The sequence below is a fragment of the Thunnus maccoyii genome, chromosome 21 (genome assembly GCF_910596095.1).
Source record: "Thunnus maccoyii chromosome 21, fThuMac1.1, whole genome shotgun sequence".
In the NCBI taxonomy this organism is placed as follows: Eukaryota; Metazoa; Chordata; class Actinopteri; order Scombriformes; family Scombridae; genus Thunnus; species Thunnus maccoyii.
Genome location: NC_056553.1, coordinates 6185814 through 6246761, shown reverse-complemented (window position 1 = coordinate 6246761; position 60948 = coordinate 6185814). Strand labels below are relative to the sequence as shown.

The following is a 60948-nucleotide window of genomic DNA, read 5'->3' as shown; positions in this document are numbered from 1 at the left end:
ATCTTGCCCTCGAGAGCGAAGCGGTGGGGGGAAATTGTACTATGATAAATATTGAGAGGTGGAATGAGCAATAGTTTTGTCACAATGCGGAGGCATCCACATCCCCCTCACCATGAAATGTGGCTTTGTGATTGGGCCCGGGCAGGGGCTGAGCAGAGAGTTGTAATTTAGGCGGCTACAGCTGAGGATGCTTTTTGAAGCCACATGCATCCGTGACCCAAAAGCGAGTGATAAATTGTTATCCACGCTGCGGATCTGCTCCTTTTCCTCACTGCTCTGCCAGACTTGGGAGACACGTAATTGAGAGAGAACATGCAAACAAAGCTAATGATTTTCCTCCCACTTTACATTTCTTTCCCCGAGGCTCTTGTCTGCTGAGCAATGCTCATACATCTTTCACTAAGTATAGCTCAGTGTCTTCTGACCCCCCTCTTGCTCACTGCAAGGCAGGGAGAGTTAAAATGTCTACTTCTCTCTAACAAAAATAGAAGACAGCGTCTCTCAGCTGATGATCTCATACTGTCTGGGACCCTTTTTTTTTTCTTCTGCGGATGAGTTTGGTGTTGTGAACGCTTGGGGGTATTATTCCTCAGATACAAGAATATTTATTGTCAGTGAGAGGACAAAACATTCATGTAAAAATAACTAGTGAGTAAACTGTGGGGCACAAGGTTTGATGTATATCAAATGTATGCTTTTGAAGAATACCACACAAACCATCTCCCATATTATGGGTCTGGATATACCTTTTCATATTAATAGCTAATTTTGTTGTGGATATGTGACCATGAGTCCAGACCACACAGAGATAAACTAGTTGTGACTCACAATCAGAAAAAAAAAAACAGAGTCACAAACAGATCCGAGCAGAGAAATAGGCCATGATGATGCAGAGTCATGCTTCTTTTTATATCACCCTTCCATTTTATATCTTCTTTTTGTTTCAATTGTTCATGAATTTCAAGAGACGGTGAGTCATTCCCTAATATTAAGTGACACATATTGTATATGCCGGGCTCATGCTCAGCGGATTGTTCCCGTATTTGAATCTTGTACAGGAAAAGCAGAGCTCTTGAGATGAAGTTTGATTCTGCGAGGCCACACGAAAGTTCAAAATGTGTGAGAACACTGTTTTTCTTATAGTAGATAATCCTCAAATTTCCTCCCAGCTCACCGCAGATGGTTTGAAACTCAACTCAACACAACAGTTAACAGCTGTGGTCTGTGGGGGAGGGCGGGGGGTTGCGGTGCTATAGCTACGTCAGGAAGTGTATTATTCAAAATTAATGATACAATCAAGTGGCAAATACCATGGCTTGAGTGTCTGGATGCTGGCTCCAATTGACCCCCCGCCCCCTCCCCGGTCATTCACGTATGAAGCCGTTTCATGACACTCGGCCAGTTAGTTGTAGGAGGACAACCTTTCTTTAATTCCTAAGAAGGAGGTGAATGTTTTTCCAGACTTTCGGACCGGCCTGTTTCACCTCTCCCAGTGGGGGTGACAGAATTGAAGCCAGCCAGACTAAACACTGGTTTTTTTCAATCTCCTGGGAGACCACGGCTGACAAGCCTCCCAGCCAAGGCTCCTTCATGGTGTAGCCCTCCCGGCAGACCAGCCTGCACCTCGACAGTGACTCAGCACTGCAACGACTCCTTATTCAGCTGAAGTGGTCTCATCTCTGCCACGATACTCAGACAAGTAGGCAGATTCACAGCTTTTCTGTGATTAAGAGTTGATATCGAATCAAATTTATTATATCTTAAGAGAAGCTGATGGCCCCTAGCGTCCCTCTGTGCTTTTATAACTTTAAATCACGTACTTCCCGTCACTATCATCAACTCAGTAACCCATTTATCTCACCGTTTAAATCTCTTTTATTCATTTGCTTGATAGTTTTCTTCATCATGAGTTCTCCAGATGCTTAGCTATAAATAAATGTCTGCAAGTTGTCTGTGTTCTTTGGAAGCAGAAGACAGAGGTCAATGTATGGAAGGGAACTTATGGTTATGAGACTGATTCGTTTAACAATATTTCTTTCCTCCTAAGGGAAGCGGTGCCCTTATCAATGAGTGAGAGATTTAATTTCTAAAAGCAGTCTTACTCCTACACAGTATTATCATTATGTTCCTGATACATCCATTAGGCACAGCTATAGGCCGTAATTTGACACAGACGCTTTTTGTCAGCAGGTTTCAATCATACAGCTGCAGCAGGTGTGCTGTCTGCTCGGAACTGTGCACTTCACAGGGTTTCAGCTGGCAGAACTTGAACTGTGTGGCGCATTATGTAAAAGGCTTTATCTGAGCTGAGCTCTCGGGTGAGATGATAAAAAAAATTCCCCTTTTTTTCTCCCAGAGCATGTCAGGTAACCACAAATGATTTTATGATTCGATCTTGATTCTTGGAGTCACGGTTATATTCCAAACACATTCAGGATTGATTATTGACTCAATATTTCAAAGTTTTTATACATATATTGTTTTTTTTTGTATGACAAAAGACTAATAATGTAGGAGAGGCCGTTCCAGTAAATTTCTATAATCCCATTTCAAATTTCAGTGTTACTTAACATCAAATCATGAGACTCTGGATAATGTTATGACTCTATGGAGGTTTTTGTTATGTCAGACAGCTCTAAAAACTACAATACTCATGAGTATTTTGTACTAACCAATCAGCAGCTGCATAGGTTGCATTTAGACCCATACCAACCCCGTGTTAAAACAATACAAAGGGGCTACATTAGAGTTGGGGTGTGTTGTTTAAGGTACCGGTGAGACAATCAAATATCTTCCAGGAAGTCGAGTTCGTTTAAAGGTTCATCAGATGCCAAAACACTGGACAGCAGTTCATAATACTGACAGACAAGATTTTACAACTTTGGAAAGTTATCACGGCTGTAGCTGTTTTATTTTTCATCTTAATGGTACGTTACCAGATGACCCTACAGTGTTTTGCTGGAGCACTCTGCATTGGCACCTGCACTGCACAACACATTGACCTCATTCAATGTAATAAGAAGGCTGCATTTTTTCAAGCAGAACTGATGTCGTTCTGCACGCCGCCATAATTTTCAGCTAGCAGCAGTTAGCGTAACCCTTTTAGCTGCATCAATCTCATCCTTATTTCTTTACATTTTCATTGGCAACTTTTCTGCCGCCATTTTTCTGGCTCAGGCATTGGACGATGAAGAAGTTCCCACTCTTCAATCTGCCCACAAAGCTCTGATTGGCTCAGTTGTACAGGATCCGTTTGCTTTACCAACAGTCATGTTTAAAATTGCAGTAGAATGAAATAAGAGTAAATCCCTCTTGTATAAGTGTTCAGAGATTTCTGTACTTTCTGTTCCATCAGCATATATTATATATTAACAAGGGCAAATCCTGACATTATTAATGCACAAGAATATATTTTTGGATTTCGATTTCTGAATAGATTCAGATTCATAGGGGATAGGACTCTTCTCCTCTACATCTAACCACCGTAGCCAGCCCCAAGGTCCATAAGGAAATTCAGTAGCTGTTAAAGTATTTTATTCATTTTATGTTACAAAATTAAACATTTCACATTCACTTTAAGGGTCAAATTCTTTCAATATTGCACAAAGACTTAGAACTATCCTTGTTAATGAGATTAATGTAAAGTTATTGTGTTGCATCGTGAACAAAATGTTGCTGGTAGTTATTTTCTTCTCTCAGTATTGATTTAATTTGCTTATAAAACGTTTAAAGGTAAATTAATGACATTGAAGTAAAATGTTAATAGCATGAATATTAAAAGGCTGCACCCTCTATTTTTTCTTGAGATTAAAAAGGGCATGTTTATGAAGTGATGTGGCTACATCCTTTAACTCAAGCGTTTTGTTTCAACAGATGTGCTCCATTCACCTCCACGGAGCAGCTTGTTATATCTGGTCTAACTCATTCTTGCACAAAGCTCATAAATGTCTGCATGTGCATTCGCTCGCGCAGACATATCCCCGATCTCCTTGCATCAGTACACAGGCTCAAACAACACCTGGAGAGCGCTGGGTCGACATGTGAAGTTCCACGCACATGCACAAGCAAACACGCATGTCTCCTCCATCAGTAATTAAATGCATGTCAGTGTATGATCTTTGGTATTTACGTGTGTGTTCTGTTGTTGTTGCAAAGCTACTCGACTGTATGCAAAACACAATCTCACTGTAAATATTAACAGTATTAAACAGGATGGAAAGCAATTACACAGAGTCTGAATTAAACTATAATGACCGGTGAGACAAATGAGGACATCACAAGGATACTGCTAATAAAGACTTAACGACCTGTTTTGGCTGTACCAAGCATATTTTCTCAACAGGGATGGCTTTGTCGGGGCGTGCTCAGGAGAAAAGATAGCTGGACAATTCCTCCCAGCGACTGCACCGCATCTCCTGAGCACAGCACTTACTCCGGTCTTTTACTTAGCACCATAGCAATCATACAGCTAGACGTGCTGGATTTGACCTGACAAAGGAGTCTTATTACCCTTCCATAATTGGAAACACCTCGCAAGGAGGGGGCGCAACATCATGATTCCATTTACAATATTTACAACTCAATAAACATTTCGTTTCATCCTCTGTCCTTCATGCCTGTGAATTTCAGATAACACAGAGGTTAAAGAGAACACTAAATATAAATTGGCTCAAAGCAGAGCATATGGAAGTGAGGACTGAAGGATCCCTTTGAGATTGCCACTGCTTTACCTCCGCATTACTGCCAAATGATATTGGGTGTGAGGCTTGAATTAGCACTGAAATCAGGCGTGGGATACAATCAGGCTTTGGAGGGTCTTGGAGCTCCTGTAAACTTGTTTGGAATAGCTGCCGATTGCTGACTGACTCGGAAATGAGTTGAAAATGGGCCGTGTTCTCAGTGCGTGTTATCCTACGAGGACTGATACCACTCGCTCCTCTCAGATACAAGTGAGGCACGTTGTACTGTGGGGCTGTGGGAGTTTACCAATGGGAAAAAAAGGCAAAACGACACTTCACTATAGTAAAGTGCAAATACCTTCAAATTTTATACACAGTACTACATGTACCCAGTTACTTTGCACCTACTGGTAGCTGCAATAATATAATTTATTTCCAGCAATCTAAAAATAAACAGTAAGGTTTTGGTGTCACTCCCTATGAATCAATAAAAGAGTGGCTCTATAAAGACATATTTTGCATCAGCATTGTTGCAAATATAATATAGAGAGGAATGCATCGAGGAAAAGTAAAAAAAAAAAAAAATACAAATATCCACACTTCTGTAACATCAATATACAAGCAATTTACCATTTCATACAAGGTTTTATATGAGATTTATGCTGCTTCAGAGTGTGTCAATTTCACATTATGCCAGAATGCTGCATGTATGCCAACTTGTTTACTGAGTTTTCAACCAACTGTGCATTCCTACACGGTAGTCTCATGTTATATGGTTGCACAAATAATTGATCAGTACAACACAACATAATTTTACATGGAAAAACATCAACAACGAATAAATACAGCAACATCGGCTCTTAGGGGTGAGTTTCAATACTTCTGCTGCTGAGAGGCAATGTGTATTTCTCAATGACATACTACACAGATGAAGTGAGACCATTATGGAAGGTTAAAAGATCATATTTAATCTAATACTTGATCTATTTCTTGTTAAGGCGTCCTTGTAGGCACGTCAACCTTACATCTATATGTTTCAGGGGAACGCTCTTCTTCTGCTTTTACAGACACTGGTGAAAACATTCTGTAGATTAATTCTGAAAAACACTGAGCACGATAAGGTGATTGAAGTGCTCTAATACTTATAAAAAATGAACCATCTGTTGTTGAAGCCCTGCCAGATAAAACACCACACACACATGCACACACACACACACACACACACACACAGAGAGTCTTTCTTGGTTATAATCCTGTTCTTACAGTGAACTCCCAAAGAGGGCCTGGAGGGGTGCTAACAGACCTGCTGCTTAGATCTACAGTGTATTAGCCTTGATGAGGATGCAGCGGTGTGTAGAAATGAGGGGCTTCTGCTGCGGTGGTTGTACACTACATTAGCATCTGCTGGGCCATACGATAGGAGATAAATCTGCAACAGGCGTGATGCATCTTCATTAAAATCACCACTTACCACCTCACGGAAAAACTGCCAAACTGTCTCTGTGTCCAGATGCTACATTTAAGCTTTGTTTTTTGTTTTGTTTTTTTAGGTGGGGGAAAAAGGGAGGTCGGACATGGATGAGCGAGAACGACTCCATTTGGGAGAGAGTTTGGTGCCACTGCCAGGTAAATTTAGACATCAATCTTGGTTAAACAATTACATGCTAAGATGGTAATTTACACAGAGCTTAATGGCAGCAGTGAACAACTCGAGAAGAGGGTACCTATCCTGCAGCTGTGATGCATTAGTAACCAGTTTGGACAATTCTTTCTCAATATTACTCTGTCAAACTAAATTAGAACACTGTGGTGGAAAAAGGGAGTCTTTCTTTTGTGGTGGAAGATCGTTCTTTAAATAGCTGGGAGCAGAACAAAATTGGACTTTCCTGACAACAGTTTTAAATGAAGGCTTGCTTTTACAAAAATAAACTTCACAACCACTTTTAAGAGCTTGTGAGGCTTTGATTCTAGGTTCTTCTTTTACCAACTAGGATGCTTCAGAAAATACAAGGCCCAAAATGGCGCCCAGTAGTTTGGATCATTGGTTGTTTTATAGTCATATTGTTTCAATATTTTAATCTTTCTCTGCACTGTTTTGATGTGTTGTGTATTCCCAACTCTACCAAACATTTGATCCTCTGTTGCACCTTTTCATTTCTTAAAGCTTATCCCAAAATGCTTATCAAGGCTTGGATGTCATTATTGGCCAACAAAGATGTTCCAGTGGTTCTATTGTTGCAGAAGTTTAGCATAATTGATTACTGACAACATCCATTATTGTCCAATCACAATCAATAGCACTGCTATTACCTTCTGAAAGTACCTGGAGCTTGCATTTAGTATTATCTATTGAGCAGGTCCGAAGTCTAGCTTGGGGAAGTTCTCTCCAAAAGTGCGAAGGAAATGGAAACTAAAAGTAAAATTTGTGACAGTGGATACAGGTATAGTTAAGTTATGGGTTTGTAGTGGAAATGGTGCAAAAAAAAAAGTCTTACTGCTGCTTTTTAGGAATGTAATTGATCATGTAGACTGACTTATTGTGGATATGGAGCCCCATATATGGGGATATGGAGGAAAATATAAAAAGGAGACAACCAAAAGACCTTCTGGCATGGCTCTATGGCAGTGTTGGTCTGGTATGTTGGATGGTCCACACAGATATTTCTCTGCAACTGTTGCGGAGACGTCATAAAATTTTGTACAGACATTTATGGTCCTCAGAGGATAATACTTACTACCTTTGGTGATCACCTGGCCACTTTGAGGTTGGCACTTTTAGTTTAGAGTTATTCCTTGACAACTAAAAGTTATTGTTGTTGCTGCTGACAGAACACAAGCGGAGGTTTACGACAGAATGTGAATGTTATCTTGTGACATCTCCAATAGAACTGAGCAAACGTCTTCCATTATTGAAAAGACCGTAAGATGCAAGTGAAAGAGCTAGGAAGTAGACCTTGAGGCAAGGTTATTTTCTGAAAAAGGCAGTCCTGTTCCTCCCATCTAGTATATTTTTTCCATGTTTCTTCCAGGGCTTCATACAGTGAGGATAGTGTGAAGCTTTATGATTTATGAAGAAGGGAAAACAAGGGTTAAGTTTCAAGGATCCTCAGATCAATACAGTTTTTTATGAAGATACAACCTATGACCTTTCAATGACCTGACAATCCCTGTAACTCTCCAGCCACCCATTAACCTACCTACTGGCTATGTACGTAGGAGGGTTTTTGGGGGAACAAGAGTATGTGTGAGGATAAAACCACAGTATATCTGATGAAAAGCAAGCCTCACGGACTCCATTAGATAGATTAAAGAAGCTGAGATCACCTGGTGAGGCTGGTAGGGAGTCACTGATCAAGGAATATTGCCATCGTCAGATGATTTTCTTCAGAGGGAGCTATCTTCCCGAAGAACACCGTGGTCTCCCTCTGATCACTCTGCATCTTGCAATTGACATTTTGTCTATGTGTTGGGATGATTAATGCACCTTGGCATTCATTTCATGTGAGCAGGGAAGGTCACTGGTATTTGTTGATGGACTCAAAAATTAGCTCTAACCTTAGGAAAACATGAAGGGGGTGACATCCGCAGGATAAGAAAGACATTGATCGTGGACTCAAAACCTGTGTTATCTCTTCAACCGCGGAGTTAAAATGACTTTAGAGACAGTAAAGGGTTGCCCACCGTAAGAAAACCAATTATTATTTGTTAATTTCAAAATTTAAATTGAAGAGTAAACTACTTGAGATGTGTCATCTTGTTTTTTGGGTTTTTTTTTTGGGAGGGGGAGTGTTTCAGCATCTTTAATTGCAGTGTTTACTCTTACTGTTTTACCTCAGTCTCACAGTTTTCATCAAACAGGCTTCCCACTGCAGCAGACAGCTGTTCTCAGCAAAGAAAAAGCAGATGAGCCCACTGTGAGCTACCTGCCAGCACCAAATGGCAGACGGACAAAGTTAGCAGCTACTTGGCAGCAAAGAGCCACGTATGTTGTGTTACATAAAATTTCTCAGAATATTAGTTAACCTATAGGACAAATTCAACCAAAAACCACAAAAACAAAACAAAACAAAACCAAAAAAAACACCCACTCACACCTAACAGTGTGTGGATTGAATAACCAGGACATTGCTTCTGCACATGTTGATGATTTTAGTATTTATGAGTACTGAAAAGAATAGTTAATTCACCTCATTTGTATCCGGATGGCAAACTCTCAGAGACAGACACCTTAAAACCTCAGCAGATAATAGCAAAAACAATTTGCACGGCTCTGTAACTCTGGGGTGAAGTGAGGGCAGAAATGTAAAATACAGGTGTAACTGATAACTTTAATAAAAGCTGCATCCCATACCTGATTCAGGGCCCTGGTAATGTTCTCGCTGGCTCCTTTGCATAACTTACAGAGGCACGTAAGTGTAATGCAGCCATCATTAAAGTTATTAGCAACACCTGTGCTTTGACTGCTACGACACGACAAAAGCTCTGCTGTGAGAACGGTTTGTTCCGCACCGTTTGTTTGAGAAGGAAAATGTGAAAAAAAAAAACATGGACAGACTGGAAAACAGATTAGGAACAGTCAAGTAAGTTGTTCAAGGTGTTCTTCTTAGCTCAACTCCGCCTACAACAACAACAACAACACAGGCAGACTGCAATCATCTCCACATACCTCAGCAGTGAGGGAGAGTAGTGTCAGGTCCATGTACTTCACATGCAGTTCAACACCATATCAATAATGCATGCGGGGAATGATTTCACAAATCGATAATCTTTACCACACACATAACGCCCAGTGTGGGAGATTGAGCTGATGTACGGCCGATGTGAACAAGGTCACGCACACCCTCAGACTTGCTTAAACACTCTTCAAATCCATCACATTAAATTCAATAAAAGGCTTTGCAATTTAGCGGTATTCTCAAACGAGGATCTGAGAGACCAGGAAAAAGGGCAAGTACAGTTCAAGTTCAAAGCCAAAAGCTCATCTTTCATCCCATGGCACCGAGGGACACGTTTGTACGCTGCCGCAACAATGATCTGTCAGTGTTAATGAGTGAAGAGTGGTGATTTATTTTTGCTGCAGTGCTGTGTTAAACAAATCACTTCATAATCCAGTCCTATAATATTCTCCATTATGACAAGGATACTTATATCAGTATTTATGAGTGGGAGATACGCACCGAATTTCTATTTGTTGGCTGGAGGGTGGATGATTTCTAAGAATGTACAGAGTAGTTTTTTAGAAAGAACATTTATTCTAATTATATTGTATTATAAATGGTTGGAACTCACTGTGGGTTTGTACTGAGGTTATTACCAAAGCAAAGCAATTTCTCTAAAATATAAACTGCAGAGGTTCGTAGAGTTTATTTATTTTTAATGTTGACTATACTGAACATCACTAAACACTTCTTGGCTCTATTATGGATTTTTTTTTCTCTCAGTCAGTGCAGCTGATGACCTGCACAGCAACTCCAGCAACTTCTTAATTGATAATTAATTAATCTTTACTCGGGTGGTTAAAAGTGTGTAACACAAAGGCAGTTGGACAATGAGTGTGCATCTGGGAAGAAAGGTGTGTCCAATTTCAGGATTTTGCCACTTTTAAAGGATACCGATGGTGAAATTGTGTTACTTAAAAGGTTGAAAACTTGTAGGATGAACTGTCCTCCCAAAATTTGATAATTGACACCTCAGTGTAGTTTTCAATGAGCCATGGCGGAAACATGGGACCGATGTGATACCGAAGACAATACAGGGCACACCGGTTGTGGCCTTCAAATTAGGCTAGAAGAAGGCTGCATTTACCAAATACAGAAGAACTGTGCCACAGCAGTCCAACTGTTTCATAAGGGAGACAACCGTGGTGAACTGCGCTGCCCCAAAGCTTTTCCCAGCGGCTCCTCAGATCACAGAAGGTGATAAAACATTGTGCTCATGATGGTGTAAAAGTCTTCACCCTGACATGAGCATGATAGGACCTGACATGCTTGACAAGACTGGGCTGATATTATTGTCAAGCATTAAATGTTCTAAGTATTAACTTCATTTAAATTACAATGATACACTTAGCATAATGTGTACCAAAGATTTGAAAGTTCTGACATAAAAATATTGGCTTGTGGTCAAGTTTTGGAGAAAAAAATAATTTTGAAATAAATCCCACCAGGTTGGACTTGGGCTAGATTATCAGGCTTGTCTTCCAAAAGAAAAACTTTATCAATTTATGCAGAACAGGGAATATATATGAAAAGTCTGCATATAAACAGCAGCTCTAGAATTGTAACATAAAGCAATGACAGTATATATATATATAAGAAAATAATGTAATTAAAAAATATAAATGAAAACAAGAACTTCTATTCCTTCACAATATGTTCAAGAAGAGCAGCAGTGTTTTGTACTTTTTTGTTGCCAAGATTGTTTAGTCAAATCATCTGAAAAAAAGTCCATGTTCTGAATATTGTTTGTTGTTCTTGATTTATGAATATTTCCCAAACAAAGAAGTTTTTATACAGTCATCAACTGTTCTGTTCTTTGTATGAGCAGATAAAAACAAGAACAAGTATTCAGAAAAAAAAAATAAATTAGTTTGCTAAAGCAAATGCAAAACAACAAAGAAACATCTGTCCAAATTATTCCAGAGTAGCAGCAGTTAGTACTGCCCCATGTTGCTTTGGTTACAATTCACCCATTTGTCTTTGAAAATATTTGCTCCTAAAAAAGAACTGGTGACAGACTACAGGGACAGTTTTGCTCTGGGAGATGGAATATCCAAACCTACCAGTACCTGACATTTATAGCAGATGTAATAGGCCCCAAAGTCCATACTCTATGCATCATGGGGGCATGGTGACATCTCTATTTTGGTCATTTCCACCACAGCTTCATGCATAGACTTACTGCAAAATTTTAAAGAAGTTCTGCTGCAAATGTATATGTATGTATGCAGGAGAGTGGGAGAGAGAAAGGGAATCTATCTGTTTTCATTTAAAGCAAATGTCTCGTAAATGCCATTCAAGAAAGCAGGCAATAAAAATGTTCTATCCGCATAATTACAATAGCTCCAAAAAAAGTAAACAAGACTTTATTTAAACAGCCAACAATACATGAAACTGACTCTGCATTTATTATAAAGGCACTTGTGTTAGGTTATGTAAATTTATACCATCTGTGAGAATTCATAACAGTAAACAGAAGTGGCCTCGGAGCAGATCCCGTATCAAATTGAGCCTAATCCATTTCAGATAAAGTTGAAAGTGCAGTTAGTAACTCAGGACATTAAAATGTAGGAGATGCATCAGAGCAATCTAGAATAGTGTTGCTATCAAGAAAAAACACATCTCAAGTGGCAATCATAGCCATCTTTTTTTTTTTTTTCCCCCCCTCCTTTGTCAACATGTTTGGTGAAAAGCCAGGACACTGCAGCACTTCCCGGTGATTACTTGTAAATCAAACTGTTTCCAGTGCTGTGCTGTAGCCTTTTTTGCTTGTATTTTCTTCTCTAAAGCCATTTTCATACTGGGTTCATTCATTCCATCCAAACCAAGAGTGCACGGACGGATGAAGAGAACTGGATATCATGTTCCAAGAGTGTGCCCAATTTATTTCACAATTTTGGACCCATAAAAGTCCTTCCCAGACATGTGAATAATATTGATACTGACACTTTTTATGTTTATTGGACCTAATGGCTCAAATATTGATAACACAGAGAGTAATATCCATGTGGTGTTTAAAAAAATTGTTGCCAAGAGTTGAAATTTCCAACCTCTACCACCTGTATGGGTACATGCTGCAAACAAGTACAAACATCCATGACCTTTATAGTTTAAAAAAGTGACATCAAGCTTGAATGACTGCTCATACATAATTAAGATGGCAAGATGTCTAGGTGGAGTCGGTTACATGTGTCTTGGTCCATACTCTGGTTCAGAGAGTTCATTTCATAAACATTTTCAGATGAACCTCTCCCAGATTCGGACTAAACTACCAAAGTTCTCATTTCTGTCAGTGATTGTCCTGATCGTCTTCAGCCATGTGGTTCATACTAAAAACTCAGTTATTCTGTTTATTATGAACTTAGCAGTGTTGCTGTTGTGTGCAGCTCAATTTCGTGTGCTGTTTATGTCTAATTTGGGATGCTGTGCAGGGATCAAGGGGATGACACATGTGTTTTGTCCAAAAGTAGACACACAGATGGGATACAACTGGCAAATACTGGGATTTTTGAGTAGGTGCAGGTGGTGGTAAGTGAAGGGGGGGGAAAGGGTCATAGAGCAGATGTAGCTGGAGGACTTCCTGCAGAAAGTGATGCTTCTCAGTAAATCATCATCATTTATCCCCTTATCATTCTGCACCCAACCAAATGCTCTCTCTCACTCGCTCTCCTTTGCAACAGAGGGGAAACCGAAATCAAATGTGGAGGAATATTGTCCTCATTAACCTTCGATCGAAACTCAACTGAAAAGACAGACTGCTTGCCAGACTTGCTAAATTAAAAACTTGTTCACTTGGACTGAAGGAGGCTTCGCTGCGTGATTTTGTTTTTTTTTTCCCCCCTTTGTTCTGAAACTGAAGGCAATCAAGGCTCAGTTGGTGTAACTTTAATGGTGCAACCATTTAGAATCAATTTTTTAAAGTGTTCAGATACTCAAAAGCATGCAGAAAGGTTTCAGGTTATCCAAAAATGATTTAATTGCAGCAAGAAAAGAGTAGAAACAACACAAAAGCACCTTCAGTCCTCTTTCTCATCATCTAGTTTTAGATTTCAAATAAATATTTGTTTGTATGTAGCTTTAAGAAACCAATCTCATCTCTAATGTTCATGTTAATCTGTAATTTTCTACAAAAGATACAGCAAAGATGACAGATTTCAGCATTTGTTTCACCTGTTGTTGCCGTGCAGTGGAACTGCAACAGGGTTATGTGAACATGAATATGTTCTTTGATGCAGCCAGACAGCACTGTCATTGTCAATCAGAAAGCTATGAGCCGTCAAACCAGATTTCCTGATAGCAAAGCTCGAAAAAACATCTCCAGCCACAGGAAATACACTGTTGTTTCACCACACTCCACATAGATATATGATCACTAAAAATATAATAATGTTAATTAGAAGATTAACATAATAATCTGCTAATAAAAACATTACAGATCTGAGCTATTAATCAGCAAATTGATACATAGCAGCATTTACTCTCATATAGTATATATCCTCTTTCGAAGTGTTCTCGGCTGAGTGGATACAATCTCATCCTTTTCTTGGTTCTGCCTTTTTGTGCTATGAATAAACAGCGTGACACTTCAACTTGAGTCGGCCCTTTTTCCCCTTATCTTGACTTCCATACTGTCCTCGCTCAGTGAAGTCCAGAGTTTACAACTTCATAAAGCCAGGAGACCTTATAAAGATAACTACCCGTGCAAATATTAGTTTTTTAGACCCCACTTGTCTCATAGCCACAGGGCATTAGCTGATATCACACACTGGGAGTAATACCTTGCATTTAAAGGCATGACACTCCCGTGCTGTTGTAGCTGAATATGTATGTGTATGCAGAAGCTTATATACTGATACAGAATGTGCTAATACGTGCTGCTTGTATGTGAATGTGTGGATATCTTCAAGGCATTTAGGCTTGTGTGCATGTGTCAGTGTTTGTGGATATTCACACACAGGAATGTTCTCCTGCTCGGAGGCACTCTACTTTATGTTGCTATTGCCTGTGGACAAGACAGGGACAGAATGAAGGGCTGCCAGATGTGTGGAAATGCTGCAGCTGATCATTTCTATCATATCATCCTCTGGGCGCAGGTCTGTGAATGTGTGACATGCCTCTGCTTCAGTGGATATGCGCCAGTCCTGGCTAAACGAATGATGAAATGAAGCCAGATGGGAAAAGAACAAAACAGCTTCCTGAGGAAAAAAAAAAAGAAAAGGAGAAGAAGAAAAAAAATCCGCTATGAATGTCAGGCAAAGTCACAGGAGAGTGCACCATTTCATACAATAGCGATCTCAATCCCACAAAGAAGAAAGAGCAGGGAGAAGAGGAAAGTTACACTCCAATGGCCATGAAACTATTGATTTCATAGAGAAAGTCTGCTGGAAAAGCAAGCACAACTTCTCTGGGTCCTGACAAGTCTGGGGCCTGATCATTGTTTTCGGGGCTCCAGCTGAATTCATCTTGTTGTCTTTATATTCGCAAGACAGTTTTCACACCAGCTTGCAAAAAAAAAATATCTCCACACCATGCTCTGCGGCTTCCCAAAATGTCACAACTGGTGTTACTGAATATTTATATGGCATGGCTGTTTCATAGTGTATTTGTTTCAGCGTGTTTGTTTTCCACATTCAACTGAATCACACTGGGTGTTGTGGTACTATTGAGTGTGATCAATGACATCAGCTATCAGGGGTCACTTCAGCCTTGTACTGTACAGGCCGTGATTGATATGTAGATTGGCTGGCGAGCTCTATGTGACATAATTTCTGTCTCATCAGACTGTGATTGATGAGGTAGGTTGGCCAAGGTCAGGATCATGATATTTGACCTCCACTATGAATGTGCCAGAGAGAAAGATTAATGTACCTTAATAAACCAGTCACAACCACGCTGTTATGGAGTCTGACATACAGTTTCATAAATGGCAGAGGTTAACATGCATCTTTGCAAAGCTTTGCCCCAACTGTTCATCAAATAGTAGGGTTAGTTGAGCACAGCGTGTCAAAAAAAACCTCTTCCGTGACAGAATTTCATGAACATACAAGGACGTGTCCATTCTAAATCATGCCTTCCAGTTCTTCACATGCCATAAAAATACACCAGCGATCCCCATGTGATTCACACTGTCACCAGCGTCTCCTTAGCATGGAGACTATTGCCCTTTTTCAGCGGAGTGTGACACACAGCACAGCTCTACAAACTCAGAAATCAGGAAGGGATACACAAAGGTCACTGGCTGACAGGACTAAGACATATTGTGCCCTGAGGAGATCCTCTGAGGAGTGAGCAACTTACTGATTTCACCCTCCCTGGTTTGCACATTCCGGAAAATCGCCATTAGTATTCAAGGACAACAGTCGTGCTTCAAAAGTCATTTGAATAGGGTAAGATTTCTATGGCTTTCCGGCGTTGTTAATGAAAATTGCTGCAGGCGGTAGCATATTATGATGTTATAGCTATATAGCAATAGAGTGCAAACTGTTGGACATTGTTGTCGGCAAATCGATTGTGCTACAGGACTTTCAAAAAAATCAATATGTGTGTATGGAAAAGGATCAGTCACCTTTTTCAAGCAAATGCTTTGATTTACAATGAACAACAATAGGGAAACATTTTTCAATGGTGGAAGAAGTATTCAGATCTTTCACTTAAGGTACAGTAGGAAATGTGGCACAATGTACCATAGTCAAAATAATAATTAAAAGGATCGATTTTTGTTACAAGGGATCAAATGACCCCCCAGTCCAGATCAACTCAACTTTTTTGCTTCTTTTAGCTAATTGTTTCTAGTTTTACAGTACATTTTCTGTGTGGTTCAGTCGCTGTACTCTTGTTGACCACATTTTCAGGAAAAGTGAGCGGTAGTTTTCAGAAATCAATCTGTGATAAACCTACTGTACACTCACTGCCCAGCACCAAACAGCTGCCAAGGTTAGCAACTAGCTGGCAAAGAAAGTCAATCATGAAGGAGCTAGAGGCAGATATTTCTCTCAGGACTTTGTGGATGCCAAAACAGAGCTAAAAGGTAAGCGGATAGAACAGACACTATTCAGATGGCCAAAACACTGCTATTGCTCTGGATTTGTAATTAAGGAGGTGATTGCTAACAAAATAGCCAAAACATATTTGTAAAAAGCTGGATTTATATCTCATGCAAGAGGTTTATATGGGAGATACCAGGTTTTGATTTATAGTTCGACATTGGATCTCACTTGTTCCCAGGACTATGGGATGGATCATATATGATCAGGCAGTATTGTGCCGCCTTGTTTCATTACTGTATGAGACTATCCCTTGTGGTCACTGTATTTACGGTACTGAAAAGGAAAAGATGATTGAGCCTTCCTTCATGTTCTATTCGTCATGGACGTCGCCTGGACTGGGCATTCAGGCCTGTAGCCATGAAATTTTTTCTTTAGCCCGGAATAATTCTCCACTTTGAGTGGTTTGTCACTAAAGAAGATGACAGTGTTGTAATTTTGTATTGTCAGTGAACGGAAAGGAGTCAAGACCAATCAGAGAGGGTTTAAAGGTAAATACGTGGAAATACTCTTATTGGCTGACAGGTCTCTGTTAATTCTTCATTTGATGGAGTTACTATGCCAGATGCTAGCTCACACAGTCAGTCAGTGTGAGGAAAAGACGGATGAAGATTTTTTTACCGGTAAAGAGGTTGAAGCTGAGGCAGTGGAACAAACATCCTCTCATGCTGGGCCAGGAAAACAAGATGTGCAAATGTATGAGTTCCACGTCAAGTAAACCAAGTTAGGTTCATCAGCAATGATTTTGCAACCAAATGATGACAGTTTACTCAGTCACTTTGAGTAGTTAGCCGTCATTCGTGAAATAGCCATTGTATGATGGGTTTTGAGGATTTTCCGTCATGTAGTCCTACTAATAGTGGTACGCTCATTTTGGTTCGAGACATGCGAGTAGCTGGAATATTCATGTGCAGATTATATGGTAAATCAAATCCAAACCCTTCCTTCCCTCTCCAATTTTCACATTTTTTGTGTAGTCCTCACATACAAAAAAATGCATGGAAACAGTCTATTTATAAGGATGTTTTTAAAGTTTTTGGATGGAGAAGAATCTGGGCTCAGCCCAACAGTCTAGCCAACGCCCCTGCTATTCACTCTCAATCATTTCTACAGGCATCAGAAGCTTGTTGGAGCTGGCAAGAGTTTATGTAGTCTCCATGTGGCAGCTGTAGCCCTGATGTGTAGTTACATTTTTGAGAAGGTGCACAACAGCGTCACTATAACAACATCACAATACTTCTGCATTTATTTCTGAAAGAACAGTCACAGGTCACAAGCGGTTAGATGATTTCCTTGTGACGTAAATGTCATCATTTCAGGCATTTGAACAAACCAGTGCATGTATTTTTTCTTGTGAGGAGAGTCAGGATGACGTATATATGAGTATTTCCATTTTATGATACTTAATTTATAAGTATCTCAAGTTTTTCCCTCCATTGCCAACCTTGTTAAAGCAATTGCCAATTATGGTATTCAATGAGTGCAAGGTTTGTTGCTCAAATCATTCAGCTGTGAATTGCTTCATAATGCCGAGATGAAACCTATGACCCCTGCTGCAAGAATAGACAAGATCAAGTTCTCAAAACACCTCACATTATACAACATGTCCAAATGATTAATAAGAAAGTGAGATAGAAACAGATAAAAACATGCTTCAGTGCTCATAGATACAGTATATACTCAAAGGGATTCACATATACTCCCACATACTGTAATAATTCAGTGATTCATGAGCACAGATGTTAGCTGACTGCCAAGAAAGGAGAGGTGTGTTCACACAGAGCTGTAAGTTTCATCACCTCCCTGCTCGCCTCCCTTCAGCCTCTCTGTGGATGCTGTGTGTCAGAAAGCCTGAGGGGGGAGCAAATGAGATGAGACTCAGACGCTGTGTGCAGGGGGAGGAGGAGGAGAAAGGTGAGGCGGCGAAAAAACAGGGGGCGAGGCAAACGTAAGAGAAGGCAGGAGGGGTAAGAGAGAGAGAGAGAGAGAGGGAGGGGGAGAAGACGAGATGGTGAAAGAGAGATGAGGGAAACACACCTGGGTATGGTGAAAGAAAAAAGAGAAGAGGAGACAGGGTGAGACAGCGCATTCACAGACAGATTGCTTTTAAGTGAGAGATTGCAATGCATGTACTATCCTGCACCAGACATGACATTTGGAGTTTTAAATGAGGAGCACTGTGCTTCAGCCTCACAGCTTTTACAGAAAGTTTTATTCCATGTTTGGGGAAGCTGGGTTTCACTGCTGCATAATACTCACCTGTGGACAGTGGGAGAAGATGCTCATTGCATGTTAAAGGTTCTGCTCGGATCAATCAGTGGTGTGTTATTCAGATCATTACTTACTAGTGCAAAGTAAAAGTAGTAATGTCATAATGTAAAAGTACTCAATTACACATAAAAGTTATCTGTGCAAAATTATAGCTGTTTTTGATTATATGTATGATAGTCATTATTCAGCTGTATTTGAGTCTCTATATAGTAGCTTTCATTGTTAATGGTGGGGTCCACCATTCCTGCGGAGGATTTAAATCAAAAGGAATCACCAGAAATGAGACATGCACAAACTGGATATAATATGTAATACTAAAGTCAGTGGATACATGCATGTTATGTAATACAGAAAGCACTGAATTGGACAATATTTTTGACTGTCTGTAACTGTGCTGAATCCTGTTGGTCCAAGGTTTGTTTGGGAACACAGATACAAAAGCTGTTTGCTCCAGTGGTTGATGCATGTATCATTTCACACAAAACTCCAGGACATGCAGCTATTATTAAAACACATGCTGTTACCACCAGTAAACACAGGTGGCCTGATATCAACCAGGTCTGACAGTTTTAGGGTTATAAAATTATATAAAAATACACTTTTCAGTGGAATGCTAATATCAGCATCACAATGATGATGCTAATATTTAGCAGGTGAAACTGACCTTGTTCACCATTTTAGTGTAGCCTGTTAGCATGCAACATTTGCTAATTAGCACTAAACCAAAGTATTGAACAAATTAAGATTTGATGGTGTTAGAGAAAAAGTTAAGAAATCAGCAAAGCAATTTCAATTCATCCTGAGGGGGACATGAATGGCTGCACCAAATTCCAAGGCTATCCATCCAATAGTTGTTGAGATACATCAGTTTGGACTAAAGTGGTGTGTTGACCCGCAGGCCAACATTGCCAAACCTATTTTCACATTTTGTAAGTGGATTAAATGTTTAGTCAGTAAAGTTTTAACCTGCAAAGTGACAGCAGCTGTCAGAAAAATGAAGTGAGGAAAAAATTCAGTATCTTTTTGAAATGTGAAGTGAAAAAATTCAAGTAAAGTACAAATATCTCAAAATGATTTAAACTTGCAGTGCGGAACTTTTACTTATAAATGAACATCCATTACGTTCAAGCCCTTGCCAAACGAGTTCACACAATGCTGATTAAGCCTTCACCAATAGATAAATCTCTCTGTATTTCACAGTATACCAGTGTTTTTAATCTGGTGTTGGCTTTGACATTGTTGCACTGGCCAGATGGCTAACTTCCTGTTAGCTCTCTGCTAATTTGAAGGGGGACAAAATAATTGAATCATGTGTCTTTTCTAGACTTGTCTCACTGATAGTGAAACAAGTAATTTTGTGGGTGTTGTGTCGACAGTGTTTGTGTAATTACTCTCACTGCCAGAAGGGGGAGACAAAAGTGCTGCACTCCAGCTTTCAGTAAGTACCTATGTATGTATGTATGTATGTTATTTACTTAAATACTAGCAGGTATTATTATCTTATTTCCACCAGGGTTATTTCCACTCTATGACGAATGCAACATGTAATAATGTGACAGTAAAAACTGGCAGGTTGTGGATTGCTTTATGACTCAAAAGGAGAATTCTTTATTCTTTCATTTTTACTTTAGTATTGCACGACTTTACTCCAGTCCCACTATTCTTATCTCCTACTTCACTTTAACTTATTCTGTCAAAACATGCTCAGCTCTTATTCGTGTGCTTGCTCTTCAAAAGAAATACACACAAAGCAGCAGCAGAAACGGGGATGGGAGGGAAAGCTGCAACATCCTCTTTGTGACATGAAACACAAAATGCTAAACATAGCACGTTTAATTTGTGTTTACTACTACAATGTGAGCACACGTTCTCCAACGCACCTCCTATGCACTGATGAAGCATACTGTACCGTTTATGGAGTGTGGCATTACAGCATTACTTACTTAGGGTAAGTGAAGGCAAGATAATGATGAAGATTACTCAGTATCTTCTGAGTATGATGCATTTACTCGAAGGTGCACAGAAATAGTGTAACTAATGTTTAAATGAGTAATTAATGAGTCAGTTACTAGTTTTGTTCTGCTCAATTCAAAGTTAATCATAAACAGCTGATGAAGAAAGTGGTCTTTATGTTGATTCAAAGATATTTATGAACTAATCATTACTGAATGACTTCATTAATATTTTATTTTCCAGTCTGTTCTCTTGTAACATATCATTATCTGCTATGTAGTCCTTGATTCTGAGTTATTCAAGAACTACTTATTAGTGATTTATTGATTTTCAGGTCATTCCTGATTCGTTCCTCACTTGTTCCTTCATAACTACTCACAATTTTGTGTACCATACTGTATAGTTTCTAAGTTGACTTATTAAATATGGAGCTTTCAATCTACATATTACTTAAATCTTCATGAAAAATGTTAAGTGCTGAATGTAGTGAAACAAACTGGGGATTCAGGGTGACATCAAGCCAACTTTGCATATTACCTAACCGGTGAAATAACTTTACCATAGTCAAAATAGTATGATAGAAAATAACAGATTCAATAGTGGAAATGATGCTCCTAAAAATGTGTTAAATTTTAAAGCTATCATATGTAACTATTCTGCATTAAAATGTCTAAAAGCGACCAGACCTATGTTATATATTTTGTTCAGTTGTGTATTTACATCATCCCAAATGTTTCCAACAATTTTCAAACCTGGAGAAATCTAAAATTTTAAGTACTACTGTAAGTAAAATTGTAATCTGCATTTATGCAAAGTACCATAACTTCCATACCATAATATTCCCCTCTAATTTGTTGCCTAGTAGAGATACTCAAGTAAAGTACAACTACCTCAAAATTGTATTTAATGCAGTACTTGAGTAAACTTCTTAGCTACTTTCCACCCTGTGATCAATGTTCCCTTTTCAATTTAAGGCTCATTTGAGGATTTAGATTGCATGTACTATGGGTCCGATTCAGTGGACAGTGGAGAGTATTGACACTTTTAGTTGCAGTGTAAACATACTGTAGCCTAAAACATCAATTGTACTTGAAAAAAAATCACAGCGGAGAGACAGCAGGCGTCATTCCGTAACATTAGAGCGCATTTGTTCAAACATTGTGTATCTCTCATTAAGACCGCGGCTATCTGGGATATTTACTGGCTCTGTGTTGGTGATTGTGTTTTCATTCAATAGCTGTCCTCTAGTCACAACTGTTTTCTCTCACACTGTGTGAGCCAAGCCCCGCTGCAACACTGATTTCCCGAATAGTGTTTGTGTCACAGTTCCTGGGAGTCCTGTCCCTCTTCAGAAACAGACATGATTCTCTTTTCCAATGCCCCTAATGGGTCCCCTGTTTTCTTCTTGTCGCAGCACCGCCAGCGGTCTTTACAAGTTCCTCTTTTGGGAATACTTTCTTTTTTTAGTCTTTTCCTGCAACGGGAACATGGAGACGCTCAGTTTTGCATCTCAGACCGCATACTCAGCCTGTGATGGATGTCATGTTTCCTCCTGAGGTTTTTGTTTATGACAGTGACTATCCATTTCAGCACATATCGCCACAGCACAGTGTGCCGTTACGTAATGTGCATGTTGTTTTACGAAGAATTGATTTATATACCGTCCTGTAATGGATTTCTGTGTGTGTGTGTTTTGTTTTGTTTGGAGCCTTGCTCGTTTTCTGCTCTGACCTCAGGTTCTAATGCAGAATGGGATGTTATCCCCAAACATAATGAAGTGCCTATAACAACTTGCCAACCCGCGACGTGTCTGCGTTGACATTTGTTGTGGGTTTACCCCTCTGGCACAGAAAACCACAGTATAGAAAGGCTCACATGTCCCTGTGTTTGGAGGCAACATTAAGCACAGCACCACTTTTCACACTGCAAAAATACCCAGCCTCAGTGAGGTCTTGGACTTCACTTTCTTCTTAAAAGAGCGAAAATTACTTGTCAATGGATGTATATAAAAAAAAAATTCCCCTTCATTACTTTTCAGAGGGTTCCTTGATCACAGTGACCATAGCAGTCATTACACATTATTATTGTGAGAGCTGCACTTCATTTATCAAAATCACACAAGCTGATTGCAGTGAAACAAGGGAGATGATTGGCAGTGCTTTAGAATGCAGTCGTCTAATTATGGTGTTAATTATTTTGCAAACGTGGAAAACAATTTTCAGGCACACTGAGGTGGCTACGGGGAGCCAGAAGTCTTGAAATAATGGTAACAAGGTTGCATCTATGAGAGATTTCTTTATTTGTTGTGGCTCTACACAGTTACAGGGAATCTAATATTATACATGGAAAAATCGTGTAGCTTACTGGATGAGTTGATTTATAGAATTCATTAACTTCAGCTGCCTTTCAAACAGAGTTACCTAGGTTCCTTAATGTAGTTACATACTAAGGAGCAAAAATAAACAGAAAATACTCAGCAAACTTTGCTATTTTAGAAACAGCCTTTGCCTTTCTAGTGGTTTTCAGTCTCCCATTCCATCTGTTCATATCTTTACCAACATCCATTCAAGCAACAGTCACATGGCTGTAAGTTGTACAGAAAAATGTCATAACTGAATAATGCTGCTACTTTTGAATTTGTCATTGGACTAAAAATAAATCTTCATGGTTTGTTAAATGTGGTACAGGAATGCACAAGAATGACGTTTAGTTCCCGATTTAGCTCCTGTGTTTAGTTCCTGGGGCTATTTGGTCAACAAAGGCCATCTGTAGTAGCCTGTTAATCCTAACACTGCTTATTTATTGATCAAAAAAATATGTTATATCTTTATGTGGAAGTACAACAACTTGTACAGCTACGTCAATCTCATCCACGCTTATCACAAGTTTTCTGTCATAATTTTTCATAAGAATTTAGCTTGTTACAGTAGTCTTCAACCAGCAGAAACAGCTATCAGTAGGCAGAACACCAGACCTACTGTATCTGATTTCCAAACAAATGTGGCCAACATGTCCAAGGTCTGGTACCAGGCTTCATCACTAACCTCCAAACTCTTGTTCTTTTTATTGGCTGTAATAGCCTAAAGCTTTGTGGTGCACAAACCCTCTGGTTTGACAATAATTACAAAGTACACTATATGTTTGTTGAAATACATGTTAAAGGAAATGAACCACAAAGTATCTTGATTGAATTTTTGTAAAACTGCATTATCTTTGATTACATGTCTCAGGTTAATTACTGTAATTACTTTAAAGAGGACATATCATGCAGATTTCCCTGGTCTATATTTTTATTCTGGGGGATGGAATGGAATGAAATGTCTTTGCATGATTTACAATTCAATAAACTTGACTAATTTATTTATCTTATATTGACCCTTTATGCAGCCCCTCTTTATCTGAAACAGGCTGTTTTAGCTCCATTCTCTTTAAGGTACCCCTTTCCGATGAGCCCACTCTGTTGTGATTGGCCAGCTTCCAGAAGCTGCGTCTCGGCAGACGTCTCTGGAGGCTACATAAACACTTCACTTCTTTTTTTTTTGTCCTTTACTCAAAATGTCAACTTATCAAATACATCTGTACATGTTCAAGATGAAATCTGAACCGAAAATATACAACGTGAACAACCCATGGAACAACCTTAGGAACAAAGGCTGCGGAATTGATGCCAGGTCGATGGGGAACTAGAGGTAACTTTGCAAACAAAGTTGTAAGAACAGGCTGAAGTCCTGGCTTTTGACATTCAGGGAACAAGTTTTGGAATATTGACAGTTTTTAACATAGACAACTAACATATATACACATAAATACACATATACAAACACATATAAATGACAGAAAATCACAAAAAGCATGTCATGTCCATTTTTACTATTGGGCTGTGATCTAAAGCATTGGATAATCGGACACTGAGTGTGAGTTCATTATGAAATACTCTCATCATACTGCCAACACCAAAAAGGTCCACACATGTTAATGCTGCCAGAGAAGCAACATGATCTCAGTGCTGCTGCTTTGAACACACACTTGTTTCAAGTACACACTGAGAGGAAATAATAATGGAGGCTGGAAACTGATGTTGCCAATGAGAAAGAGGGTGGGAACGTGTCACATTGAGCATTAGCAGTTGGCGCAATGGGTCAATTACAGAGTAGTGCAGTGATGAATAATCCAAGCATCGCTTGTGCATCACAGAGTCTGTGAAACAACAGTGTGTTGTTAACTCAGCCTGCTGTTTCCCCCCTCCCCGGTAGCCTTGCTGTGGCATGAAAACAAGAGCACCTACCTTCCCATCGACCCCATATATCCACCGTGGACTCTGCAGACTGCTGGAGAATACGCTGATGGAGTTGTCAGTCTCTACCACATCACACTTGATATGGCTTGAATGCAGATGAGCCATTGACAAATTGCTTTTTGCCAGAAGGTTCACCCAGAGGTAAAAGCCCCAGGTTCACTCCACAGCAGCGATGGGGGAGTGATTTATAAAGAGGCAAAGACACGTCTTTGTCAGGCCTCTGGCATTGACAGGCGCTTCATCAGCGTCCAGATTGGGTTTCATGGTCAACTAGAAGGCACTGATGCGGCAAGAAGAGATTGGCATCCTCAGTATCCGCTACCATTGCATTGCTTCTCTTAGTGCTGTTTTTGACCGGCAAACACTTGGCATCAGGCGAGAGAACTTGTACTATAGACAACAGGCCAAGTCAAGTGACGACTCTGTGTTGTCCCCGGTAAAGGAGGACCAAAAGACCAAAGCTAAAAATAAATTAATTGTAACTAGTGATGTCTAATGTAGCTTAATGCCTCCAAGTCTCTCCCTTATCATCTAAAAACGATTACAAAACACATAATCGGACTAAACTGTTGCATTTCATGATGCATTTCTTCATTATGATAAACACAGCAAGCGTAGTTTACTCTGAAATAACTCCATAAACTAATAACAGCCTCTGCATTTTAGATCTCTGGCATCCCTAAGCATTCTTAGAAGTGCCTGTTAGGTTTACACTAAGTTTGTTTTTCTACTTAGAGGTACTTCGGACTCAAATGAACCCCTTAAAGGTGCAGTGTGTAGGATTTAGTGGCATCTGGTGGTGAAGTTTCAGATTGCAACAAACTGAATACTACCTCCACCTCAGCCCCCTCCCCTCCTGAGTGTGTAGGAGAACCTACAGTGGCTGCGAAACTCACAAAAAACATGAAAGGCCCTCTCTAGAGCCACTGTTTCGTTTGTCTATTTTGGGCTACTGTAGAAACATGGCGGGCTCCATGGAAGACCTGCTCCCTATATAGAGGGAGCAGGTCTTCTAAAGGGCTCATTCTAAGGTAACAAAAACACAACAATTCTTATTTTAAGGTGATTATACACTAATTAAAACATACTTATGAATATTATATTCCATTTCTACCAAGTCTGTTCTGCTAGATGCCACTAAATTCTACACACTGCAGCTTTAAGATCCAGTTTCCTCTTTTATTGTCCCTTAAGGTTGGACGATTACAACAACTGGGTCAGATGCCGATGACAACTTTGCTTCAGAAGGGGTCAGATTTGGTGAGCCCTATAGAGCTGAAGAAGACAGAGGAAATGCAACAGTGTTTTCATCATAATGAAAGAACATGTCACCTGCTTCAACACTGTAGCTCTTTCATGTGTATTTTTTTAGTCGCATAAATCTGCTACAGGTTTTAGTCTTTTCATCATTTCTTCTTTATTGATGGTAAAAAGATTTTTATAAAAAAGCCAAAAATTTATCCTCCACATTTTGACATCTGTTGAAAGTTGTTTTGAATCTGAGGATGACAAGAAAAGATTGATATTTAAAAAAAGTTTAAATAACTCAATTGATGTAAGTGACACTTGACACCAGCAGTGCAGATCTTGCTGTCTATCTAAGTAGTCTACCTTCATCAGAAGAGAAAAAGAATCACACACAGAGAGAGGAAAAAATAACTAGCTTGCTGTGTTATAGTCGTGCAACTGTGATCCCTGCCTGCGTTCTCGAGCCATGTGATTGACTGGGATCTGAGGCGAGAGTGAAAGTGGTTTTGAGATGGTATGAAAAGAGATAATGACAACAGAGATAGGGGTAATATCCAAAGTGAGTGTTCATTTGTCACTTATCATGTCTGACTCCTGCTGCGAGTCTCGAGGTAACATGGTGAAAGAGCCTCTTTAAGGCTACACAAAACTTACATTTCCACACACTGGAAGAGGATATCAGAGTCCTTGTTAATGGAGGAGTGTGGATCATAATGAACAAAGGGAAAATAATGATTATCATTAATGGGCTTGGGGGAGGAGGGCAAGTCAATGGGAATGCTTTTCATTCCCCTCGTTAGGGCCACTGAAGAGTGATGCGTCTCTCAGTAGACTGTTGTTAATGTGCCATCAGGGGCTTCAGCAAAGCTACTGCAATGAATAATAAGTTTAATGATGTTTGTTCTCTGTGATGACACATCTACAGTGCTGGGTAACCACTTAGTATTAAACCACCACTCAACTGTGTGCACCCAACCACTTACACTGCACTCCTCTTTTTGTTATTCATAGTGATGCGTAGGAATATATTTCATGCTTTAATATTTCTGTCAAAAATTGATTCTTTTTCCCACCAAAATTATAGATGATTATGAATGTTTTCCCTATCTCTCTTTCTCTCTCTCTCTCTTTTTTTTTTTTTTTTACTGTCAGGAACCAGGCAGTGTGAGAATAAATGGGTTCTCATTTCATTCAAAATGCCTTGAATTTCAAATAATATGACCTTTTTAATATGCCCTCCCATTCCACTGCAGCATGATGGTCCACCAGGTTTTTGAAAGGTGCAATTGACAGGTGGGTACAATATACCTCAGTCGGGATGGGCATTTTTATTGAAATCACTATATGAATGATAATGAGTCTGAGACCCTAAATGTCTTTTCAATTTACATATAGCACCAGTCAAAAGTTTGGATACGCTTGGAAGGTGTGTCCAAACTTTTGACTGGTACTGTAGCAGATGTAGATTGATAAAATGATAACGTCCAATAATTAACTAGTATTTACAGACACTACTCACAGGTACAACTTTTGTCTTACTTGTATATCCACATAAACCAAAAAAAGGGCCAAACTCCCATTATGAAATTGAAAATTTCATCTGAGGATAGGTCACATTTTCTGACTGTAATTTACAGTCTTGCTAGACGATGCTTGTTCCAATATCATGTACGTTTTGGCACTGATGTGACTTCTCTTATCCTCCAACTTACAGACATAACTTGTAAAAAAAAGAGACAAAAAGAGGTTTTGCACACAGTGTGTACCACACAGCAAGAAGTGCTAAAAACTGCAAGATGAATTTAAGTTAGAAAAAAAAGTGTTTTCTTGTGACTACACACTCAGCTCATAAAAGTATGTAGTCAAGGAGATTTTATTGTTGCTCATGTCAATGTTAATAAAAATCCTTGATTGCATAGTTTTATGGGTTGAATGTGCAGTCGCTTCCACAAACATTTGTCCTGTATTTTTTCTGAACTGAAATGTTAGTGTCAGCATGCTAACATTCTCACAATAGCAATGTTAACATGCTGATGTTTAGCTGGTAATATATACCAGGCTCACCATTTTAGTTTAGCCTGTTAGCATGCTAGCATTTGCTAATCAGCACTTAACACATAAGTACAGCCGAGGCTGATGCAGATGTCATTTGTTTTGCAGGTATTTGGTCATAAACCAAATACCAAATGTTGGAAAAATTAATATTTTGACTTATTATTACAGTTCATCTTGAGGTGAACATGAATGTCTGAACCAAATTTCATAGCAATAGTTGTCGAGACTTTTCACTCAAAACCATAAATGTCAACCTCATGGTGGTGCCAGAGGAAAAGTGAGGGGGTCACCAAAGTTACTATAGGATACATCATCTTGGAAACATGAATGTCTATACAAAAGTTAGTGCCAACTCATCAAGTAGATATAGAAGGTTAGGGTGCAGTAAATAAACTGAAACTTAAGCAGAAAATACAACCTAAAGTCAAAGTTTTCATAACTTAGGAACTGTGTTTATTGCACAATTTCAACACCAAATTCATTCCTTCATTTTTGTCTTTTCTTGCTCAGAGAACAATATATAAATTTTAAGACATCATGCACATTTCACCAAATTCTTATAAGCCCGGCTGTACACGTCACACAGTCCTTCCTTGTTTATTTACAGCTCTGTTATTTCCCTGTACACCTTCTGTATAGATGATTTCCTAACTGCATGAGCTGTAGCAGTTAGAATTAATGAGCTGTCCGTTCAGTGGTAATGATGAAAACGTTGCTGTTATGCAGCCTTCAGTGCTGCTGATGAAGGGCTATAACCAAATCAAGTATTTCCCCTATAGCTCCATTGCCATGGCGACGGCTCACATATGGCTTCAGTGGTTCGGGGAAGAAAATGACAACAAGTGGGAAAACAAAGAGTCAATGCAATTAACCTCATAGATGTGCTTACCATGCTGGAGTTTCCATAGACAGCACAATGACTGCTGGCTTTAATTGGTCATGGTAAGGAGTTGTATATTATATGCTGATGTTTGAAGCTTAAAGGGCCACTGCGGAAGCGCTGTGTAAACATATTTTTACATGCTAATTAATTGATAGTGCTAATTTCAATTATACCAGGTAACTAGATCGAGAGTCTGTTGAAAATATAATCTCTGCCAAAAGGAAAAAAAAATATTCTCACAATAACATTCTCATAAAAAAAAAGAGTAATACATAGTTTACTATTTAAGTAAGTACTTTTAGACTTCTTACAAGACAGTAGTGTTTTTATGGCATAAAAAGTGTTCTTGACCTTCCCAATAATTTATTACGGGTAGGAAGATCTTTCCAAAATGGATAATGTTAATGTATAATATATGGAAGGAAAAGAAGGCAAAAGTTTTAATGAGGGCAATTGAGAAATCAACACTTGTATGTGAGAAGACTGAACATTTATTGCCAGAATCACTGCATTTTTTCCTTTTTGTATTAGCAAAAACTTTTCTTTCCATTAGTCTTTTTCCAGTGGGTTAATATGTGTATTGATTTAAAAAAAACCCACTGCTGCTAATTATGTGGCGGGCCAGTCTGTGCTCGTGTGTTCTAGAGTCCATTAAAACTGTAACCACTTAAGCACCATTCATATTGGCAGAGAGATCAGCATTGTCCTGCTCTGAGAGCCTGTCACACAGTGTTTCCATGTACCAGTATGTATCGACCGTGAGGTTCATGGAGCAGAACCCTAAAAACAACCCGGCTCGGAGAGTGAGAACGTTTACATGGCAGAAGCTGCTCATCACGTCTGACTGCATGCAGTGGATAATAGTGCTTTAACACCTCGTCAGATAATTGCATTTAACAGAAAGCTGTCTCATGAGCTGTTGGCATGCTGTCAAAGCCTTATGGGAGCTTTAGTTGTTGAATGCTCACATAATATTTGTTATCTTTTGTCTTATCTGTTAAAACGACAACAGTGTGAAATGTCCCTTGCCAGTACGTTGTCTTAGAATATAGACAGAAAACTCCAAGATACATTCAATACAGAAACCACTGAAAAGACTGGCTATGCTTGGGTCTTAAGGTTAGGTAAGGTCTTAAGGGATTGCCTGCACTAGAGGTCCAAAACTTTGGACTTGATCCAAAACGGACCACAAAAACATCCACAATGTGGTCACAATGTGGACTTAAATCCAGAGAGAACACCAGCAATGGAAACAGCATGATGCACGACTAATTAAACAGCCACGGTCAAAAAGAGCAGCAATACATGTCATTTTTCCTGCAGCTATTCTGCTGTGATCCATTTGGGTATTTGATGTACTGACACACAAACCCAAGACCTGGGGCAATACAACAGGACCCTGCCAAATTAGGCTGAATATAAATTGGACTTGGGTCCCTGGTTGAGTACCAGTAATTTAGATTTCTAGCCTCTATTATTACAACGAACAACAACTGAATATTTTCTATACTTTTGAGCGTTAGGGACAGTGTTGCGCTATCTAATGTGTTGCACTAATCCCTTACACTAACGAGTAGTGTAAGGGATTACAATTTGAAAGTCAGTATTTACATTACAGTTACTAATCCGAGTAACTCTCCATTACTTTTACACTTGGGGGTTGGTGTGCTCGCTGTCTTACCGTGATTAATGGAGGGTTGATATCAACCTACATCCAGCAGTCACCTGACGCTATAGTTTCATTCAGAATTGGAGGATGTGTGAATCGTGTAGCTCAGTTGGGACTTCTGGAGTGTTGTATGCAGTTACTATAGCTGCTGGCTGTTGGATGGTCAGTAAATCCCTCCAAACTGTGTACTGCCTGCTTGTGAAACCACAAATGTCTCATTTTCTATTTCTCACATGTGTTAGACAAAAAAAGATGCAGCGTGTGGGTGTGGTGGAGGATTCTGAATTGTTTAAAGGCAACTTTGACGGAGCTGACAGCTGAGAAACCAAAGTAAAGTAACAAGTAATGTAACACATTACTTTTGCTGCTGAGTTATGAGTAAAGTAATGTAATTACTTTTACAGTAAGTACTGTGTTATCAGTAATTGATTACAATTTTCAAGTAACTTGCCCAACGCTGGTGAGGGAAGGGGAAAATCAGTGAAGACATCTATTTTTATTCATCTTAGAACTGACAGCTGCTGTTAGCAACTACAGTAGCTACATGAGTCAATCATAACCACAGCAAACATGCTGTATTTAGTTTGTCACTGACGGAATTTTCAAGCCTCCATTGTCACACATATTGACACTTCTTCTGTGTCAAAAGAAAGACAGTGTCTAGTAAAACAAAGCAGAACATCAGTAACAAATCTTTGAAGACGTAACCTGCTGCTTTCTAAAAAAGCAAACAAAAACAGGTCATGCTTGGGGCTAAATTGACGATGGTATAAAATGTATGTATAACTGGACGATGTATAATTTCCTGTAAAAAGTAGAAATTTACAACAAAGCTTATTAATTAATATAGTAGAGAAAAATGCCATTGTACAGTAGAGGACTGCCTACACACAAACACATATCTAGGTGGTGTATTTGTTTTAGTCTAATCTCCCAGAGACCGATAATGGGATGTGGGTGCTTTTAGTGAGAAAGAGATTAGTCAGGTTTGATATTCATCTACACTGTTCCATCATCTAAAGCCAAGCTGAACAAAGCTCTCTGAATGCTAACACGCTCGGTCCACACCGAGATACAGCTTTTTTTCATGAAATCAAGTTTCAAGTAAGCTCTCAAAAATCCCATCTAGTGTGCCCTTCATAATGTATCAAATAGATGCACGTGCATGTTTGACTTTTGATATTCGGGCTGCATGGAAATGCCCTGGAGCTCGACTGGCTGCAGCCACGTAAAGATAGTGAGGCGGTACATGTAAAATGCATGATCTGTTTAATCAGAGCACACATACACTAGAGATAAGACTGTCAATCAACACGGAGGCTCGAAGGATGTATTGTAGTTCGACAAACATCAGATATGCCCGCATGATGGGAATGTTGTCTGCTATTTCTACATAACATTATTATAAGTTCCCATAAAATCAATTTCCACATTCATGCGAGTTTGGGTCAACTTACCTCATTGTGAGAGCAACACTGATACAGTATATTATGGGGGGTGGGGGGGATCTATATATTAATGACAACAGCGTCATGATGACAGCAACTCAATTGAACCTCGCTGTTTTTTTATGAACTCAAACTCATAGTATTGTAATTCATGTTCTTGCAAGCTTGTGCATCTCATACATAGTCATAAATGTTATGCATTTCCTTCTATTATTCTTCCGTGTCAGCTGTCAAAGTTCAAAGCCTTTGAAATATTTTCCAGAGTCTCTTTGAAGAAATTTAAATTTTACATGCCCTGTTGATTTAAATGCAATCAGACAGAATATGGCTGCGTTTGCACAACAAAGGGAGAACTGTTATGTGCCAAGTAAATACAGTATATGTCGATAAAAACAGGGGAAGCGAGTTTAAATTATTTTCCTGAATTATTCATGGTTTAGTAACACCTTGCACATCTCTCATGGCCAGTGGTGAAACCTAGAGCTTTTTTGTTGTTGTTGTTGTCGTCTTCAGTTGTGAGCTGAAAGGCTGAGCACTGACAGCTCAAACATGATTGTTATTCCTCAGAATTGGTGCCATAGATTTTACTTTCCTCGCCATCACGGGCCTCTCATTTGTCAAAAGTTATTATCATTTTGGTTGAATGTGAACCTGGGGGTAATAACATTATGAATTTTGGGTTAATTTGTTGTGAAATGATATCACCACTTGGTGTAAATAACATTTTAGTGTTGTGGCAAACAAAACAAACATGTACACCATACAGTGCCCCCAAGGCTGCCTGTATGCTCTTCATTAAAACGTCTGCGATCAAAGTGTGTTGCAGCTACATGCTACCGACGGCTACAGATGGAGTTTGAACCGCGTACTATAAGATGCCCCTGGCAACTGTGTCCAAACTCATAATAAAGTGAGAGAAAGAAATAGACATACAGTCTACACACACGTATACATATCAAAGACCTGCACACAACCTTCAAACAGACAGGCAGACACACACAAGCTGTAATGCCTGCCTCTTAGCCTGCTGTTGTTTTTCTCTGAGTTTTTCGGGGGGTCTAAATGCTTGGGCCCATCTCGACAGCAGATGGGGGGGCACAGCTGGTGTTCTCCTGTGCCACACAAGTAGTGCCAGTGGAGATGGATGTTGAAGCCTAATGTATGCGGGCACACAAAAGGAATCACACTTGCACTGGGGGAAAAAAAAGAAAAAGAAGGGAGAATGAATTTTCAGACTCATCCCAGGTGCTTTTTGGCTGTCCGTGTGGAGGTTTGCACAGCCTGAGAGCTGCAGATTAGATTCCTGCTTTGTTCTGAATCTTGTTTAATAACTAAAAAAGGTGCTCATGGACCCACATGAACATGTGTCCTTTCTGTTATGGAACTGTCCCAATGTGAAGACACCAGTATATTTATGGTACGTGAGAATATTTGAAGGAATACTTTTAACGGACAAATCATTTTATCATCACTGACATCTAAGAGTTTAATATTCACTCAGCTTTAACCCACTGATTCTAAATGAAGTGAAACAGTGACTAATTGAAGGAAACGTACCCTTTATCAGCGCTGCTGTTCAGGTTTATAGTAGAATATTATAAAACTTTGTCATTGACTTTTTGATTTGTCACACTCAAATCCGGCTTTTCTGTGTGTTTACTTTGGATAAACCTAGACTCCTTTAAATGTTTGAATAAGTTTTAACCTCACTTTGGATGGATTTCTATGCATACTTATCTCTGAGTAGGCACTTTATACTCAGAAGTATACAGTACATTCAGGTAGTGTTCAGACACAACCTTTTGCAACCAAATTTCTTTCTCTATCGAGTGAGCTGTCAAGGCTTTAGGCTACATCAAACACACACACACACACACACACACACACACACACACAATTACATATGAAGGTCAGACATTACAGTAACCTGGACCAAGATATGACGTGGAATATTAATGATTGAATGGACCTGCTACTACTGCAGCACTGATCACATGCAGATGAAATCATGGAAACACATGTATGGTTGAAGGGAGTGAATTCACACAGTGACTAATAAAAACAGGTTAATTGAAAGTAGATGTGCTTACAACAACTTCTACGTTAGACAAACTCAACCTCTACTGCTGATTTCTTGTAATAACTATATTTGTAGAAATGAGAGCAAATGCGTAATCTAGCGAGGTTAAACACTCTTTGGGCTCGTTGGGAATCATCTCTACTCTGACACACTGTCACTTGTCAGACATGCAGAATTAAGATATGATTTTAACCCTGCCTGATATAGTCATAAAGTACATACATGATACATACATATATAATGATTACATAGTTTCACACAGCCATGATTCTGGGTGAAAATATTCATCATTTTGCAGTAAAGACCACATTGTATAGATGTCTGATTTGTTTTATGACTCTACAAAAGTGCCTTACAATAAAAAAGCACATGTAAAATTACCCAAAATATATCTGAACATATCTCAAATACAAACAGCAAATTTAACATGAATCGTTTTAAAGTAACAAATTGTGTATGTGACTTTTAAATACATGAAAACTTTTCTCCAGACGCCCAGTCCACTCTCACCAGGATGGTAGAGCTACACCTTCCTAATGAGAGGGATGCCACAGTGTGCCAGCCTTGGCTGATGAAATGCCTGTGCTAAGTGTCCAGGTGAATCACACCCTTTACTTCTCTATGTGTGACCAGCTGGTGCCCTGCGATGCTGCCATTTCCTCTGGCCTCTCTCCCAGTCTCTTAGACCAGGACGAGTCTGGTGCAGGGTGTTTGCACCTACAGCTTCTCCCCATCATGGCTGATGATGCAAAACACCTTTCCCCCTTTGATCAAGTCAAAGCCCAGCTGCCTCCCATCCACTGAAAGTGCCCAATTGATGTTAATCAGTTAATAGACACTGCGAGCAGATAGGGCAGGCTGACAGAGATTCAGTGTGACAGTATGTAAATGTAGGGGACAACAGATTCAACACAAGATGACAATGTATTAGTGATAAATAAGTAGCATCAATGGGTCCGAGGATATTGCCATCAGGGGATGGAATGAGTTTTGACTGTAAAAAAAAACAACAAAAAACACGGACAAAGTGTTTGACCTCATGCTTTTTCTGATGGTATCCTTTGAGGCCTTTGGGTTCATGCTGTCTCTATCACCATTGTCCGCTACAGGCAGAGATGCTTTTAAGTCCTTTGTGGGAAGTCTAGTCACAAGCCTTCATCTTAAATTTACATCACTTTAATTTGAAAAATGAGTACAGATAGTTTTGACACCACTGAAACTAAGTCCATTTGATGCATATGCCTGAGAACTGAGTATTCAAGATGTGCTACTATGCAAGAGCAACTCTAGTCTTTTAACTGGTCAACACTTGAGACTTTTTGCTTTCAAGTCTTAATTCAAGTCTCACAGCAGTCTAGTTCAAATCAAGTCCCAAGTCCTTATTTTTGATACATAAGTTTGACTCAAGTTCAAGTCTCAGGTCTGAATCTCTGACTGTAGGAACCAGATTATTAAGCCTGACTAGAGCTGAAGTGTCTGATAGTCAGAGACACCTTTCAGTCCCAGCAAACATGCCCCAAAATGTACTTGTCAGTAAGCATTCAATTAATGGAACAGTAATTGTCAAAATCACCAAAAAAAAAGAAGTAGAATTTTGCCTTTGAGATGTTAGCCTTAGACTTAATATAAAGACGGGCATATTAAGGTGTGGCGCCACCCACTGGTTTGCATTGGAGCCAGTCTGAAGCCCAGAGTTCCCAGAGTTGGTGCCATCTTTTCTGTTTGGAGCCAGGCCAGCTAATGTTAGCTAGTTAAGCTAAAATGTGCAAACAGGGCAGGTATCATAATCAAGAAATATTAACATTATCAAAATATTGCAACAGTAGGATGTGTTCCAGAGTTGGAGAGCAAACTGTCAATCACAGCCATCAATCAACACCCACACGGCAGATGTCAAAGCTACTATATGTCTTCAAATCGTATTAACGGAGCAATCATTTCCAAAATGACCATCAATTTACTTACTAGAGTTTCCAAATTTGGACCCAGTGGGGTAAAAAAAGATTGTCTTAATATTTCTAGAGAGAAATTGAGTGGGTTGAAAAGTTTGAATGGGAGTCAATTGGAGTTAACATCTAGCGGCTGTTGGTGGCATTGGACTTTAAGGTACTTTTGCATTTTTGCCATTGACTACAATGGTTTTCTTGACAGCAGTGGTGGATGCTGCTTCAGTTGTGTTTTGAGACCCTCGACTGACCTGTCTTTACTTCTACTGGATGCTGTCTCCACTTTTGACTTCCTAAAAATACAAAAATGCAGGTAATTTAACTCATGTTTTCTCCTAGCAGGTCAAACAAGCACCTGGATTTCACCAAAAGAAGATGTCAAATTCAGTTAGTGAGGTGTAACTTCACTCAACAACACAAGGTACTGGCAATTAACACCAAATGTCAGCATGTGTGTGGGTGTGAAGGCAGTGCTGATCATGGCTGGAGTCCAATCTCAAAAGCATGTCTTCAACTCGTCTTTTATCTTCTTTTCTACAAATATAAAGCATACTTTCTATGATCAGTCATGTCCTTCACATAGATTTATTGGATGTTCATGCATGTGTCATAAAATACAGCCAAGATTAGATGGATTATACTTGATACTGGCATTAATTTATGTCCATGTGAATCTCTTGGGTTGGTCTTGTTTGCACACAGTGAGCATGGCTGATGATATCAGGGCCTCTTATTCAACTTCCATTTCCTATCCTTTATTCTCTTGCAATATGATCTCCCATTTCTACAGACTTGAAAATTACTTGAGTTAGAAAATCCATCATGATGACCATAAAAAGTCTTTATTTGGTGTCGTCAGTGTTTCTGTTTTATTGTCTGGTCATTGTGCCCTTCAGTTGAGTGTTCTTCTAACAGTGTACACATCTTGTTCCAACTCTACATTACATTTTAGACTCCTTGAATAGGACTTATTTTCTTTTCTTGTCTCAGTCCTGATAGAAACTGCCCTTGGACTCGCCCGGACCTGGTTTTGGAATTCACATGGACTCGTATCCATATGTTGGTCTCAGCTGGAGTTCAGACTCCCCTCAGATTTTTGGAGCAAGGTTTTGCTCAAAGTGCCACAGAACACAAAATAAGTCCTAGGGTGTTTATATCAAAAGAGTGTGGGGAATTTAATCAGTCCTAAATATACTCTCTGCTGTACAACTCGTAAACTAATACAGCTTATAAGTGTATTTCCATTATTATAGTTATATTTTCCCCCTATGCTCACTTTGAAGTTGAGCCACTGACTTCAGCAAAGCATGTTTTACTGTGAGAAATAGCTCTGAAAAAAGGGCATATAGAAGCCTTTGAAGCCCTGCTGACTAACACTTGGATTCAGACCTAAATAAAAATGGTAATTTTTTTTTCTTTTTAAAATCTTTTTTTCCCTACTCTATTTCTTCCCTTTGCAAAAAAAAAAAAAGTGGAGGGCTGGTATCTGATAGCAATCCAGATCAATGTGAGTCCAGACAACTCTGGTGAACCAAAACAGACCTTTCAGACAACCTTTTTTAGTGAATCTTGAGATATTCAGAAGGCACTGGAGAGATGTCTGGACATTTAAACATTTAACTATGTTTTCAAAAATGCAGACACATCTGGAAACATTTCAGCAATTATATAAAAGGGTTGTTTTTTTTTGTCATAAGGAAAAACAGTAGACCTCCCACAGCAAAACATTCATTTTTGGCTGTGATATCCGGGTAAATCATCATCCAACTCTAAATGCCTCCTGACATTTCTTAAGTAGTTGCTGGGGACATTAGAATAGAGAAAAGTGGAGAGCTCAGTATTGTACTGTAGACAAAAAAAACATTTCCCTAGAACAGAACATACTGTCTTTTGTGCTATGTCTTTTATGAGAATGTACACAATAGATCTCCGACTGCTTCACTAGAAGAAAGCTGCGATTGTTCTGGGCAACTCCCAGGTGTGAATAATGAGATGATCAACCCACGCATCTGTACAGTATATGTAGATTTAATATAATTTAAATTAAATTAAATTAAGCAAAGAGGTACCTGCACACTGAAATCAGAGCTCCCTTTAAGATTTAAGATCATTTTATCTGCAATATTTCAACCAAGGCTTGTTTTCAGGTAAATACCCAGATGGTGGAAAAGAGATATAAAAGGCAAGGTCACACCAGTAGAATTTAGGACAGAGCTGTGGGTTGCATTTGATCGCACAGATATTTCTAATAAAGTGCTTGGTCAGTGTGTATCTGATGTTGTCATTCAGTGTAGAAAAAAGTTTACAGACCAGCGATTTAAGGGGAAACTAAGGTTGGTTCATTTTCATTCCCCCTTCAGTCAAAAAAACCAATCAAATCTATATCCAATATAAAAGTTTCTTCTTGTGAGTCCGTGTTTTGTTTACAAGCCTCAGAGTGCTTGTGGTTGGATGGTGTGAACCTAATCGAACCAAACACAGAGTAAAAGTTAACTTTTCTAAAGTGGTTTGGATCAAAGAGAACTGTGGATGTGATCACAGTTTGAAATAGTTGTATGGATCGGAAATAACTGCAAAATGATTTTCGCACACTGCTAAGCACTCACTGGAGTCCATAATAAATCTGGGGGATGTGGCCTCATGTGACAAGCAAACATCACATTAAACTAATTAATCAAGGGAATGTTTTTAAGCTTAATTGCCCATGTCTGTACAGAAGGTTTGAAAAATCATTACATTTATGAGATTATGCCAAGCTAATTTCATTGGGAGGGCTGGGCTTTAACAGACAAATAAGCTTAGCTCAGCAAACTGACAAAAGAGGCAGATTACGGACGCTGTGGAAGAAAACAGGAAAAAAAAAGGAGAGCATCAATGATTTATAGTTGTGGTCTCAACAAGGCCAGACTTGAGGTAAAGCTGTTTACTACACACCATCCTCTCTAGATCTAATTCTCTGTCACTCCTATAGAGTTCATCCATGATGGGGATGTACTGGGGGATGCACTGCACTAAAAATTTGCATTTTAACCAGTAATTTAATCTTGCATTGAGACCTAAAATCTTCGAAGAGGAATGTCTCTGATAAAGTGGAAGTGGTCTCTCACTCTGACACTCAGCATCCCGCACACCGAGGCGCGTTGTTATGACAGGCACCATTTTTCATAATTCTGCCGTTTGATTACAACGGCGTCATGATTGATGAAGCCCACCGGCTGACTTTAACGCATCATGCCAGGTCTGAAGGTGGTACGGCGGGTTGACATAAGGAAGTGGGGGAAATCAAAGCAGCTCTCACTCTAGTACTACAGACACTCAATGACATTTAGTGATTTAATCGTTTAGTAAATGTTCAGAGCTTACTTTTTCAATATGAGAAGAAGTTTCATTTGAGATAATTAAACGAAGATTTTCTCTTTTTTTGTATCTCTTACAGCTACCCTTTGCTGAAAAGAGCACGACGAGTCAGCCAACCTAAGGAGAGAATGTGCAACAAATTGATTTTGACCAAATGTCACGAACGTTTGACCCTTTTCTTCAGCCTTCCATCTGCTGATGACTTGAGCATGACCTCGTTATACTGTATATTTAACTAAAGGGAGGCTGTATTTATTTCTCAGGGTGTAATGTTAAAGTCATTACTTACAGCTTCTGTAGATTTCCCATGTGGGAAGCATTGTTTTTCTGAAGTGTTTCTTATACTGTCAAGCGGTCTCTTTAAAGAGTATTTTCTGAATTTTCTGCTAGTTCCCTGGAGAGAAGTGGGAGTCCAGAACTGCTGTGGCAGGAAACTCTGCTTGGACCATGTGGTGCTTGTCTGGATGAAAAAAGTTTGTTTGAAAGCTTGGTTTTCAATAATTTTCACTTCATCCCACGACGCAGGGAATGTTTGACAGGCACGAGGGAAGAGGAAAAGGGGGAGGCAGGAATAAATTGCTTTAAATTACTATATCTGCAAAGACAAAAGGTGAGCTATCATTTATATAAAGTATGTGTAGTCACAAACATTAAGCTTCTATCAAATTTCAGGTTGCACATGTTTTTCAGTGTTGTAGCAGCTTAGTGACACATCTGACAAATAAAGTTCCTGGCCTCGCTGTCTCACTTTACAGTCAGTGTTGATGATTAGTTGTTTGTATTCATCAAAGATGTTGGATGTCTGCTTATTATTTATTAATAATTAAGATTTAGACTTCTAATTCACTCTTAATAGGTGGGAATTATGATATGCAAACTACATGAAAAGAGTATTCAGTGTAATCTATGGGGGAAAAAAGTCATGAGTTTAAGACTTTAGTGGCCAAAAAAATGAAATGATTGACTTCTTTCTCTGTGATTTACATGATCAGCACTGCCTTCACACCCACACACCTGCTGACATTTGGTGTTAATTGCCAGTACCTCGTGTTGTTGAGTGAAGTTACACCTTACTAACTGAATTGACATTGTGGAAAATATGCTTATTTGTATTTTTGATGAGAGTTAGATGAGAAGGTTGAAACCACCCTTTGTGTTTGTGCGTTAAAGGGAAACTTTGGTATTTTTCAACCTGGACCCTATTTTCCCATCTTCTTGTGCCTAAGTGACTATACATACTATACTACATTTTTCTTTACCTTTCGCTTGATCCGATCTGTTTGTTATTGTGTTTAACCAAGTCTCGCTCAAGGAGAAGTCTTGCTCTGAAGTTTTGGGAGAGTTGATTTGTTATAGAAATCAACTAAATATTCAGCCAGACTTTGAAACACTAAGCTACACTATCTGTACTCCAACATAACAAACTCCTGCTGGCGCTCCCCTCTCCTCTCTCCAGCTGTGTCACGGCTGAATATTTAGCTGATCTCAACAACAACTCAACTCTCGCGAGATTTCAGAATGGGACTTCCTCTTGGCTAGACACAATAACAAACAGACCAGATTGAGTGAAAGGTGAAGAAAAATGTTTTATTTCTCCGTATGGTCCTTTCCATAATGTTGTCAGACACTTATAATAACAATCTGAGCCTGTCAGTGACAAAAACGAGCACTTTTAGTGGATGTACATTGATGGGCTGCAATTACCCGCTTGGATTACATTGCAGCCCGTTTTGCGACTGCCAGCTGAAGCGCTCTCTCTCAATACTGGACTAGTATCAAAAATTGTTGTCCCCATTAGTCACTTAGACACAAAATGATGGGAAAATAGGGTCCAGGTTGAAAAATACCAAAGTTTCCCTTTAACCATGGAGCTGGAGCTAGGAGGTCACTAGCTCAGCTAGCGCTAAGACTGGAAACGTGGAAACAGCTAGCCTGGCTCCCTCAAAAGTTAAAAAAATGACATCTACAAGAACCTCTAAAGCTTAATAATTAGCATGTCAGTTTAATCTATACACAGAACAGAATAACAGAAATGTAAAAATTAGATTTTTATTGGGACTTACATGTGCAACGGTATTTCTTTGGTCACGGCTAGCTAAGCTAATCGCCTCTTGACACTAGGCACAGGCATAAGAGTTGTATCAGTTTTCTCATCTAACTCTCTGCATGAAAGCAAATAAGTGTACTTCTCAAAATGTGGATATATATATCCATTTAAACATGGAGAGATGAACTTTGTCAAAAAATTCGTGCTGCTCCCCATCTGCCATCACAAGTTCAAACCTCTTTGGGAAACACTTCACATTCACCCCAAATCATATCTGCCTCTCTGATGTCTCCATGCTCAGCTTGCTCTGCTGTAGTACTTATCTGAAGTAAATTTTATTTATTTATTTTTTTTACCTCCAGCTCGAGTATTTCTATTTCTGTTTCGGCTATTTCTTATATCAATGATTCCAGGTTCACAGCAACAGTATTTTTACAGAATGTCAAGGATTTGACCCTCCTTAGAGCTGGTTGCTTGCCTACTGTAATGCTTTAAGTGGAACACGGCTATGCTGATAATCATGAAACTCATAAAATATTAGTAAGAAGTTGAACGTTTAAGAGAAGTCATGATTATTTACAAATAATATGAATACTTCATACTTACAGTTGGATATAAAGAGCTGTATCCCCACGGCAGTTCAACCTTTCCTCGACAGGCAGGCAAGAAGGTCTTTGCATGCAGGGGAATATCAGTGTCAACAGTGTTCAGTCACCCTGTCTGGGCTTATCAACTTACCCTTTTCCCATTTCCAACTTATCAAAAATAATTATCTTTATTCTCGGGGCCTCTCGCACCCTGGTTTTTTTTTATTTCCCACTATAACCTGTTATCGCATGTTGACTGGGACGCAGGATTTATGTCATTTATCGCCCTCCTAACATGCAACCCAATATGGTTTATTTCTCAATCTCTCTACACCCTTGTGATCCCTGCCTCCGTTATCGAGCCCCCTGGCCGTGATAAAGATACCGCAGGACGTTCGCTGTGGCTTCAGTTCAAAGTCTAAGAAGCCAGGGGAGTCGTCTTGTAGGCTGCTCTCGACCTGCTTCTCCAGGATGAAAGCCCACCATCCGCCCTTTTAATTCAATATAACAGTCAGATGGAGAAAATTATGGTTTTATGTTACCCCATGTACCACTAATTTTCCTCATCATTTCAGACCTTTGACATATGTATATTGTAGATGCTGTAAATCAGCAGCTGCATGGAACCTTTTTATTCCACTAATAATCAGAATGAGGGCTCAGTCAGGAAAAAAAACATCTCATGAAAACATTTAAAGTAAACTGGTTCACAGTTTAAATTTTTCATTGTAAAAAAACAAAAAATAGCAGTGATGCCTACACACATTTTCTGTTTTCTGATACTCATGCTTGCCCACATGATGATGTGTAGTGGTTTCCATGAGATTAAAAATCATGGCAGGTGTTGCAGGTGGCTCCACTTCAGTTTAATAACTGCAAGAATATTAACACACATTCTTCAGTAGAGATCACAGCGGTAAAGTGATAATATTTTAAAATCAGACTGGTGATTGAGTGCTGGATTTGGTCTTTTACATGATAGAACTGTTACAAATCAGTTATATATTTTGTATAGTTGCATAATGATGTTTCTGAAGATTGTTCTTTTTGAAGATTGATATGTTGTGGTGTATGTGAATACACTGAGAACCACTAAACCAGAGTCAAATTCATTGTATGCGTTAACATACTTGGTCAATAATGGGAAACAGGGTTGGAACAAGTGCAACTGATAATGCCATACAGTAGGGTGGTAAACTATTAAAGTTTGAGTTCACTTATAGTGAATTTCTGTTACTATAATCACGTTTCTATTCAAATAAAAGCTCCTCAGTAAATCTGCATTAGTTTTAGGTATAGTAAGTTTGTGTGGGTGATTTGTTTTTGCTAATGAGTTCAGTTCAGTTTTTTACACTCTTGAAAACTGCAATTATTAGTCATCAGCATGATAAAATTTAAAATTATGTTATTGAATTAATGGCACTTTTATTACAAGACCTTGTAATAAAAACTACACAAACAGGATATTAAGATGATTAGTTGCAAATTGTCATTGGCGGATTATCATGATAATGGTTTATTTAAATTAGGTGTCATAACCATTTTTTCATCTCCTTTGACACTGAAACTGTCTATATCTTCTTACCAGCTTACATTCACTGGTTGAAGATCTCAAACTGTGGAATAAAAAAAAGAATTGGTGACTTTTTCTTTTTCTTTTTTTAGCACCACATCCTGTAGATATAGTACAATTTGACATATAGCTTCCTTTCACGCCTGACAAAAATCTGTCCAGGAAGCATACCATTACTATTGTCAAATTGGGACTGCAGTTTATAGCTCAATAATGCAGTCATCACTCATACTGTCACTGACCATCACGTGTTTCACATTAGCTCTGAGTCTGACACTGATTTATTCCACCACCCTCTCAGCTGCAGAGGAAAGAAAAAAAAAACACAAAAAAAACCATCCAGTCAGCATCTGTTGTGCCAAACTGTCCTTCGCCAATATCGGATTTTTGTTTCTGTTGTAAAATCTCACAAACTTCACAGCATTTCTGCACCACTTCTTCTGCTTTGTGTACTTTCTCATACGTTTCTTTTTCTTACAGTTACAGTCTTGAAGTCTAGTAGACTTGCTCCTGTTTTGACCCATCTCGAAATGTCATTTGGCAAAGAGGGAACAGCCATATATCCTTACATCAACTGTATAACCCAGGCCTTTTGCTGTACCCATATGCTGTGGAATACCCATAAATAATGTGTGACAAAAGGCTGCTCGGGACACTCTTAGGCCTGCTCGTTTGACCTTTCGACAAAGAGAAACTCGACCAAAACAAACAACTCCCCTTGACACAAGGACGCAATCTAATTTGGTGCAGAGAGGCTGAAACAAGGCTTTCCATTTCAGAGTCTTTCGGGGGAACTGATTCCAGCTCAGCACACCCACATCAGGACTGGCACATGGAGCCTGAAAAGAAATCAATGGCAAAGGGTTTAACAGGCTAACCATAATTGGGCTCATAGTCTAGACCCACCGTGGTCTTTGGAAGTTTTGTAAATACCAACAGAGAATAACAATCTGGGCGAAAATAGCTTGTGTCTGTCTCGATGCGGCTCATTGATTTTCTGTTTTATTATTTATTTATTGTCTGTTTTGTGCATGCTTCAGAGAGCCCTGCAAGACTAATGCAACAGAGAGAGAAGCTTTGTCAGATGAAAATATCATTCTGTGCACCGAGCAGAATATTATCATTATGTTATCCATACAGCCGGTACGTTATCTTTTACATTCAGGAACATTTAGCTCGTTCTCTCTTATCCACAGAAACTGACCGTCAATGCTACAACTAAATACCTGGATGTATAACGAGTGGATGTATAATAAGTACTGCTGTGACCCTGTGATCATTATACATTGCAAGAGTAAGTGTTTGGTGAGGAAATAAAAGGCAGAATGAAAAGGCAGAAAAAAAGGCTGTTTGCTTGACACACTTAAGACTCTGAGAGTTACTTTTATTCAAGTTGTACAAGACCGTTGCACCAAAGAGACACAAAACAGAACAGAGGAGACTTTAAATATTGGACTATATAAACATGTCTGGCTGGCAGTTTTATTACTAAGAGGTCTGTGAGTTCAGTTTCTCTGCTGGTTGGATGTTTCAACATGATGATGTGCAAAACACAAATCCAAGCCCATAAAAATGGTTTTTCCCAGTTTGGTGTGGAAGAATTTGACTTGCCTGCACAGAGCCCTGACCTCAGCTACATCCAAACACCCTTGGTATGAATTGCGCTGCTGATTGCGAGCCAGGCCTTTTCCAACAACAGCGGCCGGTGTCACTAAAGCTCTTGTGGCTGAATGGGATCAAATGCCTGCAGCCAGGTTCCAAAATCTCGTGGAAAGCCTGAAACCAGAAAAGTTGAGGCTGTTACAGCAGCACATACGGTAAATAATGTTTTGTTATGGAATGGCATGTTCATCAATCACATTTGTAATGTTTGGGTGTCATATTTTTGGCTATGGAACATTCTGTATGGCTTCCCTTGATGATTAAGGTCTAATTGGAGGCTAAAAAAGGTTGGTATAGTCTTGTTTTCTGTACATGAATTATACCACGTTGTGTGTGTGGAGAGACATTAATGAAAAATGCATTAATGTGTTATGTTAATGTCATATGCATGTGAGTGATAATACATTTTTGCCCCCATATGAGTCAAAACCATTTCAGCTGTGTAATAGTCTGCACATCTTTTTTTTTTTTTTTTTTTACTTGCAAACACACATATGACACATACTTGTTTTTACTTGGCTGAATTTAAAGGAATTTCTAATCGGAATAATGTGGCAAACAGGGGAAAACGGCATATCCAATTTTACATAATCCAGTTTGTGGCGGAGGAAGGCACGCTTAACATCACAATCACATCCACAACACATAAGCTGCATTTCAGAGTTTGCGCTCATTTCACAAAACGTGTGTTACACAATTTCTGCATATTTAAGCTGCATTTTTTTTTTTTTTTTAGAGTCCCCTCTCTGCAATGTGCATCGTGTGGCTTTCATATGGTGATATGTGCTGTAAAATAATGCTTTCACTTGCAGAATTAGCTGCAGTACAACTTGAGAGGGGCTTGAAGGATGGTATCTGTAACCCGTGCCCCCAACCTGCACCAAAATATGAACACATGCCTATTAAGTAGAATGATCGAGATAACCCTGAACCCTAAAGATAAACTATGTATTTATATTCTGTAATCCTGTATTTTTGTCATTCTTGACCCTTTCTTTTATTAATTACTTATTAGTTTTTATTCCCCTCACCATTACTACCAGATGGTGCACAGAAAGCGTTTTAGTTGCCGCCTCATAGACACTGATACAGTGCTTTGCCGTCCATCAGTAATTACTGTCACCACAATTTGCTGTTTGCTTTATTAAATATTTATGAGCACGTTCTTCCTATTTTTGTCTGGAATCACTAAAACAAACACGAATTTATAATTAATTGCCTCACAGCAGCTCAGGAGACAGCTCAAGTGATCACACAATAATTATAATGTATATGGAAAATGAACTTTTTGCTGCATAATTATATAGGGACTCACCGACGTACATACATTTTATGTGACAAACGCCAGAGAATTGTTTTGCAGTTCATCAATAGATTCATATCGTAGTCTGCGCTGTATTTACACACATCCTCATCCTGCAAACAACAAGCCAGATGAATGAATCATCAATAATCATTGTGTGCTGTAATTACTCAGCCATTTCCAATGCTAATGGAATTGTTTTAACTACATTAACAGTAAAATAGATTGGAAAAAAAAAAGTCTTGCTTGCATTTGATCAATGCTCACATAGACAAATTACTTCGGAACAAGAGCTAAATTTGAATCCGACGGTGTGAGAAGTCTCATGTGTCCTGTCAGCAGCTGGAGCCAGTTGGCTGTTAATCAGTGTTAGAGACACAAAACCCAGGAGGAGAATGTGTTCTTATATATGCATTGTTGCCCCCAAAAGAGACATTACATGACGACATGAATAGGTCATGTAATCATCAGAAGACTCACCTTTGTCGAACACTGAGAAACGCTGACTGGGATGCATTTTATTTTGGCATCAAGGCTCTTAAGCTTATCACTCCTTGCAAAGCACACTGGCCAGCAGATGAGAGCACAGGGAGTGATCAATGCAAATTACCCACGAGGCTTTCGGAGAACAGAGTCCGCAGGTGGACGGTGAGGTGGTGGTGGTGGTGGTGATGGTGGTGGTGATGCAGGAAAATGCATGCAAGGCAACAATTCAGCAGCAGTGTTGGCAGTGATAAAACAGAGAAAACAGGTAAGCATAAACCGGCCTGTTAAATAGGAGCTGGGAAAACGTCTTCAGATGGTGATAGAGCACCGTTGGGTTTGTCTACTTTAATAATTAGATGGCAAGTTTTGTTTTTATTCCCATAATGTGTCAGAGGATCACTGTGTAAGCATCTAGAAAGCTTGAGGTCAAATCCAGGCGGTGCTGTAAGGCTGACAATTAGTTAAAAATTAATGGAACATTTCACTTAATGTTTATTAATATTAACACAGTTGTATTCCTGAAAGACACAGTTTTGTTTGTCAGTATATTTCCAATCAGTGTTTTGGTGTTCTGGTGCCGCCTTTAATTGGACAAAGATGCACCAATCAGCAGTGCTTGAGATCATGCATTGGGGAAAGATAGCGGTCATGGCAAATAAATTAAGTGTATGTAGTTATTCTAAGTAAGTGAAGACACATTTATATTGCACTTAGCAAAAGTTGAATCCCATTAAATATCAAACAAGCAGGATAGTAACAAGTACAAGGTTGGTTAAAAGAACCAACACTGACAAACCTCATTTGATAATTGGCTCAATATCCATTTGGATGAAGGACAGACAGAATGAAATATTATTAGCTCCTCTTAAAAGTGAAGAATTTTGCAGCTTTTTCACATTGCTAAACTTTATCTTACCACTTGAATGTTCGATTATCCCCCTCCTCGCCTCACCATTTACATTAAATACTGGTTTCACTGTTCACGCTCAGGTTAAAGTTGTCTGAACTTAGGTGAGGGGTTACACAAGGCAACCAAAATCAATGTACCAACAAGATTTATAAAGGCATAAATTGTCTTGCCTTAACAGGTTTAACAGGAGGGTGAGATGGATGTCGATCAAGCGCAATCTATACACGTCCAAACAGTCCTGGGAGAAGGTCTAAGCAGTCAAATTAAGTGAAAACACTTGGGTGGACTAAGCTTCAAGGCTGCCCTATTACATCTAATGACATAAAAAGTAGATATCTCACGCATAATTTAATGCACATTTTATATATCAGCATGATACTTTTGGATACTTTTGGAAACCTTGGGATCTTGACAAATATGTAGAATTCTGTAGGCTTGCGTACACATTTTGTATTGATGGACCTGTCAGAAGGTTTTTGTACATAAACACCAAAGTTCACCGCTGTATTAGCTCCTTCTGACCTTTCTTTTGTGTGCACAGAATACAATTAAAAGAAATTAGGCTGACTTGTACATGTGCCACGGTGATTTTTGAATGAGAGGTCAAGGTTTGTTATGTTTTCTTCTTCTACATTGATAGAGCCTCTAAAATCTAACAGGATTTTTAGCGACCCTAACTCTACTCTGGTTGATCAGAGAAACAAATCTTAAGAGACGACACTCACAACCTTTTTATTCCCTCAACCTGTTAGACCTGACAGATCCCAGCAGTTGTTATTATTTCCACCTGCATGTTATAATATCCACCTGTAGGGCTTCCTGCTGAGGACACATCACTTTATTGAACACAATGAGCCCCCCTGCAATATGCAAAATCATACAGCGACTTAACCATGTGTAGTAATGACTTCTTCTTCTTTTTTTTTTTTTTCTTTTGGCAAGTTTCTTGCAGATCTCCATTTAGTATGACAAGATACTTCATTACTGGCTATGTGGAATACAGTGCATGCAGCCCCATGCAGAGTACAGAGATGTCTGTACAGCTGTAAGCCACCAGTGAAGTATGAAATAAAACGTCAGTTTCTCAGAGTGAACGACTTGCTCTGAATGCTGAGATTATCACCTCTCTGTCTCGACTGAAATGCAATTTGTTTTCTGTCTGAAAAAATCCGGAAAAAAAAAAAAAAAAGGAATTAAAAAAAAAAGAAAGAATGGCGAACAGGAAGTTGGTGGCTTATTAGAATGCAAATGTGCTCCGGGACTGAGATTTTGCATGCTGTTATCAGTAGCCATCATGGGGAGAAAGAGTCACCCCTGTGACTCATTCAGGGAAACATGACATTTAGGAGATAATCGGTCTGTCTTTCTGCAATTGTTCTTCAACTTTTCAGCAGTGTTGAAACCCTCTCATGCTTATTCAGAGGCTATCTAAGCTGCAGAGCAGGCCTCATCCTGTCCTCTAGCAAGGCTTTGCTGATAGGAAAAAAAAAAAAAAAATACTGAGGAATATGAGTATGTGATAGAAATCCATATGAAGGTGGTTTAAATTGCAAATGTACGGAGCGCGGATCCTCTGATGGCTTCCTTCTGTGTCACTATTTTTTGAGATGAGGAAATATATTGTGTCATGTTGGCTCATAATAATCAGCTAATCTAGAAAACACTCACGCAAGCACGAAGCAAGATGAGATGAGGAGGAGACGGGCAGAGGTTACGTGACCAACCCTCATCTCCGCTCATGTGCTCATGGGAGATTTTTTTTTTTTTTTTTTTTACAGTAGATGGTGTGGTAAATTTAGTTTATCACTGTGTCAAATACATTTCCAAGATGATTTTCTAGCCCGGCTGAAAAGTGCGACTTGCTCTCCCATCACAGGACGATGGAGAGAGAGAGAGAGAGAGAGAGAGAGAGAGAGCTCTATACACCCCCTCACTCTGTGAACATTATATCCAGACAGTTTGTGCTGCATAATTTAACTCCATCTGTGAAGAAATGTGCAGCTTGAGGAGAAGAAAGGCGTGAGGAATCTGGTCTCCTGTGTTCTCGGTGCCACTTTTCATACTGAAGCTGGGTGGTAAAACAACATTATCTATCAATGACAGAAGGGGATTTAGAGTACAGAAAGGTATATGGAAGGTGTTAAAATCTTGTTAGATTTCTCTTATTTTCAAACACAGTAAAAATGCAGTTTTCTGCTCTCTTTACTTTACAAAGGCTTTTTTTCATTTGCTGTTCTAAACGCTCGGTTTTAGGTATCCGCAGCGGACGCAAACCGGAAAATTTTGAGGTCTGAGACAAAAATCTTTAAGTTAGCTTGGTCCACGCTAACGTACGAGAGGTTGTCTAGTTCAAGCGGTTCAAAGACCGGTCTTCACCTCATCGTGAGCTGATCCTCTGGCTATTGAGCAGCTCCACTGGAGCGTTTGTTAATGAAGTGCTTTTCTTAACGGCTGCAGTGGTAATGAGAGGGAATTTATTCTGTCAGTTTGGGTATAGAGTCAGCAACCTTCCAGCCACAAGCCTGCCTCTTCATCCTTAAAGGATACCGATGCCTCCAAAATAAACTAGAAACTAAAACTTTCTCAAGGTACAGGGAGGCTTACGTAGTCAGAAGCAATACCTTTGTTTATTTGTCTCCTAGCAATTAATCTATCACTGAAATAAAATTTGATTATTTAATTACAGGAGCTAATCCCTACGTTGAGCATTACCTTTCTCTACTGCATTCTGCATTTTTCACAACCAGCTGGGGATAAAGAAATAAAAGCAAAACAAACAAAACAGAAAAAAAATAATAAAAATAGCAATTTCTGGAGGATTCTAATTAAGCCGGTGTTCCTCGCGTATGTCACCGGTAAATGACAGAAGCAGGCGAGCTGGAGTTGAGGCCCAGTTAATGAGGTTCGCTGGGGGAGCGGCAGCACTGCGGCGTGGTGCTGTTTCTCCGGGTTTCGTCCCGGCGCCTCCCCATCCGTTGACCTCGGCTCATTACAGCACATGAGAAGAGGTGACAGTGGCGCCATGACCCCTGTGGTCCGATTCATTACCCTGCATCCTGCACCCTTCCTCCCCCAGGAACGTTTCCACGGCTTCAAGGTGACGGTGAGAAACAGAAGGATGATAAAATGAGGGGGAGAAGGAAAGAGAAATGGAGATAGAGATTGTCTGCTGAGAGGAGACGCACTTTAGGAAGGGTTCTGATTAAGAAACGCCCTTAATTTGTGATGCATTCATGAAATATTGTCGCTGTCTGGTTCGTAGATAGCATAAAAGTCAAGCTAAGTCAACGGAAGACATCGCTATGAGGAGACAAACTTAAAGGAGTAATACTTTGCCAACTGGACATCAACTTCAGATGCAAAATATTTGCAGTGTTGCAATGACCACCGTAAAAATTGAGATTTGGTGTTGACAGGGCTCTGTTTGAAACCCTTTCAAGACAAAGTAATATGCAAGTACCAAAAATGAAAAATACATCCTGCTGCAGACTTCAGACTGTCCTGTATAGAAGTGTAATTATATCAGTGTCTCCATATGAAGCGGCACACTGAGGTGCAGAAATCCTGACACATCATCTCTCAGCGGCGCTAAATTAGCTTTTGGAAGTGTCATGTCGGAGTTGTTGGACTCATCCTCTGCAGGATACCTTCCCTCCTTTTTTTTTTTTTCCCCCTTCTCTTTCTTTTTTCTCCTCGACCTGTCAGCTCCCATATCGCTTCTGCGGTGTCAGACGAGGCCTTTCACCCTGCAGAGCGTCGCTGGAGCCTTGTTCCTCTCTCCCTGTGGCAGCTTGTCACCTGTGTGCACCCCGTCCCGTCACTTCCTCCCTCTCTCTGTGTCTTTACTTCCAATTTCCCTCTCATTTCCCCGGCTTGTTTTTTTTTTTTTAAAGCGAGCTAAAAGAGCAAGCAGATGACCTACGCGCTATGGCCCTATGACTCGCTCGCACAGACCTTGATTCCTTGTCGCTCCATCTGCTGTTTTCTGTTTTCTCTCTTTCTCTGTTCTCGGTCACTCTTGTCTTGTCTGTTTCGTTTGATCCCGCAGTCTGTTTCCTTGTTCGCGCCGCAGGGTCGTCCTCACTCTCGGGTCATATGGTGATACGCCATCAATCCTGCTGGAAAAGCTCTGTCATATCAACTTTCTCATGTCTCCACTAACTCTGCTGTGAGATTCAGGAAGCAGCTCTAATAAGGAGAATCCGCCATATTTTTCTCGAGATTTGAGTTAAAATTTGCACATTAAAGGGTTATTCTGATTTATTGCATCATTCTTGTACTCACAAAGTTAATTGCTAAGATCTGGTAACATTCTGACATCACTAAAAAGAAGTAAGGTGACACAAGAAACAGTCAGGATAACACTAGCTGAACTATTTCTGAACAAGCACTCCCAAATCGAGGATAAGAGCTAAAAAGTCTTTGCAATCTTGCAACATTCCAATTTAAATCATATTCTGCATATCACTAAACTAGTTAAGTCTTGTTTTTGTCAATTTAGGAACATTGTACAGATTCAAACCATACATAATGACACTGACATGAGCCGTTATCTCATCACATCTTTGACTTCTGCTATGTTCCTTTTAACTACTCCAATCAAAAAGCCTTAGACAGACTATAAGATGAGACGTCCTCCCAAGAAAGAAGAAGCAAGAGATGGGATCAATAATACACTTGTTTTAGCCTGTTAACACTGTCTCTCTGTTCATGTTAGAATCGATTTTTAAAATTCATATCGATCACTTTTAAAACATTTTGTAACCTTCATGTATGAGATCCTCAAAACAGGAGCGTCTCGGTTATACCAGAGTCAAATCTAAAGACCAGGGATGACTTAAGCCTTTTCTGTCAGGGTAATTGAGACTTCGGAGTGATCTGCCTGATGAGATCTGCTTAGCTGAGTTTAAATCTCTTCTTAAATAACACTTTTATCATATAGCTTACCCTGATTTTACTTCATTTTACTCCCTCCTATCTTATCCACGTTCACAAAGCCGACAGTTTTAGATCACCTGACACTAAAGCGCTGTTTAAATGTGATCTTAAGTTCCTAAGTTATCAGTATTGAAGGGTTGAAAAGTCTGGACACCTTTCAATACAGGTAGCAGTTATTTAACATTCATATTAGTTCTTTGCTTTATTTGGTAAAAAATCAAGTTCTTCTTTACAAATTAAACTGTAACTGCTACTGAAAATGTGAACATCACTTTCTGAACACTTTGTGATTTCTCTTGGGAAATACCTGCCATGGTTGTGCCAACATTTCTGCTTTGCTTATGTTCACCTCTAAATAAAGTGGTTAAATCTGGCTAAAGTGTTGGCTTGTCACATTATCTGACTAATTTTCTGTTCCCCTGTTGCACTTCATTACAGCAATGTCACCGTGTCCTTAAATAATCAGTAATAAGCAGGTAACTTTTCAAGTGGCTTTCAGTGAGAGCAAATCATAGCTGCAGGTTTTACATTTTTGAAAAAACACCTGTCGCTTTCTAAGGGTCAGGCTAATCGAAAGTCGGATATTTAGCAAAGTGACTTCATCTTCGCACTCGGTTTGAACCGAGGCGACGCGAGCAGAGCCGCTGCTGTGCAGACAGTGAAACGAGTTCGACTCCTCTCTCTTTTCTCGCCTTCCTGGTCTCCCTTCTGTTTGCTCTGCCCTGTTTCTCCCTTGTTTGTCACTCCTATAAATACTTCCTTATCACTACCGACGGAGAAGGCAGCCCCATGTGCAAAGCGTGCAGGCGGCAGGAGCAGCGGGGAGTGCTAAACAACACTTCTTCTGCAGGTTCATCTAATAGGGAGGCGGTATGCTCAGGGAAGCCATGGAAAGAGAAGTCACACAGGATAGGAGCTCGCTTTCTCTTTCCCTAATGGGCTGGTGTATGCCAGGCAAATGAGCATGCCCTGACTGGCCGGGGTCCAGTTCCTCCCCTGCCACTGGAATGATCACACTCATTATCTTATTTAGCTCCCGGGTCAAGGAGAACAACACAATCTTTACTTTTTTTTGCCAGCATTGGGTTAACAAAGGCATTTCTTCCTGCACCTCCTCCTCCTTTTTATTTCTCTCTGGGGAATCTGTACCATCTGGTATTGTTGGTGGCGGTGAAATGAGGGGTAGGGGGGTGGGTGGGGGAGCAGTATCAAAGGGGCCTGTCCTGCAGTTGATCAAGGGAGAAATCCTGCAGGTGGCTAGCTGTCTGTCTCAGGGGTAACATGGCCAGAGGCAAGGGATCCGCACAAGGAGGAGTGACACGATCATCATTTCTGGGTGGAGTCTTGTACAATATGTGGATTTTTTTTTGGTTCTGCGTTAGTAATATTATTATTAATGCATTGAGAGAGAAGAAGAAGAAGGAGGAGAGAAAGACTGTTGTACTGGGTTTTAGATGTGGGGATATTTCCCCTGTGTCGACGTTCATATCCATTACCTGAAGTGCCTGGCAGTCAGTGCCACAAATGGAGATCTCAGTCGCTCTTTATCATAACTCTGACATTCAATATTAAAAATACATTCAAGGATGATTGAATGTTTGATGGTGTTATTCTATGACTGATCTAAGTGTCTGGTGGCTGCATATCATTTGGGGACTAGTGCATTTAGAGGCAAACATAAAACGTTACCCCTGCCAGCAGTAGCTACTCTAGAGGATTTTTAGCTTTTCCTCACTGCTGCCATATCTTTATCCACACAGTTTCACTTCCATTTCATTGTTAGCAAAGACAAGGCGTGAGACATGAGTCTGAGTGTGGTGTGAATCACATATCTTGTCCAACAGTCTCACATTAATCTCAATTGTTCCCTTCCATTATCTGCGCATCTAGCTATCTAATCATAGACTCCGGGGGCAGGAACCTTTCATACGCTCACCCTGCATCCCTCCACATCAAACAAGATAACTGCGCATAGAACACCAGAAAATAAAGTGCTGATGCTCGCTGACAAAGAATCAGATAGGAGGCATCACTCACCCAACACTTAGTCCCAATCGTGACCAACAGTATAAATTAACAATGCTGGTAGATGGTTGCAGCCCTTTAGAAAACGTCCATGCCAGCGAGATAGAGTTTTCTGAGGGGACAGGCAGCAATCTCTCCGGGGATTTAGCACAGTTTCCACTGTCCAGATCAAATGAAAAATGAATCTCTCTGCAGAGGGAAGAATATGATGCATGACTAAAGGGGATGAGGATGCTGGTGGTGGGGTGGTGGAGAGGGAGAAGGCCAGAGGGAGGTACTGTAATGTAAAGTGTAACTGTTGGAGGATGGTGATGGACCAACATGTACTGTATGATAAAGGCACAGAAAACAAATAGGTGAACACATACTTAGATCTATTATATGCTTTTAAATATGTTTGGAAATTCATAAACATGTTTGAGAGAGAGAATAAAATCAATAATTCAAGCCTGAAACATAAAACATCAGGTGTCTACAATCTACAACGTAAAGGAGGAAATCTCATGGTTTTGTTTAGCGTTTCAGACTGGTGAACATCCTCAGTACTGCATAACCTCTCCAATACATTTTCTTGGTAATTTCTCTCCAACAGCCCATTTACAAGCTTTTTCTGGAGCTTTCAAACACAACTCACAATCTTAAAGAGTGGATTAAGTCCAAAGATGCTGATCAAGACCATGAAAAGGACAGGAAAAAAACTAAATAAGTTAACACTGAGTTAAGATTATTACCAAGGATTTACTTTTACACTCATTTCCAACAGTGTCTGAGCCTCTGTAGTAAGGCTTGAAAGGCTGAAAATGTAGATCGACTTGACTTTGTTGCCCTGCAATGAAGAGAACAAAAAGAAGCAAAATCCTCTATGACAACCTTCCTGACATGAGAAGAACATCTTTGTTAACCTAGAATTAGCTTACTCACCAACTTTGTTTCTTACGTGGTTTATTAAACAGATTTAATTCCTTTGTGCATAGAAAATGATAATTACAAGTAATATTGAGGGCAGAGCACAAGATATGCATTTCACAAAATATGCATATTTAGGAATTTATATCATAAATTTGTGCATGCTGTATCTGGTGACTGCACTGAATTCACATTTTTTCGAGCAAGACACTGTAATGTGCTTAGTGACCGAAGTGCATGTCTGAATGGGGCAAAACCTGCCATACCCTAGTTAAATACTCAAGAGAAATGCACTATACTAGGTTATTTTATGGGATTCAGGCATTTATCTGAGGAAGTTCCTGGATGAAACACATTTATTCTTATCTTTTATTGCAAAGGTCTCTTGATGTTTTGATTCTCTGCAGCTGATGTGTGCATTACATTTAAAATTTAAAAGTGCGAATTTGGTTTGGAATGCAAAATGGCACAGAATAAAACATGTCTGAGAAGAAATTTACCTGTTGTTACCTGTTGTTGAGGCTTCTTGTAGACCTTTAGTGATATGTGTCTATGCTAAGGTGTGTTAAAAGCTGCTGGAGCTTCTGGACCTGCCGAGTGGAGGCCGAGTAGACTTAGAATACTAGAAAATACTCTTCTCAACCCTCTGAATTATGAATGTAAAAGAGAGAGCGTAGTATCACGTTTTTGATTAATATTTTACTCACGCTTGAGTACATCATTTATGACTCGGGAGTGGCTATCTTCCTGACAGGGTCTGGAGATGTTTCACCGTGTACATCTTCCAGGTACGGTGCCATTATAATGACCGCACTCTAAACATGGCTGGCTGATGTTGTTGCCTCTTCCTCTGCCAGCAGCTGGAATAATGAGCAGCTGATGACTCACACTGTGACAGCAGTGCAACTCAATTACCCAGCAACCACAAACACAGACATGAAGAAGTGCAGTTTGATGATCCTGAGGAGAAACAAAGCATCTTGTTGTACTGTCTAGTAGCTTCAAGCTTTGTTTGAACGCCCTTCCTCATCAACTCCACTGGTTTTCTAGTGTAGCAACACAGAGCTGCCTGCTCAATTCCTTTTATATGAATGCAGATTTCTAGAGTTAAATGATTCACTTTCACGTCTGGCTTTCACCTTCCTGTCTCAATATGAGTGAAGAACAAAGAGGGTGCATTTAGCAGGCACCTTCTGTATACAAGATGTCAACATCACCTGAAGAATCTGACATCCCAAAATCCACACAGCAAACACACAGAATAAAATACAGGATTGTTTGCACAAAATACTGATCTATTTTTAACAATCTGTGACATTATCTGCATTTATCTCAAATATTAAAGAATCTGGTTAAGATGATTATGATTTAATTTCATTTTAGACCATTAAACAAACAAGATTCCTATATTTATTCGTTAAGAGATCAATTTAATTAAAGATTTACTGCACATATTTTGCATAATAAGTATAATCATACATATATTATGGACTGCAATAACAACCAGAGGAATAACTTTTGAGTGGTCATCACTGACTTGTATATACCAAAGTCTAAACAAGACATTTAAAAACACAATTTGGAAAAAAAAAGTTTCTGTTCTGTTCTGTTCTGTTTCTCAAAAATGGTAAGTGTATAACATTAACATCCCCATTTAACATGTTCAGTCCAGTGTCTCCTATGATTGCAAGTGTGTGGGTGATAGTATATTTCAGTTCTTTCTTTTTTTCTATGGAAAGGCGTATTTATATTTGGGGAACAGGCTTATAAAACTTGAATAATTTCTCAGAATTTAGTTAAATCCAGTGGTTTCTATGTATTTCGATGTTTAGTATGAAAGATGGTGTGATATACCATATGGCCTAAGGTGTGTTGACAGACAAGTGGACATTTGGTTTCAAGCTTTCCACTGGATGTTGGAACCTGGAGGGATTTGATCCCATTCAAGAGCATTAGTGAAGTCGGTGACTGATGCTGTACAATAAGTCCTGGGATGCAGTCAGCTTTCCAGTTCATCCCAAATGTGTTTAATGGGGCTGAGGTCAAGGTACTGTGCAGGCCAGTCAAGTCTATCCACAACAAACTGGCAAAAACTATTTGTTCCTGTACCTGGCTTATCTGGCGCTTTCAGACCTGCACTGTTTAGTCTGGTTGAATCAGACTCTGGTTCATTTTCCCCCTTGGTGTAATTCGTTTGGGCAGGACCAAAACAACCATACCAAGACCCTTAAGGACGCGGTCTCTTTACGGTCCCAAACAAACTCTGGAGTGGTAAATTTGTGGTGATAACAATGCAAGTTTTAGCCAAATAGCTCCCATAACCAGGTGTGTTTTACATACTGGGATGCAGATGAGCAAAATCATCATTTGTTAGCAGCTAGCTGGAGAATGAATCAAGGTTCAACCAGGATCTTCTGCAGGATCTTCTTCCTGTGTTTATGTTCTTGCTCCCGCCCCAAACATATCTGACCAATGAGTGAAGTGAACATGCTCACATGGCCTGCAGTGATGCATTTTGCTTGGATTTTTCTCTGTGTGAAAAGAAAGCAAACCATGGGGAACACACACCAAGTTACCGACTCATCCACTGATTCAGACCAGAGCAAATGAATAGGTTTGAAAGCACCGTAAATCTCACTTAATTTACCAAAACTCACTAATGTACTGAAATTGAATCTTAACCCTGAACCAAAAATCATTAAAAACTTGACACAGTGACTCCACTTTGCAAAAATATCCTTACCCTGAAGGTCCAAATCACTGGCTTGCACAATTATTGCAAAACAAAACCATACATAAACACTCACACTTTCCAGTTATTTCCCATCGAAGAGGGCGAGGGTGGTGCTCATACACACAGAAAGCATGGTGGGTGTTGATTAACACAGGGCATCAAATTCAAGTTGGCAGCCCCAGAAAAATAAACAGTCCTCACTTTAATTAACTCTGCAGAAGAAAGAGTATGACTAAGTCAATATTTATCACATCGGGCGATGGAGGCCCACGCTGGCTTCCCTCACTAGGCCCAGTGCTAATTACCTGGAGGCCAACAGGAGCGCTGCTCAGAAATGATGAGATGTACGGTGGATTGTTTCTTAAATTTCCCCCAAGTGCCAGGGGTAACACAAAGCAATCACATCAGAGAAAACACAAACACACACACACCTTTTTTGGTAATTGGCCGTACAGCAGGATATAGACAGATGAACAGATGCATGAATAAAGACAAAAATAGATTGCGTTTCAACAAACATCATAGGGGCAGTGCGACTGAATGGGACAGCTTCCTGTCTTGGCTTGATTAAGTGCGGCACCTCTAACTGTCGAAAAATGAAAAGTTCAGAGAAAATCCTGGTTGTTTTACTCACTGTTGCATGCAGACTCTCTGATGTCAATGAGACAATAAACATGCACACGTGGAAATAGAAGGTAGGTTGGACTACACACACTTCACTAAAACAAAGCTGGCACAAATTCCTATCATGTAGATAAAAGAAATGTTTCAAGGATTCCTTCATCTGGCATGCTTCAAGTTTGCAGGCCTGCTGTGAGGGCAATATACCAAAAAGATATCATATACTAAAAAGATATCATATTCCCTTTTCACAGCATGAGGACCCGCCTTATCCACTGCTGGGAAAAAAATACATCTTTGAGCGAATAATTTTAATTAACTCCCCATTTAGACGTTTTATGTTCAGTATCTTTGGCTCTGATTGCCCCCCTCACCATTTGTGTCTTCTTTCTTGCTCTCCCTTTCCCTCTGATATGAAATGGTTTCAGGCACAACTTGCTTGGTGTAATTGTCTCCAAAATGGCGCTATGAAGGTCGAAGCCGAGTAAGGGTCATTTGAATAATTTGATTACGGCACGTTTTTTAACCTGCAAAGCTCTTAATCCCGTGGTGGCCAGGGAATGTTAATGAGTCACCTGCCTTGTTGTGCTTGGCGATAAGAGAAGGGGGGGGTAGGGAGGGGGAGGGGGGGGGACCATTTAGGTTTTCATTTTGTTTGGGGGAAAAAAAACTACCTCCAATACAGCTGATAGACAACCACACACGCTTACACACACATACACGCAACTCTAATACAGCGCTGAGCTCTTTAGGGTATTATTTCCAACAAAATCGTAATGGCCCCCAGCTGTTTCACATATGTACAGCGATAACTCATAAGCAATTAATGAGACAATGTGACCCCAGCAGATAGAATGGGCCTTCACTCTCATCAGTTATCTGCTTCCTAGCGCTGCTCAAAGAGCCGAAATGGAGCTTATATCACACACTGGGGTTCCCAATTTATACTCTTGAACATATCTGGGGCCTCAAATGCAGAAAGTGCCTACAAAAAGGGAAAATTTTGCTTCTCAGTTGGGAAATTGGGTTTTTGGTCAAGGCAGTAAGTGTACTCCTTCAAGATGTAAAATTGGGCCAAGACCATTTTTAAGAAGAAGATAGGGCAAGTGAATATCTCAGTGGAAGTATGTTAGCCAATCTGAGACTATGAGCACTGTCTGTTGGATTGAAACCTATTTCTTCTATTTTTAGCCCCCAGTTCTCCATCTGTATTAGAGCCCTAACTGAAGAATCTTAGTCTTACCTCTGATGTGAATTGTTGTTTTCTTGTATAATTTGTCATCCCAAATAAAATACAGTACTATAAATCCCAAGAACCAATGAAAAAACCTGACTCCCATAGGTGTAGTTTTTGTCAGAATGCCTGAAGCTATCGAATACAGAGTAGTGATCATAAACCAAAGGTACAGCTTTGCTCACAGAACAAATGGACAGCACACGTTCTTTTTAAAGTCATAATTTTATAAGTTTAGTAGGCAGCAGGATTTCACACTTTGTTAATTTGTATTC

The 60948-nt window shown here is 39.6% G+C and overlaps 1 long non-coding RNA gene across 2 annotated transcripts; it reads left to right on the top strand.

The window, feature by feature from the left end:
- Positions 1–1562: 1562 nt before the first annotated feature.
- Positions 1563–45182, top strand: LOC121887759. 2 transcript variants are annotated; one of them, XR_006093036.1, is made up of 4 exons: positions 1563–1699; positions 6230–6305; positions 39727–40257; positions 44335–45182. It is a non-coding gene; the product is annotated as an uncharacterized LOC121887759 (long non-coding RNA). The 2 variants fall into 2 exon arrangements; XR_006093035.1 differs by lacking the exon at positions 44335–45182 and having other exon boundaries at positions 39727–40374.
- Positions 45183–60948: the final 15766 nt, after the last annotated feature.